A 71,867-nucleotide genomic window follows, 5' to 3' on the forward strand; every position below is an offset into this window, starting at 1 on the left:
AAACTTGTCTTCAAACCAAATCAAATCAAAGTATCTTTGTGTAGCAAGTAATGTCAATCCAATGGGGAACCACCCAAACAACACCATGGTTATTACTTCACTCCATCTCAGATTTTAATTTCGGTTCGAAGTTCAGTCACGTCACCTCTAAAGAAAGACCAAATGACACAAGCAAATATTACCGTACACTCTCAATGCAAAACCAGGGAAAGTTATATTTTGGATAGATAGAGAGAAATAACAAGTCAAGTTACACAGGGAGAGGAGGTGATGTATCATGTACTTACCAGCCGAGGAAGGCGAAGGCAACGGGCAAGACTAGTGCCTGAAATCCGACACCGGCGTTAAGGTTGTGGAAAGCAGCGTAATGAGCATTTCCATTGCGAGATTCGGTGATGGGAAGCCATGCGTCCTGCGGGTTCAGCTTGGTGAGGTGGCCCACCTCCTCCAGGTACCCTTTCATGTTAATGAGCACCCTCTTCATCGGCGTACCGATTGGGCTCAGGAACCTCGGCGATATCAGCGATGTTGGCGTCCAAGCAGTCGATGACTTCCCCTCCTTGGACACTGGCCTCGGAGATCTCTGCCCCGATGGAGTCAGTATCTCCGGCGTCGATACACGAGGCGTCGCCGGTATCGACACCAACTCCGTGTCCGCTCTCTCCTCCATTGATTCTGTAACTTTTTTTTTTCGAATATTGGGTATTCCCTCCTTTTAATCACACAGCTGCGATGATGAAAGAGTCGCAATCAAGACTAGTCTCTCTCTCTCACACTCTCCCGGGGGGCGATGTGCTCTTTTTTGTAGCAGCAGGACTGAAGGAGCAGGAGCAGGAGTACGTGGCCTCAATTCATGAATTAATTATGGAGTTCCGTTTGTTTTTCCCTTGTCTATTCTTCTTTCTGTCTGTCTCTGTCCGATTCCTCAGTCAGACATCATCAGTGAAGTCTGTGTTTTTATGTATGTGAGTGTTAGAGAGATAGAGAGATACGAAGGGAGATTCTGAAGGCAATAGACGCATAAAGAAAGGAAGGAGGAAAAGAGAAGAAGACATGTATATAAACTCAAATCAGAAGTGAGGAAAGGACGACCATGATGAGTCACTGTGGCAGGGACAAGAGAGTGAAGTGAAGTTTTGTAGTAATGCAGTAAAACTTTAGAAACTCTACTCAGGTCTGGTGTGGTGGTGGATGAAGTCGTTCACTTGATTTTCGCATCGGTCACTCGCTTCACACTTTGCTTTCCCAAAACACCCTTTTAACAGTGATAGACTCATAAATAACTATATCTCATATACCCCCTTGCGGCCTGCCCCACCCCGGGCGTTCCATACTTCCATTCAAAGTTCAAAGGTCAAACCCATTTAATTCTTAAAGGCTGTGTTTGGTTTTAAAGATAACGAAGGGAAATGTAGGAAACCTATGCCATGATTTCTTACAAACTTTAATCCAACTAAACTGGTCTTAACCATGGTTTGTTGAACCGTAGTTGATTCGGACCGTTACACCGTTTGGCCCAAAAATCGTTCAAGCAATCAATTCGTCATTTGCCAAAAACTGTTAGTGTTTGCATCAATGCAGTTTTGGGGAAAACGGCTGCTGTTTGGTTAGTTTTTCTGTTTTGAAAAATGTTTTATCAGATTAGGTATTGGAAATCGGAAAAAGATGTAGTATGAGAAAATGCTAATTTTGTATTTTTCCGTTTTTTACTGTTGCTAGCAATGGTATGTTGATATAGCATTAAAAAAACGATTATGTGAATGTTTATGCAGCACCATTTCTGAGAAAACGCCTCTCAGAAAATGGCATTGGCTTCAAACACCGCGTTAATGACCTATTGACTTAGGTGGTTGAAGCATCAACTAGCTTAAATCTAAAGCAATGTTTCAAAAATCGACCCAGAATCAGAATCTTTTTTGCCACTGGTTTTTGAGTTGATGGTTTGACTGTCTGGTTCGAACGAATGGCCCGTTTTGATAAAACATTTAATAAAAATCAAAATAAGTTAAAATGGTCAAAAACTATTGAATGGGTTGACGATTCGACCGCCCAAATCAATGGGTCATTGACCAGTTCAACGGTTTTTGGCCAGAGTAAAATGGAATTAATTTCTTGGATTGTTTTTAGGCTGAATGGTCCAACCATCCGAATTAACAATAATTCAAAAACATTGATTTAAAAGGTAAATTGTTGAAACCTCCCCTAAAATTTAATAATTGCAATCACCTTCCTTGAACTTTTCTAATACAGTTGCAAATAGACCCCATTTGTTAGAATCCTCTAACAAGAGCCACAAAAATGTCCAAAATACCTATAAAATTATTATTGAAGGTGGTTTTTACGGAAGAAAAAAAAAACAATACAAAATTTATGAATAGCAAAAACAAGAGATTTAAAATTGCAATTTTACCTTTGAATGATTCATATGAATGGCAAATTTGAAAAATAAATCAATTTCAGAAAAGAGATTGAAAGGGTTTGAGGTAGTGATTCATATGAACAGCATGGTTGTTTTGGACATTTTCATGACTCTTTTTAGAAGATTTTACTAGAGGTGGTGAACTTGCAACTAAGGAAAAGTGATTGGAATTACCAAACTTCAGGGGAGGCTTTAGCAACAACCAGAAACTTCAAGGGAGGTTACAACAATTTAACACCTTCAAAGTTCAAAGTCCAAACCCTTTTAATTCTTTAAAGTTGTGTTTGGTTTGAAAGATAAAGAAGGGAAAGGTAGGGAAACCATGAACCTAAAGCGAACTTTGAGACAAGTAAATTGGTCTTAATCATTGTTTTTGAACATTAGTTGATCGTGACAATCAAACCATTCGGCCCAAAAATCATCCAAAAAATTGGTTTCATCTTTTGCCAAAATATGTTAACTTGGTCATTGACCCGTTGATTCAAGTGGTCGAACCATTGACTTGCTTAATCTAAATTAGGGGTGCAACTTGGGCTTTGGGCAAGCCTAGCCTAAGCCCAAACCAATCTAACCCGAAATTTTACATGAACTAAGTTTGGATTTTTGGTCCTCGGGCCCAAGAAGTCGGGCTTTTTTTATTTTTGAGGTCAGGGACAGGCCTAGCCCTTAAGTAGCCCAAACCCAACCCAACTATATTCATTCATCCATACACACATATGCATATATATGTAAATTTTGCATACATATTTGTATGTATATATAGTTGTATACATATTTATATATATACATACATATATGTATATATATGTACACAAATGCATATATACATATATAATTTTAGAACGGATTCATTGACCCATTTAAGCCCGATTCAAGAATGCATCAAATTATAGTGCAGGTTAGGCTCGGATTGGGAAGTATGAGCTTGATATCGGGCTCAGGCCTTTAAGTCCAAATTATGGTGTCGGGCCTAAATTGATCATAAACCCGACTCCACCCGCCCGAATTGTAAATAATGGATTTTGGCCATTTTATTTTAATTACTATTTTTTATTATTTATTTTTTTAAATTGCAATTGACCATCCTTTTGGACAGAATGGTCAAAGTGCTGATTAAAAAATTGATGGCCAAAGCAGTTTCGATCTAAATGTGGGTCGAATTTTAAAACATTGATATTCAAGTATTTCAACTAATGCACCCACCCCTGGCCGACGGGGGAATGGTGGTCAATCACCGATGTGAATGTATAATTTACGAGCGGAGGAGGATCAAGTTGATGGATTACATTAATTAATTAATTTAATTTTATATGTCATGACTCATGAGAGAATGTTTTGAGGCTGAAAATTGGGCTGAGCTTGGGCATATAAACAAGCGAAAGCGAGAGTCCGAGGGTCTGAGGGACGGAGCAAGCGAGCCTCATTCTTCTTCTTTTTAGTTTGTATGTTTTGATTGATTGATTGATTGATTTGGTCAAAACAGGTGTAAGTAGGTGGAGGAAAATCCGACGGTGTGGACCATACGAGACGAGGACGTACTTTCCTCAGTCAGTCAGTCCTCACGAGCGGCCCCAAAACAACTAAAGTCCCTGATGATGAGTAATAAGAAATAAGAATACTCGATCGAGTATCATTGAAAGAAGGAAAAAGGGAATAACCCTAAAACAAAATAAACTGCATGCCTCGACCCGATTACGAAACAGGAATGGACCCCACACACACATGCTGATGCACTACCATCCACCAATGAGGCAATGACCAACCCCAACCCCATCCCCATCGATTCGGATAGAATCAGTAGTTTGAAGTTTGAACTACAATAGTGATGAAGGTTAGTGATTGGGTCCGCTACGCTAGTCTGGGTACCGGGTAGCCTCGCCTCGTAACTCATTTTCCTATTCCCTTTTTTGCTTTTTTGCTTTTTTGCTTTTCTGTTTTTCACTTTTTACTTTTTTTAGAATTGTATTTACATTACACCTGATCAAGAAGTGTCAGCGGATTTCCTTCGCTTTTCTGCTGCCAACATCATTAACCATTCTTGCACGCCTCAGTGCGATCCATTTTTTAAAGCACACATTAAAACTTTCAAGCTTTAATTTAATTTAACTCCTATTATTATTTTTATTATTACTGACTTGATTATTTATTTATTTTATTTTATTCCTTAACGACGGTCTAATAATCATGCTCAATGAATCTTTAGTTAGTGCGTCGCAGGTTTTAGGATATTAATTTTTTTTCCTTTCGGCTTGGACTTGGATTGGGAGGATGGGGTCAACCAGTTATCAACATCCATCTTAATTGATTGTTGTTTTATTAATTAATTAATGGTAATTATGATCTAATTAATATTAAATCATTTATCTTTGTATTCATTTTCATTCAGGGTAAGCCTGTCAGATGCTGCTAATACTAATACTGATAATACTGTTTCTCGTTTAATTTAGATAGTGTTTGTAAGCATGGGTGCTTTTGGGACCGATTTTTAAGAAAAAATGCTCATGCTTTCAAGACTTGTTTTTCATAAAAAAAAAAAACGTTTCTACCACAGGCAATGAGCAATAGTATGCTGTTTGGTAAGGTGATTTTCATCACTGTTTTTTATGTATGTACTGACAGGTAAGCACCACAGTCAATTATTGGGAGAAACGATTCACCGATTTCGTATATCGGTGGAGTCCAGATTTTCGAGGTATACCCGATTTTTTTAATAATCGACTGAACCAAACAATAAGATACATGGGCGTCAACAAATGTCTATGTGAAACAATAGCACCGTTTTGCTTTCTAATATGATACATACAAAGTGCAGCAGGAGATCCCAATTCATTGTTTTGCTTTCTAATACGATAAATTAGCAGGGACCCATGCATTTGGATTTGTCAATAAAAAGTGAAAACAACAATAATTGACAACTATTATAAAGAAGGAGTGCAATATTGTTTAAAATAATTAATCTTTATTTTAATAATTTATTATAAAAATAATTTAAATTAGTTATATTAATAATTTTTAATAAAAATAATAAATTTCTGCTAATTACTAAATCAAATAATTATTTTTCTCCATATTATCTACCAATGTTCTATTTTATTTATTTTACTTTAATAATTATTAAACATTGCAAGTTTTTTTTATAACTATTACTTAAATATTTAAAATACTTAAATAATAGTAAATATATAAAATTAATTTATAATTATAATTAAATTAATCTAAGCCATTTACCAAAAAACGTAAATTAATGTAAACCCAAGCTTGAAGTCTTAACCTTCAATTTAGACTTGGGTTAATACTCAAACATACCCAACTTTGCACAAATTACACCTTTAAGAGTAATTTGACATTTGTAATTGGATTTAACTAAACTGATTACAGTCCATATTTTTTGGGTTTTTAATTACTTTTAAATAAAAATTCTGCTGCACTTGTCATGCAAGTGGTCAACAAGTTCAGCACAAACAGGTGCAGTGGTGATCCATGCATGTAGAAATGTCAAGGAAAAGTGAAACAACAGTAATTGATAACTATTATAAAGAAGGAAAGTAATGTTATTTCAAATAATTAATCTTTATTTTAATAATTTATTAATTTAGATTAATTATATTAATATTTTTAATAAAAATAATAAATTACTACTAATTACTTAATAAAATAAATATTTTTTTTCATATTATCTATTAGTGTTCTATTTGTATCTATTCTATTTTAGTAATTATTAAATGTTACAGTTTTTAATAAATATATAAAATTAAATTATAATCATAATTAAATTAACTTAAGCCTTCAATTTAGGCTTTGGGTTAATACTCAAACTGACCCAACTTGCCCAAATTACACCACTAAGAATAATTTCACATTTGTAATTGGATTTAACTAAACCGATCACAGTCTATATTTTTTTTTATTTTTAAATAAATTGTCAACAAGTTCGGCGCAGGAGATCCCGGTTAGTTGATTTGCTTTTCCAAATTCTAATACAATAAAGTGAATGTAATGTACTGTAATTTTCTTTTAAGAAAAGGGTAAATGCAAAAGTTGGAGAACAGGAAACGTCGGATGAAAAGTTTGCAGAGACGGACGGATGGATGACGTTGTCGTGTAGAGATTGATAAGTTACGTTTAATTGGAAATTGGGAGAAGTGAATAATGTGAAGCAAAAGCAAAGGTAAATAGTAAAATAGTAAATACTAACTGGCCTGGGTTTATATCCCGATCCGGGCTCCAAATAAAAATAAAAAAGTACTGAAATTACAAGTAGCTTGCAAACAAAATTCCGACAAATTTAATGGAGATATCACGTGCAAATCATTACAGTTTAGTCCTTGCCAAGAATCTGCTCAACTGACGCTTTGACTGTAAAATATATATAAATGACACTTTTAATTAATTTATTTTTTACCAATGCATGTGCGGCCCCTGCCTAGACTCTGGCCGGAGAAGTCGGGTCACAGATTCACAGTCCAAAAGGAACTCTCTGTATGTATTGTGGTTACTTTTCCTGCTCCTTCGGATTCACCGATTCAAGTGTAGCGTGCTGGCCTGCTGCTACAGCAGCTGCACAGTTACACACCATTCGGTTAGTTGCCTTTCATCTCATTAACCCTCCTTTTGAGAATTTGAGAAGGGAAATTCAATCAATGGGGTTTATGGGTTAATGAGAAAAATCATTTTACTTGTCAAGTTGAACAGGTGTAAATTGGGTCGTGTCGGGCCATGCTAGGCTCAGTATAATGGTGCGGGCCATGCTGGGTTTGGGGTTTTAGGTTTATGGGTCAGCATGGCATGGCACGACTGTGCATATCGTGCTGCTTGTGGCTCATGTGCCGGCATGGCCCGCAGGTCGCACTCAATTCATCCGATGGCCCAACGGCTAGTTCTAACATTTTGGGGAGGTATTTTATAGAAATATTCCCCAACAACTATATAACATCTATATAGGGCGTACTTGTGTATTTTGGTTTTGGGGGGAGAAAGAACAACACAAATGCCCTCCAATAGTTATATAACAAGTAGTTTGGAGGCATTTTGGGTAAAATGATAAATAACCTTACAGTAATCAAAATACCCCTCCCAACAACTAAAAAACGACTACTGTTAAGGTATTTTGGGCAATTGAATTATTTTCAATTCCTATAAATAACCTTATCCTCCACCATTCTCATCACATCAATTCAATAGTTCTCTTAATCTCTTCTCTAGTTCTCATACTTTCTCAAGTCCCAATCTTTCAACCTCTCATACATTCTATGGTTCTCCACTTTTCAACTTTATTGAACTTTCAACAAGAAGAATGTTTGCTCAACAACTCAAGTATCTTAACTCTCAAGTTAGCAATTTGGGAGGTTGGGACTCTTGGAGTTGAAAGGCTTCAACCATTGAAAGCAAATTGGAATTCCGAACCGACAATCAGGTAAGTGCAATTAAATTAATTTTTATTTTTTAAAATTAAAAAAATGGTTGGCTCCTCCCGAAACCAATTCCACAACATGTTCAATGTCGATGATATTCAGCCGCAGCATGGTAGTATTAGCACCGATATGGATGCTATTGATATTGATGGAATTTCCACCCCTACTACTGATACTGGGGAAAGAAAAAGAAGGTCACTAAGTTTATTAATCCAATTTGGAAAATATTTAAAATATAAGAGGTTCAGGAGAAGGAAAAAAGAGTTTGCTAAAAATGTAGGAAAGACTTTTATCTATTGTAGCAAGAGTGGTACTGGCCATTTGGGCATACATTTGCTCACCCATGAGAAAGAAGAAAAAGAAGAAGGGAGAGAAACAACACAAACACAAATTGGGTGGAGGAGTTTTGGTACTTCTAAATATTTTCAAGAAAAAATGAGACAAGAATTAGCAAAATACATTGTACATGTTGAACAACCATTTTTGTTAGTTGAAGATATTAAACTTGAAAAATGGTTACGTAGTTTTGTATATCCACAATCTAAAAAAGTTTCTAGGAATACTATTAGATCACATGCTTTAATTTTTTTTTATTCATATAAACAAAATCTAATTTATATATTATCAAATCTTCATTCTAAAGTTACATTTACTTATGATATTTGGACTTCTAAACTTAACATAAATTATATTTGTGTTACCGGCCATTTTATTGAAGAAAAATGGCTTTTAAATAAAAGAATTTTAAATTTTACTAGGCTTGAATGGCCACATATTGGCCCAGCTATTACTACAAGTATTTTAAATACTTTACATGCTTATGGAATTGACAATAAATTATTTTCTATTAGTTTTGATAATGCTAGTAATAATGATTCAACAATAAATATTTTAAAATCTCAATTAAATTCATATTTAAATGATAAATTATTTCATATCATATGTGCATGTCACATCTTAAATTTATGCATTCAGGATGCTTTAAATATTATTTATACTCATAGTTTTAAAATTAGAAATTGTATTATATATATTAAAAGTTCTAGAGCAAGAAAACAATAATTTAAATATTTATGTCAAAATTATGGTTTAAAATATAAACATTTTATATTAGATGTTAAACATAGATGGAATTCTACCTATGTTATGTTAAAAAGTTGTAATTCTCATAAACAAATTCTTAGTGATTTTTATAATGCAAAAAATGCCTACTGATATTATATTTGAGGAAGACTAGGAAATGACAATCTGTATAAGAGATTTTTTAAAACATTTTTATGATGCAACTAATGAATTATCGGGTATTTATTATCCAAGTAATTGTAATTTAGCTTATCGGTTAGTGATAATTAGTGATTTTTTGCAAAATATATAAAGAATCCACAATTTAAAAGTATTGTTAAAATAATGGAAAATAAATTTAAAAAATATTGGGAGAACATTTCTCCTCTTTATTGCTTACCTACAATATTAGATCCTAGGATTAGGAAGATGAAATTAATAGTTTAGTATTTGAAATGTATAGTTTATATGAATCTGAAGTAATAGGGAATAATAAAAATTCTACAACTTGTGCAGCTACATCCTCCACTTTTGAACTTGAGTCTAGTAATGGAAGATAAAAACTTTTATATTTAATGAGTAAGATGCAGAAATCCACTACCTTGACAACAAGTTCATTTACTGAACTTAATTTTTATTTACAAGCAATTTTTTTTTTTTTACTTTATCTGATTCTTCCTTCACCTTGGAGGGAATAAATAATTTTAATATTTTACCCTGGTGGAGTGAACATGAAAAAAAGTATCCAGTTCTCGCCACCATGGCACATGATCTACTAACCCCTTTGATGTCTACATTTCCATCGAAGTCTTGTTTTAATGTAGGTACATATACTTTAAAGATTGGTTGGATGTTGAGGATAGATTATAAGACAAAGGAGGGCATAACACTACACCTGATGTTTCACCTGAAGCAGATGATCAAAGTCAAGAACAATAGGAGAAAATGATGAAGTCAATATTTTTTGTATACTCAAGTTGTATAACATTTTTTCAAAGTATTGTAAATTTTGCTTTAACTTTATTTAATTTATTTGATTTTTTAATAACATAATTTTTATTTTCAATTTGTAACTATATTGTATTTTTTATATTTTATTAATTTATTCCATCTTCCATATTTCATTCATCCAACCATTGTATGCTTTGTACCATTCAAATTTAAATGAGATAAAATTCTTATTTTTCTTCCAATTTGTTATTCACTTTGAGTCATTGTCTCTTTGACTTCTTATTTAGTTAAGTATTTTTTTTTTCATTTCTTTGTTAGATTTCTTATTTTTCAAATAGTTTCCAAAGAAAAGTTAAATATTTTAGTTTTACTTAGCAAATAAATAAAAAAAATGTCAAACAAAAACAAAAAACAAAAAAAAAGTTTGGCCCACTTCGGCCCATGCCCAACGCTTAGCTTGGCACAGCCGGCAACCCGTCCAGCCTAGGCCCACAGCACGACACAGCCCAACCCCCCAAATTATCCCTAGGGAGGGCAGCACGACCCGTTTTACACCCCTAATATCTCCTAGGTGAATAAATATTTTTTTCTTATTAGAGGGTGGGGGGTCATTTTCTAGTAAAAATGGAGGGATACGTGGGGTGGATCTCATGGAATTGTAATAATCATGAGTTCAACTAGCATTTTATAATGGCGTTCATAGAAAATTTTATTTGCCAAAGAGTAATGGTTACCCATGAAGGGTGGGTAAGTTACTTATTTGATGTTGTGCAAACTAAGATGGACAAGAAGCAAATAAAGTTCTACCAACTTGGATGAGCTGAAGTGGAAGGATAAAGTGGTGCAGTACCGAGTAGAACTTGTAACCAAATACAATCAAAGGCCTCAAGGAAGAGGTCCCCGATGAGGCACTCTAGTGTTCAAGTCAGTGAGAGGTGAAGAGGTCGGCCAGGCCAAGCTATTGGAAGCGAGTTGGTCCAAGCCATGCAAGGTTGAGGAGAGAATGAGAGTAATAAAGGAGGCTAGAGTATTGAAGGGTTAGAGAGAGAGAGAGAGAGAGAGAGAGAGAGAGAGACCTCAAAGGGAGTGTCTTTAAATAGTTGAGTGTCATGGTGCACTCGATCATGTTCCTTGTAGGAATGCTCGACACTCGAACAAGGAGACAGGTCGTTGAGGTCTTCAAATGATCCTATGTTCTTCAATGTGGATGCTATCAGTAGTGTAGAGTCATTGCGATGCATGACAGGTTTTGCCTATTAGCGTGGCTAAAAACATCGGGACAGCGGTAGCAACGTGGCGGGCTGACCAGCTAGGGTATGGCCCTAACACTTCTTCACCCACCAAAAATTCAAATCACATGAATTCTCATGCCTTAATTACTTGGATAATGTTTTCTTAGGAATCAATTGCCTCTTTTAATATTAATGTTTTATGATTAAAATATGTCTTATTTATCTAAGAAATAAAGAAACATGTATAAATGCACTTATCCACATATCCGATAAATACATTTATCCAAGTAAATGATTTCCCAAAAAAAAGGAAAATAATTATTACTTTGGAATAATATTATATTATTTATAATATAATTATTATAAGAAATTATAATTCATACATTTATATGAAATAATTCATTATATTATTATAAGTAATTATAATTAATAATATTATATTAGTTAAAATAATTATATTATTATTATTATTATTATCAATAATTATAATTAATTATTACTAATACTAATGATGATAATTATTACTTTGGAATGTTAATTAATTAAAGATGATTAATAAGTAATTTAATAATGTTAGTTATTAATTGGGATATAATCATTTTATATTAATATTAATTCATATTAATTATTTTATAAATATATAATTAGTGTTACTTATTTACATTACAAGTAATTATAATTAATACTATTATTATAATTAATACTATTATTATAATTAATTCTATTATTATTCTCCAATGAATACTTCATTTAGTGAAAGCTAAATTATAAAACTTTCTATAATTCAATATTGTTAAACTTAAAGAATTATAAAAGCAAATATTATTTTATGAATTATCTAAAAATCGTATTTATAACAAATTAATTACTTAAGAAATAAAATTAAATAATAATAACAGTTTAATATTACTGATTTCAAAATCAATACTCACATAATAAGAATATATTATTAGTTAATAATAATAATAATATACTTATTATTATTACTGATTTCATAATTATTAATATATTATTAATCTATTAATAATACTGGTTATTATTAAAAAATTTTAATAGCAAAGTTTAATTACTTAAAAGTGTTTTCTGAAATTACCCATTTTAATTTGGATAGATAATTAATTAATAATTTTAATTTCCTAAAATTATTATTTACTGAATAATTTAAATACTCCTTAATTAACGACCTTATTTTTGAATAATTGGTTTTTTATGTTCAATATTTTTTTTTGCAAAAATCCAAATAATTTTTCATTTGCAATGCTAACCATTTTATTTTTCTCTTATTCAATTTTTCAAAAGATAAAAAATAAATAAATTAATGATATTTACCTAATTTTTATCAAATTATGTATTTATCAAGTTGTCATTGATGATGACGATGATGATGAGTCAACTTTTTCAAAGAGAGGAGTACTAATAATAATTAATGACTTCTAATTAATTAATTTCAGCTATTATTTACTAATAATAATAACTCGCTGATAATAATTAGTTGTTGATAATAATTTATTATAATAATTATTGCTAATACTTAATTACTAATATTAAATAATTACTGATAATATTTCTCATTATTAATTCGGAATGATAATTAATAACGATTTCCATAATGGTAATTAATAATTCAAAAATAATCATTTTATATTTATATTAACTCATATTAATTATTTTAAAAATAAATATTTAATGTTAATTATTTATAGTAGAATTATTATCAGAAATTATAATTCATACATTTATATGAAATAATTAATTATATTATTATTATCAGTAATTATAATTAATACTTTTATTAATTAATATAATTATATATTTATATTATTATTATCAATAATTATAATTAATTATTACTAATAATAATGATTTCTGATAAAATTTAATTACTGATTATAATTACTTACTGATAATTAATTCCTTAATTATAACAATGATAATTATTATTTCGGAATGTTAATTAATTAATGATAATTAATAAGTATTTTAATAATGTCAATTATTAATCGGGATAAAATCATTTTATATTTATATTAATTCATATTAATTATTTTATAAATATAAAATTAATGTTACTTATTTACATTATTATTATAAGTAATTATAATTAATATTATTATTATTCTCCAAAAAATATTTCATTTGGTTAAAGTTAAATTATAAACTTTCAATTATCCATTATTGTTAAACTAAAAGAAATATAAAAGCAATTATTATTTCAGGAATTAACTAAAAATCATAATTATAACAAAATAATGTATTTTATAATTATAATAATAATAATTTAATATTACTGATTTCAAAATCAATACACACATAATAAGAATATATTATTAGTAAATAATAGTAATAATAATCTACTTAATATTATTACTGATTTCATAATTATTAATATATTACTAATCTATATTACTCAATAGACATGGAATAAAAAAATATTCAAATTGCTACTAAATGAATGAACTAAAAATCTATGAGTATTCTAATTGACTTGAATTTGACACATCAACATGCCCAAAATTATAATTTCAACCTACATTTCCTATTTCTATCTTCCAATTCCCATAATTCAAAGATACGATTATGTTATTAACATGCTTTCCTACCTTTTTCCTAAAAATAAATTCTAGCCAGTCTACGTGCACTGTGGGGAGCTTAGACTTAAAATTCGTAACCACGATCAACCAAAAGAAGCATTGCCACCTAACTTGGAGGTGACTTCCATACTTAGGATAGTCCCATTGTTCTCATTTCTTTCATGTTTTCTCTATTGGATGGGCTTTGGAGTCCTGATTAAATTATCAGTTGATTGTAGCCATACATGATGATTCGATTGTAGTCATATTTTTCATCTCTTACTTTAGAGGACGGATGCATCTCCAAATGTTGTTTGGCATGGATTGTTTTTCTTAGCAACTCTTTGAATGATTTTCTTCCTTCTTTGTCTCTTTGAATGGATATCATTTAAATGTATTTTATCCATTCATATGTCCCTAAATATTAACCAGTATTGGTGATATTGTTGTAAACATCCATCTAATTTTACTATTTTATAAATAGATTAATGATTTCAAAGTTATTGATACTTTTTTGGAGGTGGATTGCTCAATAGGACATTGATTTTTTATTATTAAATAGTAAATTTCAAATTAAATGCTAATGTAGTTTCCCCTTACTTGGTATGGGGTAATTGTCTAGATAAAATATGGTAAGTCTCTTAAAACAAATAAATAGACTACCCTAAATGTCTATTATAAATAATTAAAAAATGAAATAATTCAAATTAAATCAAATAATTACTTGTTGAAAATTACTGAATTAAGTAAATAATAATAACAATCAATTATTTATAGAAATAATTAATAATAATAATAATCATCATCATCAAGTACTTAATTAAGTAAATAATAAAAAACAAAATAACAATAATCAATTATCGTTAATGTTTATTCAAAGCATGCCCCATAATAATTACCGAATACAGTAATTAAACCTTAAATAAGAATCGATGTTTATTAACAGTCATTAAAATTGTTAAGCCAAATCATTAATGTTTATTCTTAAATGAAAAATATGGATTAACAAAGCTATTATATAATAATTATAGTCGGTTGGAAAAATATTTTAAGTAAATATTTAAATAATTACGAATTTAGTTAATATTATTACTATATAACAAAAAATTTTAAATTAAATATTAAAATAAATTAATAATAATAAGAAGAAGAATGGTTAAATTAAAGAAATAAATGGTTCAAGTTGAATTTAGTGACCCGTATACTTATACGGATTTGACACATAAGTGTCAATTTATGTGAACCCGTCGACTGTATGACTGTCTTAAAATGACAGTTTATAAATAATAATAAAAATTATTAATATTTATTCATATATATATATATATAATTAACTTCTCCGTACTTAATGGTCATTCACTAGTTTTATCATCAAAGAAAACATCTTCCTCCTTCGCGTCAAGTCGTCATCCTCGAACCCACATTTTATTATAGCATTCCCCGGTCGGTTCTATCAAACCAGACGGACAGACCGGCTTTCTTGAAGTTGAAGGATTCAAGCATGTCAAAAATGCCTCGGCATGCAGGGGGAGTTAAATGGACGTTGGGAACTGCTGCAAACGCAAAGTGTGTGAACCAAGCTACGTGACCAATCACGAATGAACTGAACACGCCACACTCATAGCTTGGTTCAAATCAAACGCCAGTCTTTTGGTAGTTGGCTTGGCAGCAGATCAGATCGGCAGATCTCGTCTGGTTGACTGGTGCTACGCCTACGTCATTGTCATGAAATGAAAATACTTGTGTCTGTAGTTTGTACTAATGTTTGGAGGGACTCCACTGTTTTGATCGTGAAGTGAAACCGGCAGATCAAAATCAGTTCTTGGGATGCCCACTTCTTAATAAATGTTTACTTATTAGTCAAAGACTCGAACTTGTCCCTACGCTACTTGACTTGTGTAGTTGTGTTATAGTACGTATTATCTAATATATCCACCAGTGTCACGTGTTTAAAGTATAGTCCACAGAGTAACAAATAATATTATGCAATCAAATTCCCTTAATTAATAGGTATTTGGAATTGGAGTGGGAATTGCCCATTCCACTTCCATCTGTTTGTTTGGTCAAAATGGGATTTTGATTTCCATCCTTCATGGAATGGGAGTTTTGCCACCACAGTTGCAGAAGGCATTTAGTCATACATTGGAAATATTTCTCGAGGTGAATGTCCCATGTTTTCTGTAGAATTTTTGCTTTTATGAGATTCATATCCAATAAATGTACTCTCTTATATTGGATTCAGTATTCTTAGCCACACACCAACTAAGGGATGGTTCATTTGGTATGTTAGTCTGGTTTGCTTTCAATAAAGATAGGAATTCAAATCCTACTATTATCAAATTTAGGGAGAGGAACTAATGTCATGTTTTCTTTCTGGTAAGTCATTTACCCGGGTAAATGCATTTATCTGGGTAAGTGTTTTTCAGTAAAGACTTATTCGGATAAGTGCATCTACCCATGTTGTTTTATTTCCTATATAAATAAGGCAATGACCATCTTAGCCATAAAACTTCCATTATTAAAATGGACATTTTTGTCCCATCCAAGTGTTGGCAGCTTTCCCCAGGATGGGAAAGTTAATTTATCCACCTAGAAGATGGGTATTACTTATCCGGTTAAGTGATACCCAGAAAAATAAACTTTCACTAGTGCCCACATAAATCTGAAAAATGAACAACCAACTTTCTTCCTCTCAAAATCTAAAAAAAAAAAAGAATGCCTCTAAGTATGCTACTACTGTGCTACACAAACGGTCCTTATGGTGGATTTAGATGTATCACTAAATACAAAAAAAAAAAGTATTATTAATCATTTAATCATGTTATAATTTTTTTAATACCCTTTAGACCAAAAAAAAAACTTAAGGTAGAGACAGAAGTATTGCCGTATGAAAATTCCGAAAGAATTATGCAAGGAAGCAGGTGATCTAAATTCTAAAGTATGCATATAATCATAAATAGGAACTGCAGAAATTTTCATCTGAATGACTGAATGATATTTTATAATATTATTATTGTCGAGGAAATACAACAGAACGGAAGAACAATAGCCCCGCTAAAACGTGAAAAATATATGGTTGATTGTAGGGTGAAGTGAGGACACATCCAAACACAACAGTTCAATCCCTACTTTCTGGTCTTGGGTCTTGGCCTTTGACTGACATCAATCTCATACTGATTCATAAAGTAGGCATGGGTTGATTTATTTTTATAATGGGTCGGTTTTTGTCATCGAGAACAAGCAGTGGGCTTTGATCAGCTTGTTTTGGGCTTTTCAGTCTTGCATTGGGCTTATGCAGTGAAGTGTGCGTTGTCGCCTTTCAAATTGTCTAAGCTTGTGTAAGGTGGACAGGACTCGGGAGTCGGGAGCAGCCCAAACTCTCTCCATTTGTCCGATATTGTTGACCAGTTCTACACAATGTGGCTCCAAACTCATGCATCTCCGTTATACGCGCTGACGTGCAGATCCATTATCAATGGTGGGAAACGTTTTTTTGTCCTCACGTCGAAAGATTATTGTTCTAACTTCACATTTGTAGATTGAAGAGTTCATATTTGCCGGCCCCGACCTTACCTTGCATCCATCGCTGGCGTATCCATGTTTCATTATTCGCGCAACTCGTAAGTAAACAAAACTTCTGCACACACCTAACAAGTAATAATCATACGATGGTTGAAATTTATATGGGCTCCAGACTGATTCAGTTCGCAATCAATTTTATACGGGTTGGGCTTGCATTTTTTATCTTCGGGTTGGGTCTAGACCCAAAAGCTTAAAGTCCGTTTGATGTGTCTTTTTTCGTAATTTTTCTGTTGTTTATAAGTCGAGAAGACCGATTTTTGGTCTATTCCCGTTTAGCTCATGGAAGATCTAGCCACTAAAAGATGTGAGAAGTTCATTTTGGGCTGACTTCGGAAAGCTTTAAATGAAGCTTTTTACATCTTTCACGTTTTATTCTCGTACGAAAAGACACGAAAAGATGACGGGAAGACGTGCTTCAGGCTGCTCAGATCTTCATGCAAAAGCTCAATACATCTTTTGTATGTTAGAACTATCAGAAAATCTTCTCAAAAAGATGTGCCAAATAGGCCCTTAGGCTTTTTGATTTTTTTGATTGCGCTCGGGCCTAATCCTTAGATAGTTAACCCCGCTCGAGCTAGGTCTAACCTTATCTTAACATGAGTCTGGTTCAATTATATACATGTATAGATGCATATATTGACACATTTGCATGTATGTATACATGCATATATGCATTTTTTTAAAATAAACCATATATATATATACATGTGTATCAACTTTTAATAATTGACAAATCTGAATCCAGCTTAGGCCTATCCTGACTTTAGGCCCAAATTTTAACATTAGGCCTGGGTAGAGATAAAAACTAGCCCAGCCCGCCCAACTTGCACCCCTGGGAACATCTCCCGATATATGTACATGGGAGATATTTCCCATGAGCAGTTGGATGCCTTGCGTACAGATTTTCTGCTTGTAGGAGATTGGGGCTCTAATTATTCTACATATGGGAACAAAACATTGGTATGTGCATTCTTTATAACTTGCCCAGTCTACCTTGTTTATAACCCATTTAGACTTATTTCACTAGAGTTTTTAAAGGAGTGTGGCAGCAGTGTGCTTCTTAGATTCATATACGATAAAAAAAAGACTAGGCTGTGTTTGACAAGTCTTTCCGTGCGGGTTTTGGGTTATTTAGAAGTTCAGAAGTCTGAATTCTGGGCTTTTCCCATAAAAGATGCCAAGAGCCCGAATTTGGGCTTTTTCAGGAAGCTTCAAATGAAGTTTTTAGTCTTTTAGCACCCGCCCCGTCTTCTTCGAATGTGTGGCATGATGCACACGCTTGGGAGAAAATGGGTTATCTTTCCACAAAAACTATTTGAATGTGTAAGTGGGACCTATCAATGGTATGTGGGGCCGACATTAGGTATTATGTGGGATTCACCTTACAAAATGTATGTAGGCCCCACATACATGTCCACACATGGAGCCACATGCATATCCACCAATGGCATGTGGGGCCCACCTTGTAAAATGTATGTGGGCCCTACATACATGTCCACACATGGACCCTACATATATGTCCACCAATGGTATGTGGGGCCCACCTTGCAAAATATATGTGGACCCCACATACATGTCCACCAATTGTATGTGGGGTCCCCCTTAAAAAATGTATGTGGGCCCCACATGCATGTCCACCAATGGCATGTGAGGCCCACCTTGTAAAATGTATGTGCGCCCCACATACATGTCCACACATAGACCCTACATGCATGTCCACCAATGGTATGTGGGGCCCACCTTGTAAAATGTATGTGGGCCCCGCATGCATGTCCACATATGGACCCTACATACATATCCACCAATTGTTATGTGGGGCCCACTTTAAAAATATATGTGGGCCCCACATACATGTCCACACATGGACCCACATGCATGTCCACCAATGGCATGTCGGGCCCACCTTGTAAAATGTACATGGGCCCCACATACATGTCAACACATGGACCCCACATGCATGTCCACCAATGGTATGTTGGGCCCACCTTGTAAAATGTACATGGGCCCCACATACATATCCACCAATAGTATTTGGATCCCACCTTAGAAAATGTATGTGGGTCCCACGTGTTAAATGAAAGATTTGTTGGCCCACACACAAGACATTCATATATACATAACACATTTTTTATCACATTACCAAACAGTCTTCTAGCTTTTATGGTCTTTTGTGAGATCTATGTAAAATATTTCAACCAAAGAGTCTTTAGTCTTCCAAAATCTATTTACAAAAGCTCACATTGTCTTTTAACCATCAAATCTTGTAATAGATATTCTGGAAAAGACTTATCAAACAGGCACTAAATTTGGGTCTTTCTATAAGGGCATAGAGGTGAGGTGGTCTATACTCCGAGCTCTAAGGAATTGATTAGGTGACTAAAACGGAGATGAAAAGAGAAGAGAGAGAAGGAAGTGGTTGGACCCCCAAAGGGGTATAGCCTACATACCCTCTCGTGAGGGAATATGCAAATGTAGTTCACCAGCTGGAATTCTGATGAGAAGAGGGAGAATGGTGGATGGGTGCATGGGAAGATGGGAAATGATTGATATGAATGTGTGTGGGTGTGTGTGTGAAAGAGAGAGAGAGAAAGAATAGGCTGACAACAAGGTGATGGGGCAAGAATGGTTCCAAGGCCCCTTGAAATGAATGGAAGCACTTATTTATAATTTTTGGATGCACATTCCATAATTTTTTTAAGTTATGCTCTTCCCATTTTACCCTCTTATTCTAGAATGCTCCTTTCACACATTTAAAACATGTGGTTAAATATTTTTCTAGAATTATCTTGTTAATTTTCATATTTACCCTTTTGTAATTTAAATCACATGTTAATTTCCATTCTTGAATATGCTTAGCAGATTTAGTTCTACAATGTTCATTTGCACATGTTTATTCTTATCGAAGAATGCTTTCTTGGTTTCTAGAATATTCATCCCTTAGCGTTGAAATGTTCAACACTTACTAAAATGGTTCATAGTGATCTGGGTTGGGTCGGTCAAATTGTGTGCCACCCTCTTACACTTTCTGCACATATGTCTTCTAGCCTTACCAGCATTTGGTTACTAAAACAGAAAAACCCTATTTTCAGTCTTCTAAGCTTGCGAAAGCCAAAAGACTACACAAAAGACTTGCCAAGCACCACCTAAATTATTTTTTTGTTATTGACCAAGTTAAATTTTAGTACAAACATTTCTAACAAATACGTCATGGTTTGATGATGATTTTATCCTTCCCGTTTTTTCTTATTAGTGATACCAAACTGTATTTTCAAAATGTGAGCTGAAATCTTTCAATTAATATTTATTTAGTCTAGCCATGATGTTTCTTATCAATGGGTGCATTTCAAAATTTAACAAATTTTCAAAGCCAATTCAATCCAATTTCCCTACAAAGTTTGCCTAGGTGTAGAATAAAGGAAAACATTATAACTTTTGGAGATTCAAAAGGGAATGGGTCACATGGCCTTGTATCAACATTTTGTTCTTGTGTGTACTTCACCTATCCTAAGCTAATAAAAATGGTTGTTCAGCATGTACAATATATTTTGTTAATTACTGTATCATTTTTTCTTGTGAATATTTTAAAAGTACCAAAATCCCCCTCCCAATTTGTGTTTGGTATTTTTCTTTTCCTTCTTTCTTGTTTCTCATGGGTGAGCAAATGCTTGCCCAAGTGGCCAATACCATGCTTGCTTACTACAATAGCTAAAGTCATTCCTATATTTTTGGAAAATGACTATTTTTCCCTTCCCTTCAACCTCCTCTATTTTGAATAGTTTTTAAATTGGGCTAGTCAATTTAGTTCTTTTCTTTTTCCTACCCCCAGTAGTAGTATCGGTACTAGGGTGGGAACTCCGACAATTTTAGTAGCATCCATATCAATGTTAATGCTATCATGTTGCAACTGAATATCATCGGCATTGAACATGCTAGAGAATTGGTTTTGGGAAGAGCTAACCATTTTTTTTAATTCTAAAAAATAAAAATTAATTTAATTACATTCACCCGGATTATTAATTCAGAATCTCAACTTGATTTCAAAGGTCGAAGCCTCCACGTCTCCCAAATTACTATCTTGAGATACTTAAGCAAGCATTCTTATTGAAACTTGGAAAAAGTCGAGACTTGAGAATTGAAGAGTAGAGAGAGTATTAAGAGTATGAGAGAGTGTATGAGTGCCTGAGAGTATGAGTATGAGAAAATAATTGTTGAATTGGTGTGGTGAGAATGGTGGAGAATTGGGCTATTTATAGAAATTAAAAATAATTCAATTGCCCAAAATGCCCTAAAAGCTAGTTGTTTTTTAGTTGGTGGGGGCATTTTCATCAATTTTCCCCTCCAAAGCCAAAATACAAAAATACCAAGGGTCTCCAACAACTAGTTCCTCGGGCGAGCCATGTTCAGCCTGTTGCGAGCCCACGGGCGACACGGTGTCAGCCTGTGGACATGAAACCCTTGGCCCACCACATCCCACATGATTGTGTTGTGCTTGACAGTCTGGCACGATCTGCATGTCATTGTGCCAGGCCGGTGGAAAATCGTGCTAGGCCGTGGGCGGCACGACTCAATTTACAGCTTTGTTTAGAATGTATAGGTAATAAAAATAGTTGTTCAGCATATACAATATATTTTGATAACTCGTCTCATTTTTTTTCTTGAGAATATATAAAAGTACCAAAAAAAACCCACACCCAATTTGTGCTTGTGATTCTTCTTCTTCTTCTTTTCATTGGAGAGCTAGCACATGTCTGCCCAAGTGGAAAATACCACCCTTGTGACTATAATTAAAGTCACTCCTACATTTACAACAAATGACTCTTTTTCCCTTCCCCTCAACCTCTTCTATGCTAAATAATTTTCAGACCGGGCTAATCAATTTAGTAACCTTCTTTTTCTTTCCCATAGTAGTAGTAGTAGGGGTGGGAACTCTAACAACATTGGTAGCATCCATATCAATGTTGACACTATCATACTGCAACCGAACATCATCAACATTGAACATGTTAAGGAACTAATTCTGGGAGGAGGAGCTAACCATTTTTTTAACGGTAGAAGCCTCCATGCCTCCCAAATTGATAACTTGAAATACTTAAGCAATCCTCATTCTTTTTGAAACTTAAATAAGGTTGAGAATTGGAGAGTAGAGAGAGTATGATTGTGTATAAGAGAGTATGAGAATTGGTGTGATGAGAATGGTGGAGGATATGGGTATTTATAAGAATTAAAATAATTCAATTATCCAAAATACCCTAAAAACTAGCTATTTTTTAGTTGTTGGGAGGGGTATTTTGGTTATTATAAAACCATTTATTACTTTACCCAAATGCCCCCCCAAACTAGCTGTTATATAGCTATTAGGGGCATTATTTTCAGTTTTTCTTCCTCCAAAGCCTAAATACATAAATACTCCCTATAGTTGTTTATAGTTGTTGGGTATTCTTGTAAAAAAAACCCTCAAAAAGCAAAAGCTAGATGTTGGAGGGGGTCCCAACGGCTAGTTTACTGGATGGGAAGGTTCGACACACGACTCTAGAATCCTTGAGGAAGTAATTGCTAGACTAGAAGTATAATTTTCTGTATGTACCTCCACTAGGTACAATGCAGATGCAAATAACAACTTTGAAAAAAATTATACTTCATTCCATAATATCTTTACCACTAAAATTCAATGAAGGAAAGTATTGCCTTGTTGATTTGGGATTTGCCAATGCACCTAGATTTCTTGCTCCTTACCTTGGAGAGCGGTATCACACGAGTGATTTTCGGGGACATAGTGGTAGATTAAGATCACGTAAAGAATATTTCAATTACTCTCTCTCTCTCTCTCTCCCAATGCATAATGTAATGGAGCATTGTTTTGGTATCCTCAAAGGCAAATTCCCAATTTTGAAAAACATGTCATGTTATGACTTGAACTTTCAAGGTTCATAGTCATGGCATGTTTCATAACATACAATTTCATTAAAAAGGAAGCACACATAGATGTGTACATTAACAAATAGGGGAGAGAGGACATGCCATCAGATGAAGATGATAATTATGATGAAACCAATGATATTTATAATTTCATTAAAAAGGAGGCACACATAGATGTGTACATTAACAAATGGGGGAGAGAGGACATGCCATCAGATGAACATGATAATTGTGATGAAACCAATGATATTGGTGGCGGTGATGGTGGTATAGTTGATCAACTAGTAAACATGGAGATGAATGTAATCAGAGACTAAATTGCCAATGTACAATGGAAAAGATACCAAAGGAGTCATTGATAGTTGGTTTCACAAAGTAACTAGTGAATTGAACTCATGTTGTGTTTCTTCGTTTCATTTTCATAGATTACAACTTATTGGATTTTATGTTCAATTGTTTATCATCCAAAATTACTTTGCAGAGAACACATGGCTAAGGGGATATTTATACCAAATTGCTCATATGGAAAGGGAGAGAAGACATTGTTTAGATACATAGTGGTCACTAAGACCATCAAAGTATAGAAAGTGTCAAACCAACACTACACGGACGCCTACGATGAATCCATAACTCATTGCACGTTTGCGATGAGTTCATAGCTCATCGCAAATCTGCGGTAAACTCATACCCGGGACAGGTCACGATGAACTTCGACTGGCGCGAATCTGCAATAAAACTTAGACATGCGCGAATCTACGGTGATTTATAAGATGCACGCACATTTGCGATGAACCCCGAACATGCACGGATTTGCGATGAACCCCGAACACGCACGAAGTTGCGATGAACCCGACACCATTACAAAACTACCACTATTGAAAAATTCATCTATAGAAGCAGCCATAACTGCCTCTAAAAGCTTAAAAAATGCCTCTAAAGGTTATATAAGGCGGCTAAGTAGATGCCTTTAAAGGCCCTATCGCTAAATGTTTTAGAGGCGCTTGGTTGAGCACTAGAGGCGGATTATAAATCCGTAATCCGCCTCTAAATTGGAATTTTAGAGGCACATTCGACTGCCTCTATTATACTAACGCTAAAAGTCCTATATAGAGGCAATTAAAAGTGCCTCTAAAAGCTCAATTTAGGCCTTGTTTGCTTTTCTGTAAGTTACTTATTCAGGTAAATGCAGTTACTTGGGTAAGCCAAGTAAGTGTATTTACCCATGTTCTTTTATTTCTCATGTAAATAAGGCAATGACCATTTTAGCCATAAAAATCCCTTATTAAAGGAGCATTGTTGTCCCATTCAAGTGTTGGCAATTTTCCCCCTAGGTGGGAAAGTTATTTACCCACCTAGGAGATGGGTATCACTTACCCGGAAAATAAAAGATGGGATTCTTTACCCGGAAAATAAAAGTTATTTACCCACCCGAGTAAGTGATACCCAGGAAAATAAACTTTCCCTGGTCCCCACATAAATCTGAAAAAAAAAAAAAACATGGGATTCTTGGTCAATGTGAACCAAAATCCCATTGACCAACTTTCCCCCCTCTCAAAATCCGACAAAAGAACGCCCCCTTAGAGGCACATATGAACGCCTCTAAATAATTTTGCGGCAATTTTATGTGCCTCTAAAAATAATCTAAGAAAAGGAAAAATATGTATGCTTTAATATTTAGAGGCACTTTTTGGCTGCCTCTAAAGATATATGCTTTAATATTTAGAGGCACTTTTGGCCGCCTCTAAAAAGGTTCATTTTTTTTAAAGTGCAATATATTGTGAATATTGCTACATAAAAATTCCAATTGATACACCTGTATGAAAATATATATAAAATCCAAAAACATACACCTTATCCATAAAATTCCAATTGACTTTCATCATCATTTAAAAAAAAAAAAAAAAAAAAAACACAACAGTGAACCCTCATTATATTCATTCTTCCTTTTGAGTAGATGTCTTCTTTTTTTAACAACCTACAAATCAAATATAGAGTAGTCCATAAGAAATTCCTCTTAACATCTCAACAAAAAATGCTCTTTGTAGTCTTCATCCAATCCTTTCTTCCTCTACAACTTGCAAAGAAAAGCAACAAAAAGAAAAAAAAAACAATGTAAATAGGTATAATTTTTTTAAATTAATAGCTATTGACTATGTAATCACATATAGCAACAAAAAATGAAATAAAAATAATTAAATGTAAACTTGTAATATTTACCAAATATTATGATACTTGGATTATGTTCCTACAACCTAACCTAAGGGAAAACCTCCTGGTGTCAAATCCCTAAAAGAAAAATTGGACTACCAAATATTATGATACTTGGCCCTTGTTCTAACACAAATCCCTAAAAGAAAAATTGTTGGGCTGTAGCTGTCTAATTAGCACATGACCTTAACAAAGCTGTAAACCTATGACCTTTGGGCTGTAGCCAGATCTAAAGTGACCTTTGGATTGGATCAATTCGATCCAAAATATTTATTAGATTGGATTGGACCTGGTCCATCCATAATTGGATTAGGTTACCGGGAGTGGTGTTCGAGGCTGGTTTCGACTGAAAAAAAATCAGTAGATAGGAGGGTTTAAGGAGGTGGGTTTGGGCTGGTTTTATGCTAATTTTCTATTGAAAATTGCAGCAGCAACACAGGTTACTGGGAGCGGGTTTTAGGATGGCTTCTGCTAAGAAAAATTCAGCAGATAGGAGGGTCAATGGAGGTGGGTTCAGGGCTGGTTTTGCACCAGTTTTGTGCTACAAATTGCAGCAGTGGCACGGGTTACCGGGAGCCAGTTTGAGGTTGGTTTCTGCTAAGAGAAATTCAGCAGATAGACGGGTTAAGGAAGGTGGGTCTGGGGCTGTTTCACACTGATTTTCTGTTGCAAATTGCAGCCATGGCTCGGGTTTCCAAGAGCAGATTCAAATCCGAAAACTTGCTGCAAAAATACAACAGGTGGACGGGTTGAAGAAGGTGGGCTCGGGGCTAGTTTCATACCAGTTTTTCTATTGCAAATTGCAGCAATGGTATGGGCCACGGCTTTCGGGGCTGGTTTTCAGCTCTTAGATGGGTCGAGGATGATGGTTTCAGGGGTGGTTTTCTGTTGCAAAAATACAGTAGATGGAAGGGTTCAAAGGGTGAGGTTTTGGACTGAGTTTGAGTAGGTTTTCTGCTGCAAATTGCAGCAATGGTATGGAGGTGGGTTCGAGGCTGGTTTTGCACCAGTTTTCTGCTACAAATTGCAGCAGTGGCACGGGTTACCTGGAGCCAGTTTGAGGTTGGTTTCTACTGAGAGAAATTTAGCAAGTAGACGGGTTAAGGAAGGTGGGTCTGGGGCTGTTTCACACCAATTTTCTGTTGCAAATTGTAGTGATGGTGCGGGTTTCCGTGAGCAGATTCAAATCTGAAAACTTGCTGCAAAAATACAACAGGTGGACGGGTTGAAGAAGGTGGGCTCGGGGTTGGTTTCATGCCAGCTATTCTATTGCAAATTGAAGCAATGGTATGGGCCACGGCTTTCGGGGCTGGTTTTCAGCTCTTAGATGGGTCGAGGATGATGGTTTCAGGGGTGGTTTTCTACTGCAAAAATACAGTAGATGGAAGGGTTCAAAGGGTGAGGTTTTGGACTGAGTTTGAGTAGGTTTTATGCTGCAAATTGCAGCAATGGTATGGGTCAAGGTTGATAGTTTCGGGGTTGATTTCGTGCCAGTTTTCGGTGGTGGGTTGCAGTGGTTACAGGGAGTGAGTTCAGGGGTAAGACCTGCAAAGAAAAAAGCACTCCAATGTATGCATTCATTCAACCATTCCACCCCTAATGTCCGAGAGTACCTCCCTCTCATCATCCATCCATTCCAAGACCACCATTCAACAAATTCGTGACAAAATCCAATGCACAATTTAAACTCTAAAGTTTGAAAATAAAAAATCCAAGTTCTTACCTTATCCAAAAATGAGAGAACAGATTCGAACAGCACTCCTTTTTTTTTCTCTTATGTTCCTTTCAAGCTATTCCCGCTCCTCTATCACATAACCTAGCTTCCTCTGACTGCACGATAGAAAAAAGTGATAGTAAATATTTATATTTAAAGAAGAATATGGCCTTTAATTACACAAAATATCACAAATAGAAATGTGGCTAGTGGAGAAGACATATTAGGAAGAAAAATGGTAAAACCATAAAGAAAAATCAAGTTTGGAGGTCATCCAAACAATGCATGGAATTTTCTTTTCTTTAAACATTTCTCCCCTCCCTTATCTTGAATAACGAGCCTATATTATTAATTTCTGAAAGTGATTTTAGTGAATAAGTGAAGGTGATACTAGGGTCCTAGCATGTTTTAGTAATGTAAATTTAGTTTCTATTATTAAGTGCAAAATAATTATATTACAGTTCTTTTTAAACAAGTTTGCCATTTTGTTCTACAAAATCTCTTTCATGGTGAATTGTTAGAAAACTCAACTGTAATTTTTGGGCTATGGAAAATCTTCTTCTATTGAAATATCTATTTATTATTTGACTTGATATCACTATTGCTCAGACTATGCAAATAGAACTAAGCTATGCTTTACTAATCTTTACTTGGTCTATGGAACTAACAGTTGGTCCCTAGCTCAGGTTAGCATAGGTTGTGTGGCACAAAATTTTTTATATTAGGTCTCATTCAATCTAGAAAAATAGAATCAACCCATAAAACATTCTATAGGCTTCATTTTCTTTTATCAATAAATTTCTTTTTTATTTATTACCAAAAAATACTCAGACACCTTATTTTTAAGTTCTTATTTTAACTTCAAAAGGATATTTCTTTCTTTAAGTTATAAAAGAATCAACATATAGAGAATTACAATTACAAGAAAATCACATCAACCATGGTAAAACTTAAAAACAAAAAATAATGATCATAGAAGTGAAGACCTAGCAATTTAAACAAATTTTTACATTACTGCAAAAAGTGAATAGGAGTCAAACACTGTTGCAAATAAGAAGCCAAATTTTGTAATGGTACTTCTATTGAGCGGTCGAGCCACATCTAAAAAAAATAAAAATAAAACAATGCTGCAACACCAAAAAATAATTCAAGTTCTATAAAGTCCTGAAGGATAGATAACCTCCTCAACCTGCTTACTCTGATACTAACATTTGTAGATAGGTATCATAGAAGACTAAAGCAATCTAAATCCTGAACTAGTTGATACCACAGAGACAGAACATGCAACAAAAAGATTAAAATAGTGCAACATCTAGCATTTATCAGGAATTAGTTATCCACACCAAAAGCCTACCCAATAAAAGGATTGTACCATGAAGCATGAAACTAACAGAGCGACATATGAGGAGCCACATTTGAGGCAAGTGCTACCATAGATGCATGCACCTATAAGTATAATTCTATATTCAGTAGTGACAAACCCCTAGTTTGCAACAGGACCCCAAAAATGAGTTGTTTTGGGACCTACAGGACTATTCCACAAAGCTCAGAAAGCCATTTAAAATTAATGCTAGTTAGGTACCTGTAAAATGGTTTTAGTTACAACACCAGATGGTTAAAAGCTGAAGATAATTTATGTAAATAATACCTTCAAAGTTAGAAAGCTAAATGAGTTGTTTTGGGACCAACAAGATTGCTCCAGAAAGCTAAATGATAACTGATCAAAGCTAGAAACATGAAAATTATATAACCTCAACTTTATCATGATAATTTCAATTAAAACCAGATCACATAAGAAATGCAAAGGAAAACCAAACAAAGAAAACTTGAATATAACTGGAAAAGTTAATAGAATTTGCTAACTACTATGTTGTTTCTTATACTCAAGAAATTAATAGATTATTGCAATGACAAGGAGAAAAGAAAATCTTAGCCAACCACAACTACAAATTCCCACCTATTCTGAAATCTGAATCAGCATCGGGGAAGACAAGAAATGCTCAGCATTTCATTTGATAATTCTGTTATTTTTGAAATCTGAATCAGCATAGGGATGGTATTCCACATTCCTTTTTCCTCCAAAGCCCTAATTTTCCAGCAACATAATAGGTCTTTGACAGATTTCGGCATGATCCAGCAAATCCCCATAGCACTTAGAAAGTGATCTCACACCTAGGCAGCAACTAGCAAGATGGCACCAACTGACAAGATGAACTTTCTTCTCTTCCTCCCAACCTTTCCAAAGGAACTTCTTTTGCAGATTTTCTAAATTCTTTGCTACCTTAGTTGGGATAGGGAAGAGGGATAAGAACGATGTTATACAAATTATGTATGGTACTGGCCTATTAAGGAAATGACTCTTCCTCCATGTAAAATAAATAATTGTTAATTCTTTCAAATACATGCACCAAAATCAAAGGCTCCAAGTCCATTACAGACTTATGTTTAATCTTGAAGGATGTAATACAGATTTATGAAATTGTTTCACATTGTAAAGAGTTTATTATAAATACAATTAAATCAAACTATTTTAAAACAATTCACAAATTTAATCACTATTGTTATGTCCAAGTAAAACCAAAATATTTGTGCCATCACAAATAGATTGCAATGTCTAATAATATAAAAATGTTTACAATATTATAAGATTTTTTTCTCAATTCTCATAATACCTGTTTGAGGAGGCTTTCCCATAGTAGCTTTTGGCTCTGCAGGGTGGGCCCCATACGAGTAGCGTATAAGCAATGTTTGGTGAAAAGTCTAGAATGCCCAAATTTATTGTCCTTCTTTAGCAAAAAAAAAACCTTTTTTGTAAAGCTTATTTTAGTGGTTTTACCAAAGGAGATCAATGAAAAGCATCTCAACTAGAACTTTAACCCTCCTAAACAGACCAATAATATCAATTTTAAAGCATCCTACTGTAGATGTTACACTTTGTATAGAACTTTAGTTTCTCAATTGCAATTGGACATTTAATTCAAATACTTTCTGTTGATGGATTATACAGATGGTTGTATTAAGGGTGCCATTGCATTGCAATGGTTGTGCAAGAAAAGTTGAGAAACACATCTCCAAGATGAGAGGTATGTGACTGGCCTAGCTCACTTTGGATGATTTCTCATCTGTTTCCCTGATTTAACAAACTGGTCTATAAGTGTAACCTCCTATCAGGTGGACTTGGAGAACAAGGAAGTGGTTGTAACAGGGGATGCTCTTCCCTTTGAGGTGTTAGAGAGTGTCTCAAAGGTCAAGAATGCAGAGCTTTGGGAGTTCTCCTGATTGAAAGATCATACCAAAAAGAAATTATATACTCAGTTAATATTGACTCACTTGGAAATTAATTTGGTGGGTTCCCATTCACTAGGCTTTAGATGGGCAAAGTATAGATAGAAAGGCAAACAAGGCTGTGAGGATTAATCAAGTTCAGTAGTTTGTAAACACAATGTCTCTCCTTCCATGTAAGCTTTGCACTGATTTGTGTGCTTACTATGTGTTGTACTATCTACTAACCAAACTAGTTATTTGATGACTAGTGCCCAATTTTGATGTATTCATTTTCACCATTTGGCAATGACAATAGTGAAGTTGGAATTGTAGCAATTTTCCAAACCAGAGCTATATTAGATCAATGGATGTTTGTATATTGATAGAATCAAAATTACAGAGGTATGTTGAACTTTTTTTTTTGTGAAGATTTTTTTTTGTGTATGAGGAAAGATAAATCTCTCTCTCTCTAGTTTTAGTTGCCTTATCACCTATGATGAATGAATGCTTTACTTCCTTCCTCCTGCACATGGAGGGACATATCCTCTGTGAAACTCTTTAGTGCTCATGTCTTTTCTCACTACCTAAACCCACTTCCTAATTATCCAAGCCCCAATAACTTGATATTTCCATTTATGATTTCTCTTTTCTCCCTATACCTTTCTTGTTCAGATTCTGAGCAAATAATTAACAAAATGAATGAAATAAGATCACATCATGTCAATTCATTGAATATGCATGTATGCAATCAGAACATTAAGGAAGTTGGGCATATCCTTTCCATTTGCAGTTGATAGGTACAACTCAACTGTAATTTTTGGGTTATGCTAGATTCACTGTAGATAGAGACAACTGGATTGTATGATAAAAGAAGCAATGGGGCCATGGCCAAATAATGCCAATTATCTACAAGGAATTCCTGCAACTCTGTTTGATACAGAACCCTTGATGGAGATTCAGACAATCTAGCACATTCCAGTTAAGGTTACATACTAGAAATCTGATATGTCTAGCATTCTCAGCCTAAAGATATACTAACATATATAAAAGACACTCCTCTAGTCAAGTGAGACGTATCAGGCAAATCAGAATTTACAAAAATCATATCTCTTCCCATAGCAAATTTCCTAAATGGGCCATGCAAAGGTTCTCTTATGGAAAGGCTATCAAGGGATAATAACTTAACCTCCAAGGATCCCCTTCCATGTCCCTTAACCATTTAATGGTGTTTTCTGAATCTCCTACATCATAAAAGTAGCAATTAGGTGGGTTTTCATCAAATTTTACAAGAGGTTTTGATTGGTCAAAGTCTTTCTGGTATCATGTCTTTCCAGCACCAAGTAATAATATCTCTCCCAATTTGTGGTTAGTATTCAGTAATTTTCCATGCACTCTATTGAAAAATTTGTCCCCAAATTTATGGTAAGTATTAAGTAATTTTCCAATGTACCCCCTTTATTAAAAGGTCAAATTAAAATTTAGAAAAAATGACGAAGATATATGTGTGGTATTTTATAGAAAATTTTCTCTTCAAACATTTTTTAATTACCAATAAAATTAATAATGAAAATGTCAGAGTTAGAAACCATCTTTTGTAGATTAAAAAAAAAGAGTTAGAGCATATAGATAGAACCTAATTATTTTTTCTTTTATGCAGGAGGCAGGAGTACTTGGTAAATTAGGGGATATTTAATTTTCCTTCTAATTATTGGTACTGTGTCTTATTGGAGGTGTGGGGTTGTTATGATAGCTATTTAGAGTTTCTCACAAAAATAAGCAAGGTTTCAAATGTCTAATCTATTTTAACCAATAGACTAATTGCTTACTAATCTCCTTTGAATCTTTTCACAGGCCATCCCAGAATGATGAATTGGTCAAGCTCTCTTCAAGAGCAACATGAGAAGTTCAATCTGATTGAAAATCACAAAACAAGTACATCAAATCACCAATCAGTAAAAATGTGTTGTTTTTGCTGACATGGAAGCCATTTTTGGTTTAGAAAACAAAACCACTCAAATTGTCCAACACCCCCTTAATGTATGCCTTAATATCCATGAGCTTGGCTAGAATTACTTGTGGAAAACAAATAGGTATTCCTCCTTGCATTGCCTACATTAATTTAAAGAACAAGAACCAAATTAGGAAACAAATATTAGCAGCATACATAGCTTTTCCTTCTCAAAATTTTAATTATTTTGGGCTTAATGACCACTCATTGGCATTTCCTACTCATATTATACAGATAAATCATAAATGTTAGTAAAGTCAGGTAATTAGGTGTTATGATTTAACCTTCAATTAACAAGAACAATTTCCATGCTTCTGCAAAAGACACAGATGTATGTTCTGCACCGCTTAACATACCAGCCATGCAAATGCCTACTGATTAATTAATAAACAACCAATACTGTCTGACCTTCTTGGGATTGGGAACCCTAAAAATTGGATAATCCACTCACCCATTATGAAGGCTATTTATCTCCAACTATCAATCGATGTGTTGATTTTGTAAGTAAACTCTAGGACTTGATAAATCCATTAATTTACCACAAAAAATTATTAGCTGTAGAAACACAATAGAGCTGTTTAGAAGCTCTTATAAGAGAGACCTGACGACTTTATTCAAATATGAAACAAACATTTAAGCAGAAAGATCTACCATGATACAAGGAGAATAAAAAAATAACCTTACTACTTGTGAGAAGGAGTTCTTCACGGTGATCATTCTTCCATGAAACAACCTGCCCTCCATACAAGATAACCTGGATTTGTAAAGGAGAGAGATAAATAAGAATCGGTGCATTTGCAGGGAAAAAAAGCATAGAAAAGGTAAGACATTTCTATAATCTAACGAATTGCCTATACAAAACATCTATTTGAGATTTGAATGGCAACCTAAAACTTTAAAAATGAAGTCCGGATTAAAAAATTAAATTCAACAATTAATGATGCCAAAAGTTCTAAGTCAATTTGGAAATTCAACCACCAAACATTGAATGCCAAAAGTTCAGACGCAAGCCTATGAGCTTTTAGGATACATAGGATCTTGCTCCTAGTTATACTCTTGACTTAGAGCAATACCATGAGAATCATGAAGAATGAAACCGATCTGAGAAAATAGGAGCATGTAAACAGAAAACACACAACTGCAAGTTTGTGGGCTACAAGAATTAACTAGAAGCATGTAAACAGAAAACACACAACTGCAAGCACAACAACCTAACTCGTAGGCGTTTCAAATCACAACAAAAGAAATAAAACCATGAGAATCTAAAAATCTGTACAAAAAAGTACTCTAAGTTTGTGTGTAAAATAATAAAATAATACCAAAAAAATTCATCCAAAGTATTCATCTTATCATCTATCACCATGTGAACTACCAATTGACCCCTTTTATTTGATTGGATTTAAAAGGAGGCATTTGGGTTTGGAATGAAATGTGACCTATTTGGCGTTATATATAGGTGTAGGGGGTGGGGGTGGGTAGGCACTTAAGCTTGTTTGTTAGTCCGACCCTAAGGTGTCCTGTTCTTACTAACGCTATCTCGGAACTTGGAAGGCATGTGAGGAAAATGAGGGTTTTTATTTTTATTTTTTGGTAACTAAATGGGGTAAAAAAGGAAAAAATAAATCCAGCTAGAACGACTAAAGAAACAGATGCAAACAAAGAGATAAAATCATCTTTTTGTAAGACGACATTTAGCGAAGTAGGGGTCGAAATATAAAAAAAACGATGAAGAATGAACCAAAAGAGGGTGGAATCCTCTTGTACGACAGAATCGATGAGGATATACCCTTACCGCGACTGTGCATACGATCCATGGTGACGACATTGGAGTTGTGGCCCCTATTTACCTTTCACTTCTCTTTTGAGTCCAGTAGAAACCAAGATGTAAAGAGTAAATTGTTTGTTTGAGAGGAAATTTGATTGTTGCGCGTGATGGCTTTGGGCGCGAATCCTTAAAATAGTGGCTACTTTCTTTGGTCCCACCGAAAGGAAGGATAAAAATATATTATAAAGGCATTAAAAATTGCCTTTGCCTTCTTTGACATGATACAGAGGCAGTTTTTAAGGGCCGCCTAAGGCCAAATGCCTCTAACCGTACAATAGATCGGAAATAAATGCTAGTTATATATGCATCTTTAAATTATGTATAAGGGTTTAATGAAAGTACGTCCGCCAAATGATGATGTTACCCACGCCACGTCAGTATAATAGGGCCACACACGGAGAGAATCTGAAAGGGATATGATTCCCTAATAATGATTACTTAATAGTCAAACAAAAAGAAATATCTATTTTCGTAACAAAAAAGATCCCATTTTTTAACAGGAAATAACTTCTTTGATAACCTTATCTTTCTCCTTATAAAAGGGGAAGAACAATTCTTCCCCAGAAGGAGAATACAACTTTTATCTAGGGTTTCTCACAAGGAAGAAACTCCCTCATCTCCTTTCTTCTCTTTTCTTCCCCATAACCTCTATCTTCTCTGTTGCCTTCTCTAGACTTTCGAAGACTTGACTGTTTGCCAATGAAAACACTATCCTACCTACACATTGCACATGGCAAAAACTAAAGCAAACTATAGGCATTGGATTTTACGTTGCCCAATGAAAGGGAATCATAAGGGTTCCTTCATTTAGGCAGGCCAATACCTTGATGTACGCTAAATGCCATCACGACTTCACCTTAACTTGCCAACTTCTTCCAATGTTCAAGCACAACATAACAATGAATATTATGCTCTTGTTGCATGTTGTGATTGCAACATAATTTGCTTTATTCTATAGGTTTGGCTTATGGTGACATTATTGATATTTAAACTTCTAATACGATTCAAGTTGGTGGTGTTAAACTAATAGACCATTTTTCATTGCATGTAGTTGACTTCAACATTGTTATGAACTCTTTGTGATGTCTGTTAGACCGATGGTATATTTATTAAACTAGCATATGTCACATTGAATAGGTTCATTCCAAGATGGCAAATGTTAGGTTACATTATTTAAAATTTATTTATTGCATTTTTTAAGTGGTATTAGCACATGGATGTATTTCTACATCACTTTGCTAAGTGATTTGGGGCCTGTTCGTTTGCTCTAAAGTCTGACATCTGAAAGTGCAATAATTACATTAAAAAGTATATTGGTATTGGTGAATTTTTCTTTCCTCTGAACTCTGAATGCAAAGAATGTTGATATAAATTCTGAATTCTTAAAATTATCAAATATCCATTTTGACCCCAACATGAGAATATTTGTTTGCCTTTTTTTGAGGGTATCATTAGAAAACAAAAGTTGTATGATTGCACTTTAAGAGATACGAGATAAAGAGGAAATGCACAACAATTTTTCTCTTAAAGTTAAAAGATTCTTCTTAAGATATAAGAGTTAAGAGGAAACGAACATGCTCTTATTTAGGTGTCGTTTGGTAAGTCTTCTTTAGAAGATCTTCCGGTAGACTTGACGGCCAAAAGATGATGTGAGCTTTTGCATTAAGATCTAAGCAACTTGAAGACTGTTTGGTTAAGGCATGTCTTTTCGTGCGAAGACAAGTTGAAAAAAAAAAGACGAAAGTCTCCATTTGGAGCTTCCCAAAAATAACATGAAACGGGATTCCTGCATCTGTTCAGGGTTACGGCTTTCGGCGACTAAATCTTTTCCCAACCAAATGGGAAAATACCAAAATACAGGTTGTCAGACTTCTAAAAAGCCGATAGCTCGTGCAAAAAGACACGCCAAACAAGGCTATAGATTTATCTGCTACTCATCATGCCCAAGAGTTAGAACAATTCACTGGGCAATCATCCGTTTTAGGAAGCTCTTGTCATCATTTATGGGGGTGTCAATTGGATTGGAATTGGTCCAATTTGATCTGGTCTAATATGAATCCATTATAGATGGATCAGGTCTATGCCTAGCAAAATGTTGACCCAATTCGCGAACCCAACCTGAAAAGATAGGGTTAGGGTCTCATATTTAGCTACTTGAATGTGAAAATGACCCGACCCGACCCGACCCCCCCCAAAAAACTGGGTTGGGTCATGGGTCAACCTGCTGACCCGATTGTCAAGTCTAATTGTGATTATTTATGCATTGTTAGAAGTTTCCACTCTTTAATTTTTTCTATTTAGTCTTTACTTTTTATTGTTTACTCTTTAATTTTTTCTATCCTTACTTTTTATTGTTTACTCTTTAAATTGTTAAATGCTCAAGCTTTTTATTTTATATTTGGAAATTTAAGGTTAATTCTTTTAATTTTGACATTTTTCATATAATTTGGATGACCCGAATTGACCCATGGGTCAACCATAACCCGGACATTTAGGGTTAGCGTCTAGCATTTGACAACCCAACCCGAACCCGACCCACCCAACCCGATTGCCAGGTCTAATCATGTCCAATTCAACCGGATAAATACTCTGAAACCATCTCGGACCTGTCCAATTCAATGTCTGGACTATCAAATATATTCGAATTGGTTTTAATTTGGATTAGTTCTAATCCAAACCTGGTCCATTGACACGTGTATAACTGTATTCCTATCTTGTATCAATGGACTGGATTTTGGTTCAATCGGACCGAATCCAATAAAAGCCATTACGGATGGACCAAGTCCAATCCAATCCAATAAATACTTTGCACCATTAATTCTGAACTCGTCCAATTCAATATACTAAACCCGATCCATTGACACCACTAGTTTTGAATACCAAATGGATCCTCGTTTGCAAATTTATCATCACTAACCCCATTAGCTGGATCTAGCGTAAGCACACCGCCCTATGGGCTATGGGGCCAAAGCAGCATAACACTCGCATGAGGCGAAGGCCCGAAATACTGTATTCGGCCCAAGCCTGCATGTCAGTGGGCCCTGCTCAAAAGGCCCTTATTAATAACCCGGATCCAAGACCCAAAACTTGAAAATAATAAACGATGGAAGTATGAGTTTGACAGCGGAATTTCCCTCCCTGTGTTCGTCTGTCCGTCCCTACTCTAGGGTTTTAGAGCTGAAACAAAAATTTCTCTGGTGATTTTAACCTCTAAAGTTGTAGGGATTTCTCCCAAATCTAGTGCAGATTTCGAAATGTCTGAAGAGCGTGAAGAAGAGAATAACCACTAAAAATAAGGGTAACAGAAATGGCATTCCAGTTCTTCTCTCCCCAAATTCAGCAACAGCAAACCACACAGCTCTTCCAGCCCCAGCCCCAGCCCCAACAGCAACAGCAGCTCCAACAGACCAATTCATTCCTTCAACAGCAGCAACAACAGCAGCAACAACTTTTTCAACAGCAGCAACAACAACAACAGCAGCAGCAACAGTTTTATCTCTTTACCAACGATAAAACTCCGGCCAGTTACAACACGAAGTGGGCCGATCTTCATCCCGATTCCCAAAAAGTACTTCTCCAGATCGAGTATGTCATCCCTGATTTTGTTTTATAAGAGTTCATAGTTCTTCCTTATTCTAAGAAAGAGAAAGACAACTGTGTAATTATATGATGCCCATAAACTAGGGTTAAGAGGTTTTTTCCATGAAATGGGCGTCATGGTACTGTTGGAGCTCTTTTTTTTTTTTCCTGGGATTGGTTTATGCTACCTTTTTTTTGATCAATAAGGTTTATGCTACCCTTCTGGATCCTTAATGGATTTCTTTGTGTGCAGGGAGCGGATACTAGGGTATAGGGATGAAAGCGAGAGGCTAGATCAATGTAGTCGTCTTTATGATTCTTCGGTATCAAGTGATGGGTTTGAGCTTGAAGCTAGTCATATTGTACAGGTTCATTTTTAATAAATTAAAATTGTTTTGGTTTCTTCTTGGTTCACTTTAATTTGCTCTCATAACAGTTATCTATTTTCTTACCTGAAGTGTTAGTATCTTACATTGGTTCTTTCATATCAAGCACAGAAATTTTATTCAAACTCATATGCACATAAAATATGTTATGTGAGAGAAAAGGGGGAGGGAGGGAGGGAAGGGGCGAATGTAACCATACGTTCTATAAGGAATGCAGGTAAGAGGTTAAAACGACAAGAGCTGGTAATCAAATCGAAGAAAAGTGGGAAAATTAGAGTGACAGGCTTAGTCTCTGGAATAAGGAACTCCTTCCCCCACAGCTAGCTAGGATATCCAATTTCTTGCATATATTTATCAAATTAAATGAGAAATGACTACTTCTAGTCCTTTCTATTATTTCATGGGTTTTTTTGGAACTTGTGGAATGGTATCATAAAAATGTTCAAAGAGCCTTACAATAGAGGGAATAAAATATAAATGCAATACTTGTAATTTTAATTTCAAGATGGAGCTATGAACATTAAAGGTTTTCAAGCTAAGTAATCTGATGTTCTGATGTTAGTGTCTATAAGATTGTATCTAGAAGGATGAGGTATCCTAAAGGACTTGTAATCTTGCATATCTTTTTTCCTTATTTTTTCCAAACTATGCATTTTCATAACTGAAGCATGTGAAGGAACAAAAGAAAATCATGGTCATAATCTGAATGTGTTTGGCATGGATGCTTGACCCCCCTTAGAAAGTTCATGCATCAATATCACTATCCAAGAGAGGTCAAAAACTGAGATTGAGGCCCTCAAGGATTCTATTTTCAAAATCATGTGTTTTGGTTGTTGGAGTCAAAGCACGTGTTTTCCAAGTCTTTATTTTCAAAATCCTGTTCACCGCTACTATCCATTTCCAACACAGATTTTTGGATCTATAGCCCCTCTGAAGATTATGAATTTTGTTTGATGTCATCTCACATAATGGTGGAGGGGAGATTGGATGCAAGCATAATTTTTTGGCAATGTTGGAGGGGAGATTGGATGGAGGATATAAGTTTTGGCATTTTCTTGCACAAAGTGGTTGCTCTTGGACTTCAACCTGTGTTCTTATATTTGTTAGACTAAGATTTTGATCATTGCACCAAGAAATGGCCCCTTAGTAGATTGCTTTGGTATGCTTATTTGAAAATTATGCTTGCATATATGCATGATGCACAAGGAACCAGGTGAATTTGTTAATCACCTCCTCCTGTATTGTATATTGGCCTCTTAACATATGGAGTTAACTCTTCAGTTGTTTGGAATAACTTGGGTTTTCCCCTATTCTAATTCTATGTAGAACCTCATATTAACCTAGTTTCTTGCCTCCTTTTGAGGAGACTGGGTAAGCTGATCTCTAGATACAGTTTAGGATAATAATGTGGTGGCTACAGGAAAGAAGAATGGAAGGATCCTAGGAACAAGTTTGAAAGCTGAGTTTCTATTTCCATAGCTATGAGGTTGAACCTTCATAGATGTCACTTGGGAATCATAGCGTGTCCAGGGCAAAGGAACATTTAGGAACAACATTGGCACAATTTTTTCAGGTCACATTGTGGAGGATACTAGATATTGGTTAAGGTATTAAGTATTGACCCTATTATAAGTGTATAAATGTACTGAATCCTTAGTTTAATGGAACTAATAATAGATGGGGATTAAAGCACTTCTTTTGGTTGGGAGGAAACAACTAGAGGTCCATGAGGTTGTCACATGTGTTAAGAGTAGCAAGTTGGGTACCTGATTTGGAGAATTCACATGTAACACCCCCCCCCCCCCCCCTTCATTAAAAAAGAAACAGGGATCCCAAGTTGCATCCCTACCTAAGAGAAGCTAGGGTTTTGGCTTGAAAGGTTGATCGTCTTATTCTTCTGGATCCATAGATGAGTTTGTCAAATGTTGGAGATCATTGTAGTTTTGGATTTATCACAAATACCAATGTTTTAGAAAATGTTACTGAAACTGATAACTGTTAATTGAAATAAACAAAATTTTGAACAGAAACACCCATTTTGGCTATGTCACCATAGAAGAAAGTCCTTGGAATGATCATAACTTTCACTTTCTTGTTGATATCCTCGTAAATTCTTTGATAACCTCACCCTCATGTTTACAAGAGTCCCAATCCAGGGCATCTAGATCTATGTAACTTTGATCTTGATTTTTTGATGTCAAACCTTTTATTCTTGTTTGTATTAAGAATTTCACCTAAAATAGATGTCTATTGAAGGATTCAATGCATAGATATGTATTTTACAGTAAAAATCTAGACTTTTGAAGAGTAGTTCCAGAAATTGATTATGCATTTTAAAATGTAATCTGTTGACCTTATTGACATATACAGGGATCACCCAAGGTATGGATTGTCTGAAAGCTTTTATTTCTTGTTTATGATACGTTATATTTCAACCTTTTTAAATCTTATTTGAACACATTTTCAAGGAAAAAGTTGTACAATTGATGTGCTATTGTTGGATACCATGTTCATAGACGTAGTACATGTTTTGTTCATTAGAACCACACATCAATCTTGTTTACATTTGCAGACCGCAGTAATATATGACTTATATTAGGTGCTTTTGCTCCCATATCTGCTATCCTTCTTGTACCACTTTCCTTTTGTAGTATGCTGTTTCTTGAATTATGTTATCCTGAGGCTTCATGATGACTTTGTAATTTGTTATGACCTATGGGCATATTTTATTGAGATGCTCATGCTGCCATGTTTTGATAATACACAGGTCCTGAATATCTATTTATATCTAATCCAAATGTTGCTGGTGAACTGGTTTACATAAAATATCAAGACATCCTCCACAATGTAACCTAGCTAAGCAACAATTTTGTTTCTCTTGTTGGTAAATATAGAGTAATAGTAAAATTAGAGACTACACTCAAAGCAATAAGATTTCTTTAAACTAAGATTCTCAGAAACTCTCCTCCACCTTCCCCCTAATAAACTCCACATGTGTGCATGTGGTTTTTTTTTTTTTGAATGTCATAAATGACCACTGCTATCATTTTTTTTTTCTTATCAGTCTGCCTCTGCTATCATTATTGGTCCATCTTGTATATGCTACATTGTTGATGTATTCTAAGGGATTGAACTATCAATCATATGTCAGGAGCTTGGTGGAATTAGTATTGCCATGGAAAGAGAGAAGGCTTTGCTGCAAGAGCTAATGACTGTTGTGAAGACCATGATGAGAAACACAGAAGTTGCAGTTCGTTCATTCATGATGCTCCGTCCAAGGTTCCTTCATCCAAATGTGGGAGCTACTTCAAATGCTACTGCCCCATCACAGGCTCCAGGAGCAACTATGGCTCCAAATGCAACTAGTCAGCCAATGTCTACCTCTGTAGTACCAGTATTTGATTTCTACAGTGGGATTCCAAAGAGACCATCTCAGTTTATGCAGCATACAGTGGCCAGATTTGAGAAGTATCTTGGTGAGTGCTGCCAATGGATTGAAGAGTTAGAGCAGCTACTCTCAGACTCTGATGGGAACCCTAATGGAATGGACTCATCATTAGTGCAGTCTCTACCAAAAGTCATGTCCAATGTGCATGATTTTTTTGTTCATGTGGCTGCCAAGGTAACAGAAGTGCTTTTGTATTTTGTACTTGGTCCATATGTGGATTATTCTGTCTTTTCACATTGATATTGAAATGGACCCATTCAGTAACGTGTGTGTCTGTTTTAAATAACTAAGGGCCTGTTTGGTGCATTTTTTTGTGCGGTCTTTCGGCTGTTTACAAGCCAGGCAGACCGATTTTCGGTCTATTTCCGTTTGGCTTGCGGAAGATCTAGCCGCCAAAAGCCGGAGTGCCGAAAAGACGCGAAAAGCCCATTTTGGGCTGATTTCGGGAAGCTCCAAATGAAGCTTTTCGCGTCTTTCGCGTTTTATTCTCGCACGGAAACACAGGGAAAGACGTGCGTCTGCCAAAAGTGCTTCGGGCTGCTCAGATCTTCATGCAAAAGCTCAATGCGTCTTTTGACTGTCAGAGCTACCAGAAGATCTTCCCAAAAAAACGCGCCAAACGGGCTCTAACTAATTAGGGCTTCTTCTTGATTGTTACCCCTGCATTGGATTGAGTAAATTCTTTGGGCCTAAAAGAAGCAGTAAGGGCAGATTATAAACAGTTTATTGGGGTAGTGTGAACTATTGAGATCTACAATAAAACCTGTGGCTGGTTGGAACAGCTACGCCAAGTTGCACTATTACTTGCTGGTTGCTGCTTTGATGATTCTGCTGATGACTGAACTCTAAGATGATTGACTTTCATCCTCTAGAATTATGAATCAATATACCTTATGAGTTTTACCCTACATATAACTAATGACTTATTAAATCTAATTGTGCTATCTATACAACCTAGAAGCTCAGTTTTTTCTTTTAGTTTTCTCCTCCTGTATTTGTTTAAGTGTGTGTGTGTGCTATGCTGTGTTTGTGGGTTGGAAGGTGGATCCTAAAGTACTATACCAGAATATGTGGTATCTGGACAGTTTCTACCTCAGTACTTACATATGCTCAGAATCAACTGATCTATCTATTAAGATGTAAGAAAACTACTGCATGAATGTACTTTGCATGGCATAACTGGGAAAGGAGACTTCTCTCCTATTTTGATCCATAGCATCTTTCTATTAGTTTCTTCCTGGTGTTTGATTTGCCTCTGATCTGTTCCATTATTTTTTGCTTATTTATTGATAAAAAATTTTATATTTGTGTATTGAATTTGACATTATATTTCTACTAGCGTAAGGGCACGTGTGCAAGTAAATGGTAAATATTTAAGTTGATATTGTATATCAAATCTAACTTATATGACCTGCACCAAAACCAAGGCAAGTATCGGCTTTATAATAGTATTGATGATAGTGCTTATTTTAAATTGGCCATTGTTGTTTTGTCTTGTATTCTGCAGGTGGAGAGCCTTCATCAGTTCATTGAGTCAATGAAAACAGCTTATCTTGCTGACCAGCGGCGCCGAGGGGATGGAAATGATCCATTTCTTGAGGCTGATAGGCGGGAAACTGCCAAACAAGAAGCTGCTGCCAAGAGGGTTCATCCAACATTACACTTGCCTTCAATTTCACAACCGTCTACTCAAGTTGCTGGTTTATTTGCAAGTTCAGCAACAGGTGGGCCATCAAGCGCCCCACAACCTTCTGCAGGAACCTCAGCTTCATCTGGGAGTGGATTCTCACTTTTTAGTACGCCATATTCTGCACCATCTTCTGCTTCGTCATCTTTGCTGTTCTCCACTCCATTAGTGTCTGCTCCAGTATCCTCCCTGTTTGGATCGTCGGCTGCTTCACCGCAATTTGCATCTGCATCATCTTTATTTGGGTCCACCCCAGCTCCTTTGTTTGGTACTGGTGCACCATCCTTTGCTTCAACCAATCCAGCTGGAAGTTCACTCTTTTCAACACCATCTTTTGCTTCAGGCATGCTCTTTATACCTATTGCATTTTTTACTTTCCCATGGGACCAGGTTCTTACAGTACTGGTGTGATTCAGAAACTAAAGAGGGATAATATTATGACTCCCCATCTCCAATTTAAAATGATTTAATTATGCACATATCATTGCAGCAGAAAATATCTATATTGTTCAATGATATTACATGTGTGATTTAGAGCTCAAAGTTTATTCTAAAAGATTCTTAATGGTCCAGGCTTATGCCATTAGAGAAGTATGTTCTATTGGTAATTGAAGTTGTTGTACATTTGGTGATTATGGTTGCTGTCAGTGTGATCTTTAAATTATGGCTTCAGCATAATATTTTTCATCTTATTAAGATTTTAGCTAGTTAGTACCCTATATGTATTGACACATTAAGTGATACTTCTTTAGAAAATTCTTTTTCTTTTTTAGTTATTAAATCTGTCACATTATCGATTTTTCTTCTCTATTCACCAAACCTTTGTGATTGTTGGCAAGATGTGTTCCTCAGTCCTAATATTTTATTTCTTTTTATACAATGAGATATTATATATTGTTTACTTGTTTCCAGGTCCTGCAACAGCGTCAGGGGCAAGTTTTGGAACTGCATCTGTGAGTAAATTTGCTTTGGCTTGATTTCTTAACATCCCTTTGTTCCTCCCAGAAAAGTTGCAATTATAGAGAATCTGTCCTTGCAACATGGTTTTGGAGTGGCAAAGAGACTACTTTTTCCTACCACAAAAGAATTGGTTGTAATGAATGTGGTAAATGCATCTGTTGAATAATCACCCTTGTCTGTTTCTTTCTTTGCAGAAATCTGCTAAACCAAAATCTCGCACTGCTCGCCGCTAGTTACATTCATTGAACCTTGAAAATTGGATGCAACTGAAGAAACTGATTTATTTGATAATTTGATGCTCCCCAAGAGATCTATTGAATTGCACTTCTACTTAAAGGACAGATGATTTCCAAAATCCTTACATGACTCTTCGTCAATTTGGGTTTCATTTCTGTTTGTGCTGCGGCATGTGCACAGTGAAGTAACAGAGTAGTTCCTCCAGTTTGATAACTGATTTTGCAACTATAGGTGCCGGCAAGACTATGTTGATGCACAACTGTAGAGTATGAGTTTGAGTAGATTACCTGGGGTATTAGAACTTGTAATGAATTTTGCATTATGCCTCAACATCAAACATGTAAAATAAGGTTTCTCTTTTCCATCAAAGCTAATTTGTTTTTGACAAGTTTCTTCCCCAAAGTTTGTTGTACCAGGTGTTGCAAAACAATTCATTGCTGAGTTTTCTGTTCTACTGACTGATACTTGAACAGCATGCCTGACAAGAAGTGATCTTGTATGAGCCTTGTTTTGTACATGCATAAAACCTTGCAGTTGATCACTGATCGCATGCATCACACTTTCCAGTTTCCACCCCTTCTCCCAATTCATGCACAGTTGAGATTTAGAATAGTATATAACCTGGTCATTCCAGGCTTCCAGCTGTTGCAGTTGTTTGTATTTTTGTTTTCCCAAATAGAAAATGATGCTCGCAACTCTTCCTTTCTCAAATCAAACATGTGTACTACTTACTCGGTTAAAAAAATCCAACAGGAAATAAAGCATCCTGCATTTTGTTATATATTTTTTCTAAGCTATAGACGTATATACATATGGCTACTGCTAATTAAATGGTGTTGATTTCTAGCCATCGCATTAATCACCGTGGACTCAATCTAATAGATTTCAAAAACTACTGCACTTACTATTTACACATCAGATCACGGGTGGGGTTACGGGTGACCCACCCTGGCTGTAGGGGTATCAATAGGCCAGATTTGATCCGGTCTAATGAGTCTTACAGATGGACCCTGGGTCTAATGCAATCTGAAGAATACTTTTGACCATTTTGGACAGGTAGTTTTGATGGGTCTAATGTAAACTGATGAATACTTTAGGCCATTTTAGACAGGTCTAATTCAATGTCTGTACTGTCCAATCTATTTAAATTGGTTCTGACCTAAACCTGGTCCATTGACACTTGTATTTTTATTTTCTATCAATGAATTAGATATTGATTCAATCCGATCCAATCCAATATAAATTTATTATGGATGGATCATGTCCAGCAATAAATATTTTGGACCGGTCCAATTCAATGTTTTATTGGTTCATCTAATCTGTCATCCAAAACCGTTTCATTGACACCCTTACCGGGCTGAATGCCTGAACCCCATCATTTCTCCTATAGTAAAATGAAATAACTTCATCTTTAGTACCTCTTGATAATGTTTTAGTCAATCATATCCGAGTCATTGTTCATCATCGGGTGAAAAAGATGATATAAGAAGGTGCTACAGTGGAAAATGAAGATGTTTATTTTATTTTCATCTTCATCCTTCTGAGTTCAAATCAGCCCCTCATAAGATTGCTCCCACAACATCCCACAGTACATTCCCGCCATGTATTGAGAATATCTCCCGATGATAATACCTGGAATGATGATGTTATAATCGGGAAATGTTCCCAATACACGGCGGGGGTGTGCTGTGGGACGGTGGTGGGGGCAGTTTTGTGGGGGGCTCTCTCATCTTCTAGTAGGAAGCAGACATCCAACAATAGTGTTTTGAGTCTTTGAGAGAAACATATTACCAGAAGGAAAAAAATAAAACAAAAGAGCTACAGTCGTGATCTATGTAGAGGGCTAAGATCCGTTTGATTGACTTTGAGTCGGATGATGCGGGTAGGTGGGCTTAACGGTCTAGCATTGTTACTCTTGGAGAATTCGGTCTTGATAATGAGCTCAAAGAGTAAGTTGGCGAGCACATCTCGTAGGTCGATACTTGTTCCCAAGTCAGCTTGGCCAGTCCTCAGAGGAGGCCGCTCCTTACACCGAGGTACCTTAGGTCAGCCAAGCCGAGGTACTATAGGTCTGCCCTAGACATGGTGCTGCTAGCCGTTCTATTGAGGTGGTCTACTTACTTAGTGTTTAGGTGTCATCTATGTGTTTAGGGATGCCACATGTCGTGATGTCATTTAGATGACCAAATTACCCCTCATCAACTACCCCCACTCCTGAGTCGACGTTAACTCGGCGAAGGGAGTAGCTCACAATTTAGAGGACCAAATTCTTAGTCTGGTAATTTGTTCGACTGGTCCGCAAATCACTCGGTTCACTCATCCAACTTGGCTCAAAGATGGGTGATGCTGCGATGAGGTTTGAATTTTTAAAATTTAAGTGGGCATACAAGTTAGGCGCGCAGTACAGTCTTTTTGATAGTTGATTCACTAATAGGGCGTCTTAGCCGTCGATTTTCCTCATGAGTAGGCTATAAATTGGGGGGTCCCCACTAGGGTCCCACTCGCATTGTTTTGAGGTTTTCACCGAGGGAGTGGGTGATCAGTTGGAGGAGAGTCCTACCAAGAAATTGTTGTTAGATTGCCAGTTGAAGTTTGCTTGCTGCCGGTTTCTATTTCCCAAAACTGGTGAGTCCTTTTTTTTCTGTAAATATGTCGAGCTCTTCAGGTAGTTCAGAAGGGAGGTCGCTGAACTTTCCTTGTGTTGAGGAGAGGTCCTCATTGCGAGAATGGAGAGGTTCTCATGCCGAGATCTCGACGTCTCAGTCGGATCTAGAGGTTACCCCATTCGGCTCTAGTGAGCTGAGTGGGGAACAAATAGTAAACTTAATTTTGACTTTCCAAATCCCTATTGAATACAATTGCATCCTTCCTGGCTTGGATCAATTCCCATGGAGTCATGGCCGAGGTGAGGTTTGTGTCTTTGAGGAGGCACTGATCGCTGGCCTCCATTTTCCACTACACCTTTTCATTCCCGAGGTGCTTTTTTTTTGTCTCCTTGGGGCAGCTTCATCCTAATGCTGTCTAGACTCTTGTGGGGGTGATTTCTTTGAGCTACAACTTAGATTTCCCTCTAGACATTGAAGTTTTTTCTAGGTTGTGTAGCATAAAAAAGGTCCCAAATGTGCCCTATTGCTTCTATTTGCCTTTCCGTCGCGGTTATAAGCTGCTGGAAGGCTTTCCTTAAAAAATTTAGGATTGGAAGGGCAAATATTTCTTTCCTCCTCAGGAGGACAGTGGCGACGTAGTGCGAGAAAGGTCGTTGAAGTAGAGTTCAACAAAGAGCTGAGTCGTGAAGTTCAACATCTTGTGCATCAGTGGTTTCTAGTAGAATAGTTTATAGCTGAACCCATGCTCGTCCAAGTTACCCTAAGCCACTTAGGTAGGTCAACCGAATCATCCTTTGTACTAATTTTTGTAATTGATTTTTTAGCTCGGCTAATCTTTCTTTTGTCTTTTTCAGAGGTGGCGAGTATTGCTTCCCTTCTAGCGGTGGTGAAGAACTTGCCATCATTTGCCCCATGCAATTGCATTAGGGCTTGGAAACTGTCGAGATGGTCGGTGGGGTCTATTATTCCATTATAAGATTCCAAATTGGGGGCCTTAAAGTCTTTAAGCTGTGGGGTCACGAGGATCTCAGCGGCCAATGACGAGGTGCGGGATACAAGTTGTGGCAGCGAGGTGCCAATCTGGCTGGCCTCCTTCTTGTGTTTCTTCTCCACCTCGCTTTGCAGCTGGGGCGAGTTGACTCTTCCTTGAAGTGCAATGTGAGCATCTATGGTGCCTCCTTCGAAACCCTTCAATCGAGCTGGTGGTTTTGCTCCCAATAGGTGTTGTAGCTCGGGTCAGCTCTTTTATCATGTCTGGTTCACGTTTTGATTGGGGACTTGGTTCTGGTTTTGGTTAGGAACCTGGTTTAGGTTCAGCCCAACATTCTAATTCTACAGTTGTTGTTGTTGTGTTCGCTACTGCAGCTGTGGTTGCTGTTGTTGTTGTATCCCTACCAAGGTAGCAAATCGATCTTCCCACATTTTCATCTATAAATTCATCCCCCAAACATAATTTACCAAATCATGGAACTAGCGCACAACGATCCCAGCAGGAGCCACTGGGGGCTCAACTGAAGGGAGAGGCACGTTCACCTAAGGCAATAGAAAAGCCGAGTTTGGCACAGTTGGGACGCTTGATAGGGTCAAGAGCACTGTGAGTTGTCCGATGGTCATTGAAGGGACCTCTGGGGGTGGTACAATCTGGTCCTTCCCCCTAGTGACCTGGTTGTTGTTGTTGTTGTTTGCGGGTTGGTTGCTTGAAGAAGCCATTAGATCAATAGGAATGAGAGAACAAGGTGAAACTACGACTTTTTGTTGTGTGTTTCCACAAACGGCACCAATTTATGGTGTGCGATTTGACAACTCCCTACTAGTTGATGACTTGGATGCCAAGCTGGAGGTTTTCCTACTAGAAAGTGGCTCGGATGTCGAGATGAGTGGGGCCGAGCTAGTTTGATCGGCGAACTGTGTAGTTCTCTAAATAGATTTGCAAGGAAATAGTATTAGAGTGCCCGGGTTGCGTTTACCCGGGGTGGGCACTCCGATGCTTAAGTTAGCGAATTAGGATTTTTAGAAGGACTTAGAGTGCTAGAAGATTAGAGTGTGTGAGAGCTGAATCATGTGTGCCTTCTTTTAGGAAAGTGATTCCTTTATATAAGCGTGAGTGGCTACAGGTCCCTCGTAACGGGTCCGAGATTCCCGGAGAGCCGCTCCCTCTATGCACAGAGAGAATACCTTTGTCAGTTACGTGATCTATGCAGAGGGCTAAGATCCGTTTGATTGACTCTGAGGCGGATGATGCGGATAAGTGGGCTTAACGGTCGAGCATTTTACTCCTGGAGAATTCAATCTTGATAATGGGCTCAAAGAGTAAGTTGGCGAGCATGTCTCGTAAGTCGCTACCTGTTCCCAAGTTAGCTCGGCCGGTTCTTAGAGGAGGTCACTCCTTACATTGAGGTATTATAGTTTGTCCCTATATGAGGTGCTGTTAGCCGTTGTGCCGAGGTGGTCTGCTTACTTAGTGATGAGGTGTCATCTAGGTGTCTAGAGATGCCACATGTCGTGATGTCATTCGAAAGCTTAGATTACCCCTCATCATCATTGATTACCCATGCTCTCAAAAAATTTACTTACCATAGGACCCACTATTGCACCGTAAGAATATAGGGAAATTGGTTAATTACGTTAACCAACTTAGGGCATGTTCGTTTGCTCTGAAGTCTGACATCTAAAAGTGCAATAATTACATTAAGAGGTATATTGGTATTAGTAAACTTTTCTCTCCTCTGAACTCTAATTGTAGAGAATGTTGTTTTGAATTCTGAAAATGATCAAATATCCATTTTGACACCATATATGAGAGTTTTTGTTTGTCTTTTAGGGGTATCATTGGAAAACAAAAAGTTGTATGATTGCACTTTAAGAGATAAGAGATAAGAGGAAATGAACAATCATTTTTTTCTTAAAGTTAAAAGCTTCCTCTTAAGAGATAAGAGTTAAGAGGAAACGAAGGCCCTTACTCATCGTGAGATACCGACAAATGAACGAGGTCTTAACATACAACCAAAATAGACTACAACCATCATATCGAAGGTCAAACCGCATTTGCTACAACACTGTCATAGTGCTACGCTGAAACAACTAAATCAAAACCTTCAATGTGTTGGCATGTCCCCACCTTGAATTAGATGAAGTGGCATCTTGGTGGGGCCACTACAATACATTTAAGGCTATCTTATATATATATAGGATTGGGGTGCTCTCTCCGTGCAAGAAATGGTGAGTAGACCTGTTCATGGGCCGGGTGGCCCGGCCCGACCTAAAATGGGTTATGTGATTATGTCCATTTGAATAAATTTTTTTATTTAAGAATGTAAAACTATGTTTTAAAACGTAAAAGAAAGGGAAAAAAACCATCTTGTAGGCCCATTGTTCATTTAAATAGGAAAAAAAAACCATCTGAATTTTTAATTCTAATTTGAATAGGGAAAATTGTAATTTTTTTATTAGGTCGGGCTTCGGGCTCGGGCTTTTTATCAGGGCCGTGCTCAGGCCCAAGTTATAGGCCCATTGGTTGGGCTGGGCTCAGGCTCGGGCCTAGTGTATTTCCATTAATGATGAGTAAAAGCCCGGCCCGGCCCGACCCATGAACAGGTCTAATGGCGAGTAGATTCCCACGTGAGAGCAACCCATTTCCTATTAATTATATAAATATTGTTAAATAAATATATAATAGTTATTATATATAATCATAAATATTATTATTATAATTATCTTTATATAAATATATATAATAGTTATTATAAATATTGTTAATAACTAGATATCGAATTATTCGAACGATTTTGACTGTTTTCTTATTTTTTTGTTAGAACGGGCCAACCATTTGACCCGGTAACCGGACCCCTAACCAATTCGGTCTTTGGGTCGGTTTTAAAAACCATGATGTTATGCCATTCGAGCGTGTGACTCATATGACCCGAAAATGGAACCGTTATGGCCATCGGTTTTTGGGTCAACGGTTCGACCATCTGATTCGAACGGACAACCCGTTTTGACAACAAAAAATAAAAAAATGGCCAAAAACCATTGAACGGGTTGACAGTTTGACCACTCAAGTCAATGGGTTGTTGATCGATTCAATGGTTTTTGGCTAGGGACCGGAATTGGCGTAAAACGGAATTGGTTGCTTGGACGTTTCCCAATAAAAAAAATAAAAAAAACGGATGGCCCATTCTGACAACAAAAATTACAGGCAAAAAATTGAGTGTGTGGGGTCCATTAAGTAGTACCATACGTGTTATGTCATTCGAGCGTGTGACTCATGCGACCTGAAAACAGAATCTTCCTGGCCACCGGTTTTTGGGTCGACGGTTCGATTGTTCGGTTCGAATGGTGGCCCATTCTGACAACAAAAATTAAAAAAATAAAAAAACGACCAAAAACCATTGAATGGGTCAATGGTTCGACCGCCCGAGTCAATGGGTCATTGACCGATTCAATGATTTTTTGCCAGGGATCGAGATTAGGATAAAACGGAACCGGTTGCCTGAATGGCTCCCAATTAAAAAAATAAAAAATGGCCAAAAACCATTTTACGGGTCAACTGGTCGATGGTTCGACCGCTCAAATCAATGGATCGTTGACCGATTCAATAGTTTTTGGCCAGAGACCCTACGAAGGAGTTCCATTCCAGCCCCTACGAAGGAGGGACCTTCCACTAGTGATTTTTTAGTTTAGCCACCTATGAAGGTAATTGGAGCTTGCAAAAGCTGGGCATCTAGAAGATGTGAGTGAAATCTGATATCAATCTTGCCGTTGAAGCCATTTCCCACATAGAATGGATACTGTTCAGCTCTCTGCCCCTCTCTTTGCTATTGGCATAGAGTTCTTCAATCAAAAAAGTTTAAGTTTTTAGGTTGAATGGTTATTTGAAATGGTAGGAGAATTTATTTGTCCAAATGATTTAATGGTTGGTTCCTTAACATGATAGGAGAGTTTGTTTGACCAAATGATCTAATGATTCTTTCAAATGGTAGGAGAGTTTGTTTGACCAAATGATCTAACGATTGGTTCCTTGACATGATAGGAGAGTTTGTTTGATCAAATGATCTAATGGTTCCTTCAAATTGTAGGAGAGTTTGTTTGACCAAATGATCTAATATTTGATTGTCGTCGCCTCTTGGCATCCAGAGGCGAATAGTTTCCTTTTTTAATGAGTCTAGTGGCTTTCCCCTTGGTTAATAGGGGCAGATCAAGCTCTTTTGGCGTCGGGCCTTGCTGTTAGTTACTGTGAAAGATCAAACCTTCATTGTTAGCTCTTCAATGTTTAAACATCATTTTTAATGAAGGTATTTTACTCTAGTCCTTTTTCAGAAAAACTTCCTCATAAAGTGCGCCTCACACCAAGGATTATCTCTTTGCACTTGCATGTTGTCATTAATGGGGAAATATTTTCAATGCATGACTGCAAGTAGTGCTGTGAGATTGGTGTGAGGTGCGTTCCGTGAGGAGAAAATCCGAATTCAGCTGCTAAGTCTTCTGTCACTATAACAAATGCTTGTTGAAGCTTTACCCCAAATAGTCAAAGGTTGGATGCTTCCGGTCTGGATCATTTCCTCACAAAGTGCTTTCACACTAAATTATTCATGGAGAGATATTTTCAATACATGACTTTAATGTGTTATAAGTTTAGTGTGAGGCACACTCTACGAGGAGTAAATCCAGACTCGGCCATTCTGCTGTCACCATAACCAAGGCTTGCTCGAACTTTATTTCAAATATTCAACTGTTGGATGTTATTATGGTGAGGTTAAAGCGCACTTTCTGTACCATGCCTTTACCAATTAAAAAAACTTCGAATTGCCATTTCATCTAACACCACGAAATGTGTGGTGTCCACGAACGTGTTTTGTTGTCAGGTGATCCATACTCGAAGTTTATTCCAACGCAGCACCCAGTACCATGTCAAAATGTTATTGGACTCCCTTGGAGTCCAAATGCACTAAACCCGGAGTGGTCGTTTTCTTCTGGTCAATGAATCATATAACATAAAAAATTCTTTCTTATTCGGTTTCTTCCTCTTCATTCTCATGTCATGATCATGTTAATTAATTAATGAACCAAGAAAACAAAAAGGTGTAAAATCTTAAATTAAAAATTAAAAATTAAACTGCAAAAGCGATTGAAAGCAAGAATCACAACAATAATTATTTTATGCAAATGCAATCAACAGTTCAACACCCGCTGGGCGGTTGCACCATAAATACCCAGAAATGAATATAAAGTTGTTCGTCTGTATACAGGGTTGGAGTCTTGGAGTACTTGGAAATGATCGATCACAGTTCACAGTTACACCAGACCTGAAGACCCATAAATAAATTAAAAAAAAAAAGAAAAATCATGATATATTGTCTTCTGCAATTAATTAAGCCAATAATTCTGCATACAACTACAGGTAGTACAAAGACTTCTCCATCTTCCTAAACATAGAATTAATTGTGGTATCCAAATCAAAACTCTTCATTCAACTGATCAATTCATCATCCTCATCAGATCAGACGTATTTCTCAGAAATCTCCTGTAAACATGAGCAGAGCTCATGAGGCTTTGAGAGCATCACCATATGATCAGCACCCATAATCACCTTCACCTCTTCGGTTGGATAATTCTCTACCATCCACCGCTGGAAACTTTCCTCCAGGACTCTATCTCCCTCGCATACCACGAAAGCTCGACTGACCGACCCGAATTTCTCCTCAGACAACAGTGTTGTGTCCTTGGATAAATCTTCTCCGAACAGTGCCGCCGGCCTTACCAGCATTTTGGCCAGTGTAATATCCTGCCGTGAATGAACACGTACGTACAGTTACAATATATATTAGCAACCGATCGATTAATAACTTTATTCGTATTTTACAGAAATGACCTATCTATATATATATACCAACCTCAGGTTGGCAGCGGTTGTACATCCTCTGTGCCAAGTACTCCGGCCCAAATGTAATTGAAGCCGGGATGCTCTCCGGTGTAGGACCCAACGTCAATTGAATACCTGATAGAGATTCTGGCGAAGTTCTTCTAAATAACTGATTTTCAGGAACGAAAACATGGACTCATTAGGTAACAGAGGTGACGCCGACACAAGTTTATTGAAAGCTAGTGTAATAATTACCTCTTCTAGGACAGTTGCAGGAGGAGATGTATAGTCTGGCATGATGGCAGTGACGAAGACACCGGCGGCGATCTTCTCGGAGAAGCTCTCCATGGCTAGTGAAATGGCAATGCCGCCCAAGCTGTGACCCACTAGGATCACCCTTTCATCTGGAGGAAGAGAGGCCATCAAATCCATCAGAGGTTGCACGTATTCGAATACCGATGAGACCTGATTGAGCTGCTTTGGGTCGACACCACTAGCTGCGAGATCTAGAGCTGTGACTCTGTGACCCCCAGATTTTAGCAACATCGCCAGTTTATACCAACACCATGCTCCTTGACCAGCGCCATGAACCAGAACAAAATGTTTCATCACCCTCTCATCCATATCTCTCATTTCGTTTCTGCTCTATCTTTATTTTCTTATTCTTCTTTTTTTTTTCAGTTTTCCTCAAACCCCATTAGCTCTAGCTCTCTTCTGCTACATATATATAAATTGGCATTGAAAAGTAATCCAAGTTTCTCACTCCCATCCCTTATTTCTCTATTTTTCAAAACCCAATTCTGTCCTCTTTCACACTACGTCTTTGACCACCAATTTTGTCTCCTCTTTCACCCGAGTGAGGTAGGCATAAGGCACGTAGGCACCAATGAGAACGCGCTTACTTTGATGAGATAGACTTTCAGCTCACGATGTTGACAACAACGAGGGCTGTGAGAGTGTCGTCTTTGGCCAGTAGATCTGTTGATGGGCTGGCCCAATCTAAGTTGGGCTTGGACAAAAATCAGGCCTGCGGGTTTGGTCTCGGGCCTAAAATATCAGGCTTAAGCTTTTTTTGGACCAAGTCTGAGCTTTCTCAAAAATGCTTAATCTGAGCCCGAACCCGAGTCTGACTTGATAATGTATTTATATAATAAAAATATATTTTATATAATATATATAGTATTTTTTTATTATTCTTACTTTTTTTCAAGTACTAGTGAGATTTTTCATTATTTTTTTTAGGTTTTGAGGTCTTTTAATATAATCAGAACAGTTTTTATTGAATAAAAAAGAAAAAAAAATATTTTTTCCAATTTTCTTGCTGGGCTCGGGATCAAGACCTAGATCCGCTGGTTGAGCCTAGATATATTCTGTTAATACTGAGACAAATCCTGGCTCAAATCCGGCCTGACCCGGCCCATGAATAGGTCTATTGGCCAATATATTTGCTACGAGACAACATCGATCTTAGGCTCAAGCTTTACTTCAAGGATTAGATTATTACATTATCTATTCAGTGCATCGCTTGCTTCTACTCCAATTCTTACCACCATTAACTTAACTACAAATACTTTGTTCACATTTTCAATTGGTATATAATATATATATATATATATATATATATATATATATATATATATAGTGTATGTGTATATTAGTCCTTATTCATTTTCCTTCTTTTGTTTTTTAGACTTATTCTTTACATTCACATTGTACTTTGAATTTTAAGAGTCTGTTTGATTTGCAGTTGAAATTGGAATCAAAATCCTTTGGAATTAGAATCAGAATGGTCAATTCCCATAGTCTATTTGGTCCAGATAGGAATGAAAATAAAAATTAAAATCAACAAGAATGGAGTTTCATTCCCAAGGGAAGAGCAGGGAATGACTATTCCCTTAAATGGAGGAATACCATTCCAGCAAGAATAGGAATAGAATTCCGATTCTGCCAAACCAAACAGTTGGAATCGAAATAACCCTTTCTGATTCCGATTCCAAATCTCTATTCTTGCAAACCAAATGGGGCCTAAGAGTAAATGAAGAACACCCATCAACCAAATAAATACATAATGAAAGTAAAGAAAAGATGCATGGGTGCAGCAGCCCTCACAGTAATATAGTTGGTCGATCCATGCTCATGAATATGGGGTGGTCCACTTCCATCCTCAAGGTAGCTCCTAGCTTCTCTATATTATTCGTTATGCCTAACCACAAATGGCCAATTAATGAAATGATGCCTACTCCATCACATCGTGTTCAGCAATCATATTGGGTGAAGTGAGCCTATCAACACTTATCCTCATTTGAAAGCTCTAGTTCTGGTCCCCGCTTCAATTGGAAGCTAATTTGGAAGCTCAGAATACCGCACAGATTCCAGGTTTTCTTATGGAAATTAATATGGGACGGTGTGCCTACTCCAACACTAGGTGAGCAGCAAGCACTCTTGTACCTCAGCAGATTCAGCATCATCTGTTACTTCATATGGAAAGCATATTCGAAAATAGACAACCGGATCCATATCATGTCATACAGACGGCATCCCAATTCCACCTAACACACATCATCAAGCATAGGCAAAGACACCACACCGTCTCACTATCACAGTCAATGCCAACCTTAGATGTCGATGGCTCATTTGATCCTAATACAAGATATGAAGGATGAGGGTTCATCATCCAATATGTGCAGCGTCAACTCTATATTGCATAAGGGAAGCCTAGCTGGGCCATCGACAACTATGATGCTGAAACAAGAGCTCTCTTAGGAGGTCTGCAAGCAGCACAATCACATGGTATTACCCATCTTTTGGTTTTCTCACATAGCACAGCCTTAATAGAATTTGCTACCACAGATAAACCAATCCAATGGTCTGATCATCTCCACCGAAGCTACTTGCAAAGACTGATTTCATCTTTTGAATTTATTGAGTTTGTACATATAAGTAGAAACAATAATTGCTTCTTTTGACTAAAAAATAAGCAATTATGTGGATTACACTCGATCTCTTTTTTAGGCTCAGTTTGGCAAGACTGAGTACTGTCTTATTTGTATCTGTCCTCAGTTTGGCAAAATATATATTTGTATTTTGTGCATTGTATATATTTGTATCTGTCCTCTTCCCAAACTGAGTACTGTCTTATTCGTATCAGACTCAACTCAGGTTTTGCATTTTACATATTTATATTTGTGCTCTTTCCGAATTGAGTATAAATATGTAGAGTGTAGAACCTTGTATGTATTTGTATTTGTACTATACATATTATTTTATCTTGGACTTCCTTTGGAAAGAATACAAATATAAATATTTACAGTGCAAAGTCTTATATGTCATATTTCTAAACCTTGTATTTATGCTGATACATATTTGTATTTGCACTCTTCCCAAACGAAGCTTTAGGCTATGTTTGGTTTGAAGGAAAAGATAAGGGAAGCTAACTATACAAGGTTTGTAAAAATTTCTCTACTTTTTCCTTCAAACCAAACACAGCCTTAAAAACACCATCCACGTACAATAGGCCCATCACATTCCATTCACATGAGCCATAAGGACCTGTAACAAGCTTTGTGATTAAAGCTTGGAAGGAGTACAAATACAAATATGTAGAGTGCAAAATTTCATATTTTGTATTATTTTATATGTATTTGCACTCTACATATTTAGTTTCCTATTGATGAAGTAGAATGAACTCCCTGCCCTCATGCTGCATGAGGGCAAAGTGATACCTCTTCCCTAAGGCTGCGTTTGGGAATGATGTAAATATGTAGAGTGTAAAATGGTTCATATATATAAATTATAAAATTGGGTTAGTTTTGCACTGACAATGTACCTTCTTACCAAAACAGACTTTTTGCTGTAATGGATGCAAACATGAATTCCAATAAAGCATATGTTTTTTTTTTTTTTTTTATCAAAAGTTCACTTGAATGCAAATTTACTTTTTTTTTATTGATGTACTTTTACATCTTATTATCAATGTAAATATGCATTGGCTTGTCATTAATTTGTCAATGCATAAATGTAATGTTGCCAAACACAAGCAAAAGTGAACCAGAGTGCAAATTTACCCTGAACCAGGATTTACACTCCATTTGCATCATTTCCAAATGCATCTTAAATAACGAAGAATATGACATTTTTGTTTTTATTTATTTATTTTTCTTTGATTGTTTAAAATATATTTTAAAATTTTAAAGAATAACTAGGGATAATATAGACATTTTAATCTTTTTGTCCATAAGGATACCGTCAATTTTGCAGAATCTAGATTTAAACTACTTCTCATTGAGGGCACCTCACACTAGCCTCACAGTAAGTCACAGCCATACATTAGGAATATCTCCCCAATGACAATTAATATACCAATATGGAAAATACTCCCGTATAAATGTTGTGAGATTGGTGTGAGGAGCACCCTATTACGAATAAATCCAAATTCATCAGTTTAACTTTAAATATTTTAGTCTTTTTTTTTTAAGACGTGGATCTGATGTAGGCTTTTGAAGTTTGACAAGAGAGAATGCGTTAGCGAGTGGCTAAGTCATTTTGAAATCTAAAGGCTATGATAAGGCCAAATGGCCGGTGATAAGACAATTATTTGGATGGATAGTGGAGAAGTGTTCGAACAGAAATAATTCATAAACCAAAATCATCATCTAAAATTCTAAAGTCGGTCTGATACATGTGGGCTATCTCCCACCACACAAGGTGAATCCTGATAATCTTTATTCTTACCTAACTTCAGCAATAATCCAGACCTCCCATTTATTAATTTGTGTTAATTGGGCCGGGGCTGGGGGAGTGGGCGGCAAGAAAAACATAAAAAACTCTTTACGACATCTTCCAAACACGGATTTTTGATCTTTTTAGTGTAAAACATCAAAAGTGAGTGCAAATTAATTTTTTGTTTTGAAAATGCCCGAAAGTTGATCCATTCAACAATTATTCAGTTACATCAGATTTCAAAGAAGGAATAAAAAAGTAGGTGTTACAGATCAAGTGTGCGTTGAATAACAAGACAAAGCATGTTTAGTTAGTCTAGGGGCAACCCGATTACAAAGCTAGGGAGCAAAAGTAACTGAATAGTCTTAAAACCAGCCAGCATTCAAATTTTATCTACCTTAGCATGTCAAAGGTATTTGAAAATTCAATTTTGAATTCGAGATTTGATATAATTGAATTGAATTTGGACATGATTTGATTCGATTTAATAAATATTCGAATTTATTAATTCGATCAGTTTTTTAATTCTTATATTCTATATATAAAATATTTCAGTTTTTTATATAATTTATATATATAATATAAATTATATATTTATATATTTTATATATATTTATTAATTACCTAAAATAATTAATCAATCGAATTTGAATTGGAACGAATATTCAAATATTTAATTGAATTAGAATTCGAATATTGGTTTCCAATATCCATTAATTGGATATTGAATTTTCTAATTGGATTCAAATTTATAGAAGCTTCTCCTTTTCCTTGAGGGTCTGCAGTTTGCTCAAACTTTGGACTGCTCCCTTTGCATTCTTGAAGGCGTTGCTCTAACTATTGTCAACCTTCTGTCCGGAGTAGATAGCGACCCACTATGGCGACTTCACAAGGTGATAGTCACTCGACGTGCTAACAATGCTGCTCATTGTATAGCTAGACATGGTCTATCCTTGAATCACTCTTCTCTTGTACTTGGATTTTGCCTCCTGCGTTTCTCTTTCAGTCTCTTGTAATAGATTTATTTACCAAGTACGTTGAATGGATTTTCCTTAGGGCTTCAAAAAAAAATTATGTCGTTGAGCTAAAAAAATTGACTTTGAAACTAATTTTGGTAGTTTCTATGAATCCATTCAGTATCTCAATTGAAAAAGAGATTGGATTTGGTCCTCACAGAACTATGTTCATGCCATCCTCACAGCCTAGTGCAGCTGTGCATTATATTTTTATTCATAGAGAGATATTCCAAATGCGCAACTGCAATAGGCTGTGAGGACGATATAACATGGTTATGTGAAAACCAAATCCCAACTCATCAACAAGGTCAACGCAAAAGTTCTTCCAAACGTGTTCAAAGTTGGGTGGATTAGGGACATCACAATAGAATTTTAATTGTGGCAATCAATTTGTTTACAAAAAGAGTCGTTTGGTGAAGAGGGATGAAGGACTTAGATTTGTTTTCTTTTTGTTCATGGGCTCAAGATTCGTTTAGTGAAGATTACCTAAAGCTGTAAAACAGGCCATGTTGGGCCAGCACAACATGGCCCACGGCCCAAGCTGGTCCGTGGGCTGAGCCTTAGGCTAGTTCGTGCCGTGGGCTGGGCCAAAGTTATTTATTTAAAAATTTGAAAAAAAAATCTTAAAATTTTATTTTATATGAATTTTGATGTATATAATTGTTTATATATACAATGATTAAATAAAATAATATAATAAAATTAAAAATAATTGTTTATTTTATTAATATTATATAATATAATATATTATATATATAAATAAAATATATAGTATATATAGAATATACATATATAATATATAATATGTCATAACTAATGGATCGGATCTGGTTGTAGCATATCAGATTGGGGTATATTCGAGTTCGATCAATTAACTAAATGGATTGACTTTTCCGATTTGATCTGATTTGTTAGGATCAAGGGAGATACCCAAATTTGGCTCTTACCGAATCTAATTCAGATTTGAATTGAATTTGATGTGACTTATTTACAACCAACCAAACTAACACTAAATAGAGGACAGGCAAATACCGACAATACTACCAACACAGTTCCCCAAAAAACATCAACAATAGCGGGTTAGAATAATATTTTAGTTGTAGAGAGACAAAGAACTTCATTTGAAGCTTTTTGGTTTTTGGCCATTTTGGGCTTTTGCAAGCTTTCTTGGTAGTTGGTATTTCGTTCAAGCTTTGAAAAGCCCAAAAGACTTCGTAGGAAGACTTTCCAAATGCCATTTTAGTTAAAAATTATCCACAAGATCATTCATACTTTTAATAGTAACTATTAACTATGCACGTGCTTTGCACATGACAATTCTAGATGATGATAATGATAGTAATAATATATTCAAAATTTTCTATAAGTTTTATGTATTTTTTATTTTTATTTTTATATTATTAATTAGATGTACATTGCAAAATCCAAATCTGATTATATAAACACCTCATCCAAATATGTGATAATTTGATCGAGTTGTGAAGTTTCAAGTATTATTGACAGGTTTACCTGTTTGGCTAAACTTTTATTTTTGTAGTGTTTTCTCTTTTTGGTGGATCTTTTTTCTTTTGTTCATTTATCAAAAAATTTGTAAGAATTAAATAAAGGGAATTGGATGAGGTGAAAAGTAGAAGTTCAATTTACAATTTAAATCATACAATTAAATAGGGACTAAATTAAAAAAATGAGTATTTTAGTAAAAAAAGGTTCTACAATTGTATTCATATTTTTAATAGTAGTGTAAATATAGAATTATAGGTGTGTTCAATTTTTTCTACAATTTTTTTTGTTTTTCTGCGTGTAAAAATAAATCTAATATATCATACTTACTTTTTATTTAATATGATAAATATATGAGATTATACATGTGCCTAAATGTTTTTTTGCAAAATTTATATATTTTTTATTTTATTATTTATTTATGACATTAAAGGTTAACACATTTAACCTAAAAGTTAAACTATTTATTATTAATTTTTATATTTTATTTTTTGTTAGTTCTAAATTATGTATTTCATTTTCATTATTAATAAAAATAATTATTGTTTATTATACTTATTTTTTTTTAATTTGATTAATAAAATGTCATAAATGTGTCTATTATTTTATATCTATTTCTATTTTAAAAAATTTATTCCCTAACTATGAATTCGTAGGTTGATCAATTTGATTTAGATTGTTGAATTGCTTAGCCACCACTTAGATAGAAAATGGTTTTATTTTTAGTTAGTTTTAAAATATGGGTTTATATTGTTAAAAATATTGACATAGATCTAATTAATAGCATTAATTTATTAGTAAAAATAACTTAAAAATGTAGGATTTAATAAGAGAAAATGGGATTTAATACCTTAAGTATAAGACTTATTGGGAGGGGATTAAATACAAAAAATATAGGCATTTTAGTAATCATTAAAACTGGCACTAAAGCTATAATAAAATAACTTTTATACCCTTTCTCAAACAAAGAAATAGAGGGTAATTTTAGTCTAAAAAAAGTTTCACATTGCATTCACACTTTTATATATGGTATAGATATAAATATAGATATGGATGCATTCAGTTTTTTCTACAATTTTTATATTTTGTATATAAAAATAATTCTTATATCTCACACTTATTTTAGAAATGTGCCCAAATGTTTTCTAAAAAATGTATGTACTTTTCTTTTTTTGGTTCATTTTTTAATTTTATTAAAAAATGCCTTAAATAAGAAATAGGAAAACAATTTCATTTTTTGGTCAGTAAATTTTTTATTTCATTTCCATTATCAATAAAAAAATTATTAGTTATCATACTTGTTTTTCTTTTATATGATTAATATAAAAGATGTTGAAGGGGATAAAAGGGATAAGTGTAGGTCAAAAAGCACATGGGCTGAAGTAATAAGAAATTAATAATTTAACAATGGATATGACATTAAATAGAATGAATTAGTAAAACAAGATTCATCTAGCTGACATCATGTTTTTAGGATAAGGCATGAATGATGATGATTAATATAAAAGATTAAAGACTTGTCCAATTTTTCTACAAAATTTTTATGCTCATAATTTTGTATTTCTTTTCATTTAAAAATATTATTTAACTATAACATCATGGGTTGATTAATTAGACCTGAATGGTTGAATTGCTTGCCTACCACCTAGATGGAAGAGTAATTTTGTTTTTGGGTTGGTTATATATATATATATATAACCATGGTTAAAAGCATTAATATGCTCAATATTGAAAAATTCAATATGAAGCATTTAAAAGCTGCAATACTTTATTGCAAGGTTCAAAAACCAATGCATGTCTCCAAGATGTGGTATGATATGTTGTGATATTTTGAACATTGCATTAGACCCAATTAGTGGGTTAGTGGGTTAGTAGTGGCAGGGTACATGTGTGGGCCTACTTACATTTAGTACACAAAGAGACTCCCCTTACACTTCCTCAAAGGGAGGGATTCCAAGCGACTAATTGAATTAGGTCAAGGATGAAAAAAACTTATGATATATTCAGATTTATTCATTTATTGGGATAAATTTGCAAGATGGGTATACACTCAACTAGCTAAGGGCATGGTTTAAAGCACAAAAAATATAAAAAATTGCTCAATCAAGGTTCTATGGCTCATAAAAAAATGTCAAATAGAAAAACAATTTCATTTTTTGGTCAATAAATTTTGTATTTCATACGTACCATCAATAAAAAAAAATTCTTTTTATCACACTTAATTTTCTTTTATATGATTAATATAAAAGATGTTGAAGGGGCTATAAGGGTTAGGGTTAGACGAAAAAACATACAGGTAAAAGTAGTAAGAAATGATATAAGCACTAATAATTTAATAATAGACATGACATTAAATAGAATATGTAGATGAAACAAGATTTATGTAGCCAACCCCATATATATAGTTAGGCTAAGGCATGATGATGTTGAAGGGGCTATAAGGGCTAGGGTAGACTGAAAAACACATGGGTAGAAGTAGTAAGTATAAATACTAATAATTTAATAATGGACATGACATTAAATAGAATGGATGGGCGAAACAGGATTATGTAACCGACTCCATATGTATAGTTAGGATAAGACATGGATAATGATGATGATGATGATGATGATAACAGATTGAAGATGTGCCCAATTTTTTTTTACATTTTTTTTTTATAATTTTGTATTTCTTTCCATTTAAAAAATTTTGTTATTTAATTATAACATCCTGGGTTGACCAATTTGACTTGAATGATCGAATTGCTTTCCCACTGCCTAGACAGAAGAACAATTTCATTTTTAGGCCAATTTAAAAGAAATATGGGTTTTTAGTTTGAATCAATTTCCACCGAACAACATCTAATATTTTATTTAGACATGAAAAATGCCCTTAATTCTCAATGCATAGCATTTGGCAAGATTCAAAATCCAATACATATCCTAAGATACAGTATGATAAGTATGATATATTGCAACGTTTTGAACCTTGTACTAGACCTAGTTAGTGGGTTAGTGGTGGCAAGGTACGTATATCGACATTCACTGCAGAGCCTTGTAGATTGCAAAACCATATCTCCTCAAAGGGAGTAATGCCAGGTGAACAACTGAATTAGGTCAAGGGTGCAAAAACTTATTTTATATTGAGATTTATTCATTTATTGTGATGAATTTGCAAGATGGGTACACACTCCACTAGTTAAGGGCATGGTTGAAAGAACAAAAAATAAATAAATAAATTTACTGAATTGCTCATTCAAGATTCTGGGGCTGACAGCAAAAAAAAAAAGATCAAAATGATGAAAATGACCATTTTAAAGCACAAATTATTTTCAAAGCATTGATGAACCAACCCTTAAGGCATTATCAAGATGAACTTTTCTATGGAAGTCCAGAGAAACACATGAGAATTAAGATTGTAGAAAAACTAAGTTGAAGGGACAACTTGGTCTCATAAAATAAGGATAGTCTGGGGTTTCAGCATTGTTAAAGTGCTGGAATCCAAACCCAAAAGTTCACGGGGGCCCTTTGATGTAATCAAAGTTTGGATGGAACTGAAGTACAGTGGCTGTGTCTAGCTAATTGGATGGAACTGGATTCGAATTAAAACAGAAATGGGATATTTTCTGCATTCCTACTTGGGAAGTTGGGATGTATGCTACACAAACAAGACGTCTACAATGGGCTATGTAACTTGTAACTTGATGACGGAAGATTTGGCCTGACCTCGCAAATCACGGCACGTGGCAGAAAAGGCAGGTAGCTCGGCACTCAAGACAGCATACCGAGGGTACAAACACCAAAGGAAAGGGACCAGCAGGCCCGAACTCCCTACTTAGAGCTTGAACTCCCTAGCAAGAGGCCCGAGCTCCCTACTTAGAGCTCGAACTCCCTAGCAAGAGGCCCGAGCTCCCTACTTAGTGCCCGAACTCCCTACTTGGAGTTCGAACTCCCTAGCAAGAGGCCCGAGCTCCCTGCTTAGTGCCCGAACTCCCTACTTAGTGGTCGAACTCTCCGTAAGGTGCCCGAGCTCCCTACTTAGTGATCGGACTCTCTACGAGGAGCCCGAACTCTCCCTTTTGACCCCGTCACACAAAGCAGAGACCCGAACTGGCCCGTCTTATGACAGTTCGGGGCCTCCCCTTATCCGAACTCGAGACTTTGCCTTACGCACCACTCCAGGCACTTCGCTTCCAAAGCATCGAACTGGACGAACCACGCCGTACCTGACACCGAAGGAGTCCGTATCCAGGGGCGGCGCACCTGACTGACTTGGGATCTGACGCTTGACGGCCGCATTTCCAACGGCCACCTGCCACCATCACCTATCACCACTGCCTCTAGTTACAGAGACGGCTCTGACAAAAGGAGCAGTGACGGTTCTGCCCCAGCAGAGGCGATGACGCCCGGACTGGTAGAAGCACGGAAATACTCATTCCTGACCTAACAGGAGTCTAGGAGTGAGTGCGCGAGGTGGTTATAAAAGGCGCTCCACCTCCAAAGAGGAGGTATGCAAACTTTGCGCTATCTGGTTTATCTTGCCTTTGAAGGATTCTAACTTAAGCTTCAGAGCCTCTACACCGGGTTCTCCCCGGAGCTTCTTCATCTCTCCCGTTTTAGGTCCCCCGCTACTCGATTCAGAGGCAAGGTCTTTGACAGCTAAGACCGGCCGGATTGCGCATCATCAATTGGCACCGTCTGTGGGAATCGCTTCAAAAAGCCTCCCTCCAAACTCTCATACCCCCTTTTTCTTCTTCAAAAAACCCGACACTCATGGCCTCTTCCAGCAACGCCGGACGCGACATAGAGACAAACATCACCGGGGAACAGCTTCAAGTTCCCGTGGTGTGCGTTGGACAGTTCACCATCCCCCTTTCGGTGGATGGAATCCCCAGTTTGAATGCGCCACAAGTAGTGGCGCCTGTAAACCTTCCTGCCACAAGCATCCCCTTTCCTCCCCCTATTGAGACAACCTTTACTGAACCGACTGCCGTCCCCCTGGCAGCTAGCCAAAACCGGTTGGACGACCTGATGCAGTGCATGCGGGCAATGCAAGCCCAAATGCAACAGTTCCGGCAACACCAGCTTCACCAGCACCAAGTGCTGCACAACATCTCCCAGTATCACTATCAACAACAGTTCCCCCAACTGCCACTGAACCAATCACTACTTCCACCTCGTCACCCTGCTCCGAGGCCGGTCAAGACCTCCTCGCAGGATGGGCGCCCCCACCAAGGAAAGGCCTCCAGGCCCCAGAACCCCCCTAACAACCAGGCCTCATCCCCAGGCCAAAAAGAGAAAAAAGTCATCCCCGCCTCGCAGCTCGTAGGCGGGTCGGGAACCTCGCCCGCGAGGTCGGCACCTCGGCGCTCCAAGCCCGAGTTCCCCCTCACGGAAAACCGATTTGGCGCACTGGTAGCAGCAGACTACCAGCATTCCGGGCCCATCGAGCTCGACAACACGGAGGCCAGCAGCGCCAGTACAAGGCCCACTCAACAGCGAAGGCGCCGACGAAGTCGCCGAACCGCCACCCGTGTCCTGTCAGAGCTCAGAGGCAAAGAAGAGACAAGCTCGGACAAGATAGGAGTTGCCCCGATTCTCTCAGTTCCTTCCCCTCTCGCATCAGAACTCTTGGCGGTCCCCTTGCCCAGAGATTTCAAGCTCCCACCTCTAGACAAGTATGACGGGTCCTTCGACCCCAACGACCACGTTGACGCCTTCCAGTCCCAAATGCACCTCGCCAGAGCCAGCGAATCATGCATGTGCGTGGCCTTCACCACCACCCTCAGGGGGGTAGCCCGCACTTGGTACAGGAACCTGGCCCCCGGGTCGATAAAATGCTGGGCTCAGTTCGTGCAGGTCTTCACTGCACATTTTGTCACCAGCAAACGGTGCCCCAGAGCAGAGGAAAGCATTTTCGGAGTAGTCCAAAGGGAAGGAGAATCCATATGGGGCTACATCAAGCGATTCAATGAAGCATGCTTGCAGATACTGCGGTTAGACCCTGCGGTGCAGCTCGCGGTGGCAAAAAGAGGGGTAACATACAAAGAATTCAAGTGGCACATGGTAGCTAACCAGCCCGCAACCGTGGCCGAATTCCTTAAGCTCGCGGACAAGTTCATGAGGACAGAGGAAGAAATCAACCAACGGACCGAGGGCGGAAACGAGAAGAGAAAGAGGGAAGGCGAGCCCTCCAACCCAGTCAACCGAAAAAACCCGGCCCGAGAGCCGAAGCCGAACCAGTCGTTCCGAGCTCCCCTAGCAATTCGGACGGATTACACGCCACTGAACACAAGGCGGACCGAGATCTTAATGATGATCAAGGACGCCCCATACATGAAGTGGCCACCTCGCCTAAAGGGAAATCCGAACGAAAGAAATAAGAATTTGTAATGTAGTTTCCATAGGGACCATGGTCATAGTACCGAGCAGTGCAATAATCTCCAGGACGAGATAGATGGGCTCATCCGTCGCGGATACTTGAGAAAACTTGTACAACACAACAATAATAACAATAAGGCAGATCGGCCAGGGGAGCACGAAAAGGATGCCCCCGAATCTAGCAGCAGGCCTGCCGAACCATTGCAGCGACAACCTCTGGTGGAGAGGCCAGCTCGGGGAACCATCCATGTAATTGTGGGAGGTTCGGTGGTAGCAGGGTGTACCTCGGCAGCAGCCCGGACTTCAGTTCGCGAAGCGGCCCTCGACGAGCGGAACCCTCCCAAGAGACCAAAGACCGAAGAACCAATCTTCTTCACAGAGGACGACGTGCGAGGAGTCCACTACCCCCACGATGACGCGATTGTTATTAAACTAAGGATCAGCGACTTCGAGGTCAGACGCGTACTCGTAGATTCGGGTAGATCGGCGGACATCCTCTTCAAATCAGCGTTTGACCAGCTACAGCTACGGAGGAGCGAACTGAAGCCCGTGAACACTCCCCTAGTGGGTTTCAGCGGAGGGGAAGTTAGGCCCCTCGGAAAAATAACAGTACCTGTGGAAGTCGGCACATGGCCTTGTGCGGTTAGACTCAACCATGACTTCCTGGTGGTCGCGACCCCCTCCCCATACAATGCCATAATAGGGCGGCCGATCACGCACATCCTACGGGCGGTGGTCTCCACCTACTATTTGGCCATGAAGTTCCCTACGGACTTCGGTGTGGGGGTAGCGCGGGGCGACCAGCTCGAGTCCCGCAAGTGTTATGGTGCCGCCCTGAAGGGAAAAACCAAGGCAGCCGGCGACCTCGATCTGGAGTGGCCTGCGGAGCAAGGCGAGGAACGAGCTTCGTCCATAGAGGAAACAGTCGCAATCCCGACTTCGCCTACGGACCCAGCTCGCACACTCCAGATCGGTGCTTCCGTCGAAGAACCCTTACGGACCGAACTGGTGAGTTTTTTACTTCAAAATTTAGATATTTTTGCATGGTCTGCGGCCGATATGCTCGGTATTGACCCTGGCCTTATAACTCACAAACTTAACACTGACCCTATAGTCAGACCCGTTAGACAGAAGAAACGCAACTTAGCCCCAGAACGTTGGAGGGCGGTCGACGAGGAGGTCGAGAAGCTCCTCGCAGCAGACTTCATAAGGGAGGTCCATTACCCGGGCTGGGTGGCCAACCCTGTGCTGGTAAAAAAGGCGAACGGAAAGTGGCACATGTGCGTCGACTACACCGACCTGAACCGAGCTTGCCCGAAAGATTGCTTCCCCCTTCCTAGAATTGACCGCCTAGTGGACGCGACCTCGGGACATGAGTTGCTAAGATTCCTGGACGCTTACTCAGGCTACAACCAAATCCGGATGGACCGGTTCGATGAGGAAAAAACCAGCTTCATAACCGAGTTCGGTCTGTACTGTTACAAGGTCATGCCCTTCGGATTAAAAAATGCCGGGGCAACCTTCCAAAGACTTGTAAATAGGTTGTTTCGACCCCTGATTGGCACGAAGATAGAGTGCTATGTAGACGACATGGTCGTCAAGACACAGTTTTCACAAGAATTAATACAAGACTTAGATTCTGTCTTCCAAATCCTGCGTCAGTTTAGCATGAAATTGAACCCCAACAAATGTGTCTTTGGCGTCACCTCGGGCAAATTCTTAGGCTACATTGTCAATTGGCGCGGTATTGAGGCCAACCCAGACAAGATAAAAGCCATCCTAGATATGAGACCACCTTGAAAAGTAAAAGAAGTTCAGAGGCTAAATGGCCGCATAGTTGCTCTAAGCCGCTTCATGTCCAAGTCAGCAGACTGCTGCCTACCTTTCTTCAAAGCAATCAAAGGCAAAGGGTTCGAGTGGACCCAAGACTGCCAGCTAAAAGGTTACCTTGCCAGTGTGCCAACCTTAGCTCGGCCTGAGGAGGGCGAGGTCTTAGAACTGTACCTCTCGGCAAGCGACGAGGTGGTCAGTTCAGTACTAATAAAGGAAACAGACCGGGTCCAGCGACCCATATATTATGTTAGTAAAATTTTGCAAGGAGCAGAGACAAGGTACCCACAGATAGAAAAGCTAGCATATGCACTGGTGATAGCAGCTCGTAAACTCCGCCCGTACTTCCAGGCTCACACCGTCATCGTCCTGACCGACAAACCTCTGAGACAAGTTTTACTCAAACCCGAAGTTTCTGGTCGACTGACGAAATGGGCCATCGAACTCAGCGAGTACGATCTCCAGTACAAGCCAAGAACTGCCATTAAGGCCCAAGCCTTGGTAGATTTTATCGCAGAATGCCCGTTTAGCCTCGAAGCCCCTGAGCCGGTCGAGCCCGAGATCCCCAGCTCGGGTGAGCTCAAAACTCCCAAGCCAATCGAGTCCGACAACGAGGCTGGAATAGTGCTACGCGGCCTGAACGGAACAAAGTTGGAATACGCACTACGCTTTGAGTTCGCGGCATCCAACAACGAGGGTGAGTACGAGGCACTGATAGCTAAGCTGAACCTAGCACACAAGGTTGGAGCAAAGCACGTAGTTATCTGTAGTGATTCCCAACTCGTGGTCAACCAAGTTACAGGCGAATACGAAGCACGCGAGCTCACAATGATTGCATACTTGGCAAAGGTAAAGGAGGCTCTGCTCAACTTCCAGTCACACTTCATCAAGCAAATCCCGAGGTCAAAGAACATTGAGGTCGACGCCCTGTCCCAACTAGCCAACATGAGCCACAACGCCATGAGAACCGTGTACGCAGAGGACTTACCTCGGCCTAGCATTCTCGGTGGGGCAGAAGAGGTTGCTCCCGTCACTGAAGCAAAGCCGAGCTGGATCGGTCCACTCGCGGGCTTCCTGCTAGACGGAACCCTCCCCGCGGACCGCAACCCAGCCAAGAGGGTGCAGCACCAGGCAGCCAAATACGTCATGATAGACGAACGGTTGTACCGACGATCCTACACGCTCCCTTACCTGCGATGCTTGCGCCTAGCCAAAGCCGAGCTGGTACTCCGCGACACCCATGAAGGCTTGTGCGGCGGACACCTGGGGGGCAGAGCCCTCGCCCAAAAAGCACTTCGACAAGGATACTACTGGCCAACGATGAAGGCAGAGGCCATCGAGCTCGTCAGAAAATGCGACTCATAGGGTACTCAGCCCGCTGCCGACCTCAAATACCTCACCAGTCCATGGCCCTTCGCCCAATGGGGCATCGACCTTCTGGGACCATTCTCACCAGCGACAGGCGGGAGAAAATTCCTAGTGGTGGCAGTAGATTACTTCACAAAGTGGATAGAAGCTGAACCTCTGGCAATAGTTACAACCCGAAACATACAGAACTTCTTTTGGAAGAACATAGTATGTCACTTCGGGCTACCTCGGGTACTGATCTCCGACAACGGCAAACAGTTCGAGGATATCAAGTTTCAAGAATGGTGCCAAAGTATGGGAATTAGTCATAACTTCACGTTGGTCGCACACCCGCAGGCAAATGGCCAAACAGAAGTAATGAATAGAGCCATCCTCCGCGGACTGAAAGCACGACTAGACCGAGCTAAAGGGTTGTGGGCAGACGAGCTACCAAGTGTTCTATGGGCTCACCGAACCACAGAAAAAACCGCCACAGGAGAGACCCCCTTTAACCTCACCTACGACACCGAGGCGGTAATCCCGGCGGAAATTGAAGTACCTACGTTGCGACTAGAAGCATACGACGAACAGACAAACGAAAGCGAGTTACGCACCAACCTCGACCTACTGGACGAGGTGAGAGACCTCACGCACATCCGAACTGCGGCCTACTAGCAAAAGGTAGCTCGGTATTATAACGCCAGAGTAAAGAAGAGGAACTTCCGCGTCGGCGACCTGATTCTCTATAAGGTCATGGTGCCCGAACCCGGCGTAGGGAAACTTGGACCAAATTGGGAAGGACCCTACAGAGTAAAGAAAGCACTTGGGGGGGCATACGAGCTCGAAACCCTAGAAGGAAAACAAGTACCCCGAACATGGAACATTGTCAACCTAAGGCGTTACTATCTATAGACCGCCAAGCGAAATGGGTAAAATCACCACCAAAGCCTACGGGCTAGGATGCCGAGCTAACGAAGGAATCTCAGCACAAGCAAGCAAAGAAAACAGTCCGCGCGAGTGCGGTTAACTCAGGCAGAAAACAGATCGAACGAATGGTCAGTTCAGCAAATACATGAAGTTCGACAAATATGCTCAGTTCGGCAAATATGCTCAGCACTTAAACAAATCCTTCCATTCCAAAAGGTAGAGCAGTACCAAAAAAAAAGTGCTT

General features: G+C 37.2%; 4 protein-coding genes and 1 long non-coding RNA gene across 21 annotated transcripts in view; 2 read left to right on the forward strand and 3 right to left on the reverse strand.

The window, feature by feature from the left end:
* The window catches only part of LOC104601959 (lysine histidine transporter-like 8), a 7,947-nt gene extending 6,912 nt beyond the window's left edge, over positions 1-1,035 (reverse strand). Inside the window, exon 1 of the mRNA XM_010265479.3 lies at positions 288-1,035. Coding sequence (XP_010263781.1) covers positions 288-670 — 383 coding nt within the window. The 5' untranslated portion in view covers positions 671-1,035. The remainder of the gene's footprint in view (positions 1-287) is intronic.
* Positions 1,036-24,941: 23,906 nt separating this feature from the next.
* Positions 24,942-34,269, reverse strand: LOC104601958 (uncharacterized). Of its 17 annotated transcripts, XR_016077076.1 has the most exons (8): positions 33,657-34,046; positions 33,017-33,091; positions 32,789-32,892; positions 32,339-32,438; positions 32,156-32,239; positions 29,023-29,346; positions 27,075-27,181; positions 24,942-25,211 (listed from the first exon to the last, which is right to left on the reverse strand). It is a non-coding gene; the product is annotated as an uncharacterized LOC104601958 (long non-coding RNA). The 17 variants fall into 17 exon arrangements; XR_016077077.1 differs by lacking the exon at positions 33,657-34,046 and adding an exon at positions 34,130-34,269 and having other exon boundaries at positions 32,156-32,438; XR_016077087.1 differs by having other exon boundaries at positions 24,942-25,217; positions 32,156-32,438; positions 33,657-34,049.
* On the forward strand, positions 29,858-32,149 carry LOC104601957 (protein SODIUM POTASSIUM ROOT DEFECTIVE 1-like). Its single transcript, XM_010265478.3, has 2 exons — positions 29,858-30,152; positions 30,221-32,149. The coding sequence occupies exons 1-2, from the start codon at positions 30,073-30,075 to the stop codon at positions 30,342-30,344; spliced, it is 204 nt and encodes a 67-aa protein (XP_010263780.1). The 5' UTR covers positions 29,858-30,072; the 3' UTR covers positions 30,345-32,149.
* Positions 34,270-37,251: 2,982 nt separating the features above from the next.
* LOC104601956 (hydroxyproline-rich glycoprotein family protein) lies at positions 37,252-44,913 on the forward strand. Its single transcript, XM_010265477.3, has 6 exons — positions 37,252-37,747; positions 37,995-38,109; positions 41,279-41,749; positions 43,083-43,605; positions 44,175-44,215; positions 44,417-44,913. Exons 1-6 carry the CDS (start codon positions 37,470-37,472, stop codon positions 44,453-44,455), a joined length of 1,467 nt encoding a protein of 488 aa, XP_010263779.1. The 5' UTR covers positions 37,252-37,469; the 3' UTR covers positions 44,456-44,913.
* An 8,276-nt stretch (positions 44,914-53,189) lies between these two features.
* LOC104601955 (methyl jasmonate esterase 1-like) lies at positions 53,190-54,643 on the reverse strand. The gene is made up of 3 exons (XM_010265476.3): positions 54,180-54,643; positions 53,956-54,093; positions 53,190-53,846 (listed from the first exon to the last, which is right to left on the reverse strand). The coding sequence occupies exons 1-3, from the start codon at positions 54,555-54,557 to the stop codon at positions 53,562-53,564; spliced, it is 801 nt and encodes a 266-aa protein (XP_010263778.1). The 5' UTR covers positions 54,558-54,643; the 3' UTR covers positions 53,190-53,561.
* Positions 54,644-71,867: the final 17,224 nt, after the last annotated feature.

The sequence above is a fragment of the Nelumbo nucifera genome, chromosome 6, assembly GCF_055504915.1.
Source record: "Nelumbo nucifera cultivar China Antique chromosome 6, China Antique-T2T, whole genome shotgun sequence".
Taxonomy (NCBI): Eukaryota; Viridiplantae; Streptophyta; class Magnoliopsida; order Proteales; family Nelumbonaceae; genus Nelumbo; species Nelumbo nucifera.

Bases quoted from the DNA above. Each gene is read 5' to 3' on its own strand.
- LOC104601956 (XM_010265477.3), top strand. From the start codon at position 37,470: ATGGCATTCCAGTTCTTCTCTCCCCAAATTCAGCAACAGCAAACCACA. The intron at 43,606-44,174 runs GCATGCTCTTTA...ACTTGTTTCCAG, and splicing joins AACACCATCTTTTGCTTCAG to GTCCTGCAACAGCGTCAGGG. The intron at 44,216-44,416 runs GTGAGTAAATTT...CTTTCTTTGCAG, and splicing joins CAAGTTTTGGAACTGCATCT to AAATCTGCTAAACCAAAATC.
- LOC104601957 (XM_010265478.3), top strand. From the start codon at position 30,073: ATGGTTGTATTAAGGGTGCCATTGCATTGCAATGGTTGTGCAAGAAAA. The intron at 30,153-30,220 runs GTGACTGGCCTA...CTGGTCTATAAG, and splicing joins ATCTCCAAGATGAGAGGTAT to TGTAACCTCCTATCAGGTGG.
- LOC104601955 (XM_010265476.3), bottom strand. From the start codon at position 54,557: ATGAGAGATATGGATGAGAGGGTGATGAAACATTTTGTTCTGGTTCAT. The intron at 54,094-54,179 runs GTAATTATTACA...CCTGAAAATCAG, and splicing joins CTGCAACTGTCCTAGAAGAG to TTATTTAGAAGAACTTCGCC. The intron at 53,847-53,955 runs GTTGGTATATAT...CATTCACGGCAG, and splicing joins ACAACCGCTGCCAACCTGAG to GATATTACACTGGCCAAAAT.